Raw genomic sequence first — 72,089 nt, forward strand, 5'->3', positions numbered from 1 at the left:
ACCCAAAAAAGATTAATTTTTCCAATTATCCAAATTGAAAACACTTAATCCATTAACGAAAATAGCAGAGGAGAAAAAATACTCTTGTCCACATAATGCTTTTCAATTTCCTAGACGAGAGTAGCATAGAAAAAAATTAAAATTAAAATTGGTTAAATCGCATAGAAAAAGACCTAACAGATTTATTAGCACGAAAATTCTTTTAATTTTTCCATAAATCAACTTTAATTCATCCAAACTTTTGTGTAAAACGTTTCAGGAGTTTTTTTTTCATCGTGCAGATATTTTGAACGAAAGTGTATCTATACGAATATTACACAAAACACAGAAAACATAACGAAGTGGAAAACCCTTTTCCCATGCATCTTTCTCTGTGATGTATAATACAGCACAAAGTCTGTAATGCGAAAAGAGAACTCCACTGTTAGTTACATTTTGAAACACGGTGTAATTCCATCGCTTTTAAAAAAATTGCTAAAAGTTGCTTAATTTAACATTTTTAACCCCTTTATATTAAGCCGAAAGAGTATAGCAGCAACAGCAGCATAATATATATATCATACGATTGCGAGAGAAAAAAAAAATAGAGAAAAAAGAACGATAACCTGCAGTGTAAAACGCGCCCCAAGGGACGTATAATGGATAATCGAATCAACCATCACCATTGCGCCACCCTAACTGCTTAAAAATACTAACTCGTAATAATGTTAACTTTATCCGGGGGTAATTTCGGTGCAATTTGACGTGTACCTAGATGTACGGAATGAAATATTCTTCATCTCTATTAACCAATTTCACATATATATCTCTCTTCTTTAGAAAATATGAAAAGTAAAAAATTTATTTTCTCGTTTGTACTTCTATTTTTATGGCAAAAATTTTGAAACCAGACAGAAGTAGAGGAAGTGTGCACAGAATTTAAGTATATACATTTTAATACCCGCAGCTACAAACTGCTGTGTGCTGCTGCGGTGGAAGTTGTATTATGCTCTTCTGGTATTGTTCCTTTCATTCCTAAATATAGCAACCAGTATAACCAGTATATATAGAGAGTAATATCAAATTGTATATATATATGTACACTGTCTGTACGAGCAAATGAATTACTGATGATATGAAAGGATAATTTGTTCTACTTAATTTGCAATTTTTTTTCCCCAAGTATTTTTGTCAATGATGGAAGATTAAAGAATTGAATTTTCGCAAATAATTCATTTAGTTTGTAGTACTTCCTTAGCGCTTGTGGTCGTAGTTTCTAATTGGTTTCTAATTTCAAGATTCCTATTAAAATTTAAATTAATATCGAGAGTTGTGCAGTTATAGAGTTCACCAAATTAGTTATACAAAATAGGCCTTGCTATGTATCAAGCTACATATAAGTGCACTTAGTTCGATAATATCATTAGAAATTCTATTGACATCTATTAAATTTATGGGATGGCACAGGTAAGCCAACGTTCCCTCCTGTACCTTGTGCACGCGCAACAAAATGAAAGAGACATTCGTATTTTACGTTAAAGTCGTGGTAATTTAGACGTCGGACCACCTGTTACTAAAAGGTAGATTACGATTTTTACAAAGATGACGGAAAACTCGTAACTTATCAGGGTCATTATTACTTGACGGCCAATCGGGCAAACTCTGAAGCGACAGCGGATTTTTTTTCGCCGGCCCATGATACATTTACGGAAACTTATAAGTACGTTACTCTCCGTACAAAGTAGATAGAACGTCAACTAATACTAAGAGGGATGATTCTTCTGAAAAACAGAAGACCGAAATCGGACGCATTTTCTATTGGAATTTTTTATATGTGCCCAATAACCACCGAAGCCAAAACCACTTTCAAAAAAATTCTTCGAAGCTTGTGTGGCTGGTGTGAGGTGATCAAAAGCCGAAAACATGCACTTTTCTTTTGTCTCTACTTAGACGAGCCGTACTATGTTGTGTGGAGTGACATTAGAAAGGTAATTGCATGTACTTTCAGAAGAAGTAGAGCTGACGGAAGTTTAGCATTTACGATGAATTGTGAAGTTGAAATGTTTAAGTGCGTATATTGCATCTTAGATGCTACCAAAATTCCGTAAGCTCTACTTCTCCTGAAAGTACAGACAATTACCTTTCAAATGACACCCCACACGACCATGTACGTTTCGTGTTCCTCGAGAAATTTTTGTAAGAAAAGTGCATGTTTTCAGTCTTTTTTCTGTTGAAAACTTCAACTGCACATATCTCAGTTTGGATGAATTTTAAACCCAACAAGACCCTATTTGCCCCGAAAGTACATGCAATTACCTTTCTAATGACACCCCACACGACATAGTACGGCTCGTGTAACTGGAGAAATTTTTGTAAGAAAAGTGCATGTTTTCGGTTTTTGATCGACTCACACTAGCCACACAAGCTTCGAAGAATTTTTTTGAAAGTAGTTTTGGGTACTGGGGTCGAATACCGTACTGGGCACGTATAAAAAATTCCAATAGAAAATGCGTCCGATTTCGGTCTTACTGGCTCGAAAAAGCCGTTCGGGTGTTGTGTGAAGAAAGTCCTTAATTTTCTTTCAAAAAGGCTGTAGACCCAGTCCAGACCTCTTTGTATACCTAAATAAATTAACATCCTCGCTCTAATGTGAACATTTATCGTAACAAAGTTAGTTAGTCCAGCACTTCGTTCGAGCCTATAAACACAGTAGCAATTAGGTAGCAATTGTGGGTGTACACGTACAGTAACCAAGCATCGATTTACTTATTATATACAACAAGCTATACATTTTCGTTCGGGCAATATGTCACGGTCGTCTAAATTTGACAGCGATATATTCATAATGAGATGCTTCGCCCAAAGGAAGCTGCGGGAATTTGCTCATAGATAGGCCTCACAGATAAATGGAATTTTTGGCTAATACTTAAAACATATAATTCCAGTCATTGAAAGTGTATTTAAAATTCCACGAATCAATGCTAACTTTTTGCATTATTGTTCTTTGAAGAACGAATTAAGTACAATGACGCTCTTAACGATAACTCGAAAAATTGGAACGAAGTTCTGTGAGATATGAAATCTCAATATTCCCATCTGCGTAATAAGCGCCTTTTGCAATTAAACCAAAAAATCCATTTTATTATACGAGCCTATCACGCAATTTTTTTCGTTTTAATAATTTAAAATTAAACCTTTCCAGCTACCAGTCTAAATAAAAAAGACAAAATTTCGATTCTGTGAACAATAATCATTCAAAATCAAAATTATACACAAAAATGTGCGCCAACAATGCGAATTGAATGATTAAAGTGTGCGCACTCCAAACGTTTCAGATGTATGCATTGCACAGTGCTTTTTACGGCAATAAGATAGCCGTGCCTTTTTGCCCACAAATGTTCTGAGTGATATTTTGACCAAAATGTCCGATCAATCTTCACCAAACTTTAGAGAATGAAAGTTCCCCACGACTTTTAACGATATTCCCAAAAAACAAATCAAAAAGTTAATATTTACTATGAAAACGAACTCTCTCAAAAGGGCATTTGGGGTGCTATATAGCACCCCAAATGCCCTTTTGAGAGAGTCCGTACGGGAACAAAAACAAAACTTTTTGAACTTTTTTTGGGGAGCACCGCTAAAAGTCGTGTGGAACTTTCATTCTCTAAAGTTTGGTGAAGATTAATCGGATATTTTGGTCAAAATATCACTGAGAACATTTGTGGGCAAAAAGGCACGGCTATCTTATTGCCGTAGAAAGCACTGTGCAATGCGTACATCTGAAACGTTTGGAGTGCGCACACTTTAATCATTCAATTCGCATTGTTGGCGCACATTTTTGTGTATAATTTTGATTTTGAATGATTATTGTTCACAGAATCGAAATTTTGTCTTTTTTATTTAGACTGGTAGCTGGTAGGTTTAATTTTAAATTATTAAAACGAAAAAAATTGCGTGATAGGCTCGTATAATAAAATGAATTTTTTGGTTTAATTGCAAAAGGCGCTTGTTACGCAGATGAGAATATTGAGATTTCATATCTCACAGAACTTCGTTCTAATTTTTCGATTTATCGTTAAGAGCGTCATTGTACTTAATTCGTTCTTCAAAGAACAATAATGCAAAAAGTTAGCATTGATTCGTGGAATTTTAAATACACTTTCAATGACTGGAATTATATGTTTTAAGTATTAGCCAAAAATTCCATTTATCTGTGAGGCCTATCTATGAGCAAATTCCCGCAGCTTCAAGTGAAAGTTAAAAAAAAAAATTAAATGTCACTCCACATAATCTTAAAATTCCCATTAAATTTATCATCGATGCTAGGCAATACAATAACCGTATAACAATGCATAAATATATCAAACACAAACCCCAAAAACGGAGCAGCGATACGGAAATCCTTAATCTGCATATTCAAACAATAAATTTATTTTCTGTTATTTTTTGGGAAACAAGACAGTAAAATCATGTGCCTGGAATACGATGGCACAAAACTAAACAGGCAATGTTCACAATACCATAGTCGAGAAACATAAAAAAAATAGCAGCAAGATAGATATGGGCGAATATTGGACTGTAATATATGATGGTTGGGATTTTCCACACAGAGACGACTGGACTGGTTTGATAATGTTGGAACGTTTTTCTTTTCGTTTACATTACAGTTTTATGTGTGTGTGAACCGTCCACTCTGTGGTAAGATTCGAATAAATTGTTCTATAGAAAACTACAGCAATGTATGCCGAAATGCGCCAGAATGTAGACTAAAACAAACGAAGTAAAAGATTTTTTATCACACAGTTAGCGGTCCTCCACACAGAATCTGTTTAGCAAATGAAAATCTAGATTTTTTAATTTAGTATTTCATTCTTGTTGCAGGCGCTAGCTTAACCAAAATTTGGAAAATATAAATCTAGGTGTTTATTTGTTCAACGACATTCTTGTGTAATCAATTACAAACCATTACAAATCAGACAACAAGTCGAATTTCACTTTTCTATGATAAGTTTGCCATTTGTAAAAGTTTCGGTGGTTTGGATGTCGTCAATTCTCGAGAATTCCCTTCCAAGTTAAATTTTTTGTGACACATCGAATAAAATACTTTCCCAACTCACTTACCTCGGCCTGAAATTTTTCTGTTTACTGTTGCTTGTTTGGTATCAATATAATTTTCGTATATTTTCTCTCTATATGATGTTATTGTTTGACTTTACGCCTAAAAATAAAATAAAAAAAAAATTATAAAATTTACGAGTTTATGATGTTAAACAGTGTTCCAGATTATTTTTTTTCTGCAATTCACGTCAATCGAAAAAAAAAATGTTTTTCTGGTCACAAATCCGGAAACAAGATCCCGTTCACATTTTTTTTCATAATGTAACCCGGAAGAAAATCTTACTGGAATGAACTGATATAGATTCAGCATGTGTGCGATATTGTGGCGATTTCATTGCATCTCTTTCGGTTACTCACTTTTGTGAATAAAGTCTTCCCATACATGGATCCATAGACGAGCTTAGTTCAGTTTAAACTTACTTCTTAAAAATTTTAAAGCTAATCTTCTCAGAAAAAAGTTTACCTTCGCTTCATGCAATTCTATCCTTGTATACAAAATAACTTCTTCTTTTTTACTTTGGATAAATGCTTTATACAGATACTGATATACAATGGTTTGTCCGTTTCTATTGAGATTCTGACAGGTGGAAACGACAGGTTGTCTTACATACATAATTAATAGTTTTTCAGTTTTTCTTTCATTGGATTTAGGATTTTATTTTTAAGTTCTTCTTTTATGTGTGGGCCAACAATAATATGTAGGCTGCACGAGAAAAGGTTTTTTCTTTGTGTAATATTGTAACAACAACTGTACCCATCCAGGTAGTGGGCTTTAATAATATATTTGACTGCTTGAATATTTATTGATTCTGATGAAAGTTTTTAGAAACTTTTTGTTGTGAGTTTTAGATTTATCATTCAACTACGTTTGGTTTAACCTTTTAGAGACTGAAGGATCTATTACTTCGTTCGATCTAAATATTTTTATATTGATTTCAAATCTTTTATTTGAACATGTTGGTTGGTATTAGTCGTTGCTATTCCTGAAATGTGAACTTTATAGAAACGACTAGTCATTTGCTATCGACAACACGACAATAATAAGCTCTACTTATAGAAAAATGTACGATAAAAATATTGAAGTACAAGATTTTGAGTCAAACACAAAAGGAAATATTTTTCACAAATGAAGTAACAGATTTAATAAAAGATCTGAGATCTTGACAGACACATTAAACTTTTGAAAGGTATTGAAAATTAACGTCGATGAATTCGAAAAAATTGAAAACAATGAATAGATTTTTCAACCATCGAAATTGTCTGTGTCCATCTATTTCGACAGCAAGTGAATTTTACTAGACGGAAAGATGAATTAGTTACCTGATGAATTGATGAAACATAATTTTCAGATTACACAAACAGCTTTGAAATTTGTGAGAGGCGTACACGACAAATCAATGTAAGGTCAGACTCCTAATAAATAATTATGTTGGTCGTCAAAGAAAGAATTTTTATGCATGACAGTGCAAATAATCGTTAGTTTACTCGATTGACAACACCCAACACCACCCAAATCCACACAAATGAATATCAACCGGTTAACAATATCCCAATTCTGAACTAATTTACTTTGAATTCACCCATATGGAATGTGCAAATTCGCACGTGAAAGAAATGAACATTAAGTTTTATCCCTTTTGCTGCAAAATAAAAAGTTAAAATCAAAGCAAAACAACAACAACAAAACACAAACAATTAATTAAACCATTAAAATTCTATAATTTTTCCAGAAACTAAATTTAAAACCAAAACAAAAAAAACCTCTAATGCTCTTTTGACTGCAATAACCGCACATCGTTCGACCAAACTAAGGAGCATAAACTTTACGATAGCCGTGGAGAAAAACTCTGTGAAAAACGCACATAATGACAGAGAACAAACTACTTGTAACTTTATTAACCATAAAGTTTTAACAACAGTTTTAATGCATTTTATATAATGTTTTATACATATAATAACATAACAAAACAAAAAAAAAGAAACAGGGGAAAAACAACCCGAACATACAAAACAGAAACCAGCAAAATAAGGGAAAAAAATAATTTATAATGAAGGTGTGTACCGGAGCGATATGAAAAATGTAACAAACATCGTTTTGTAGATGTGGCAGAAAGTACAGTAATTCGTTGCTACTGCACTACACTCTTGCAAAAGTAATGTATATTCGGACTTTTTCCCCGAAAAAAAAAAAACAACAACAACATGGTGAAATATGAAAAGGTGAAAAGTTTAAACATTATGACTGAATTTTTGCTTTGTTTTCCTCTTTCTTTGGAGATGATGTTTTTTATTTATTTATTTATTTATTAGTATTATGATGCTCTTAGGATTCGTTAACCAAGACCACTTTCCTGGATTGAGCGCTAGAAAGTTTTTTTTGTTTTGTTAAGGTAATGAAGTTGTTGCGTGAAGGGTATGGATTAGATATGGACACCGAGCAGATTCAGGTTATATAGTCAGAAGCAGTGAAATTTCACCATGAATTTGGTTCAGCTGTTTTTCAGCTGATCTACTACACAAAAAATCAAAACTGTTTGTACGTGGTAGCAGCTTCAGTCGTATAAACAGTTTCGATTCTAATGTGTGGATCAGCTGATAAACAGCTGAAGCGAATTCATGCTTAAATTTCACTGCCTCTAACTGTAATGTTTTCTGTAAATTTCTGTAAAGTATAATCGTCTTTCTAGTCCTCCCATGCCGCTCAGTTTGACGCTTGTTTTATTGCTAAACATTCTGATTTTCATTAAATGAGACTTGTAAGAAAAATGAAGTTTAAGATATATATGTAGAATGAGATTATTTACGAAAAAAGTGATGTACTGCCGAAAGTAGTAATAATTCGCATTAACAATTAATGTGACATGTCCCCTTTCTGTATTTAACTTCCTGATTCATGAATCTTCGCAATGATGAGTATCTATAAACTGATATATGCATCAGTTCATTAACTACAAGTATACAAAGAGAGTCAGTATACTACAGAAATCCTTGCAAACACAAAATACGGCCAATTGTCTTTCGGATGTAAGACTGAAGCAATTAAATATAATCACCACGTTTCTGTTATCTTTTACGGTTTTCAACGAGCAAAAATGCAAAAATTTTGAATTGGAGACAACAAAGAATTTCGAATTACACTTGTAAAACGAAACACAATTTTCCAATTTCAGAAATACCCGAGATTATTCCCGGAATGCGCACTCCTTTTGTGTTAGTGCAGTAAAAGAGAATTTCAATTATCAGCTAAAGAACATAATTTTCTTAACAAACAAAACAACACAATTCAACCACGCAGAGTTGGAGTTTATAACTTCCTTTATCTGAAGCAAAGACAAAAACAACAACAAAAATAAGAAGAACAACTTCAACACAGAGAGAGGAGGATCATAAAATTTTCTGCATAAATTTTCTCAGCTACAATACAATTATTATATGTACGACGACAGAGCCTGCAAAAATATTTTCTTCATGATTTCCCATCACTCAGATCGTCTCGGCTCGCTCTGCTTTCAACAAAAATATGACAATTCTACTCGAATATTCAACATAGCGAAACAGTTATTTATGGCATCGAGTGCGAAGTACTTTATTAGGATCTAGATGTGTAATTATAACACGAGGCCGCAGGCCATGTGTCATAATGCACATCGTCAGTCTAATTAAGTACTTTGCACCGAGATTCATACAACGTTTTATGCAACAGAAGCATCTAAAGTTTGCAAATTTTGCATATTATGATGCTGAGTGGCACAAATCATATTACACACTAAATCCCTCTCTTCGCCAGCTAAACCTAATATATATAAAACCGAAATATGAAAATATTCCATCGTCTATGAAATGAGTCTATACGACGAATATTTATTCAGCATTGGATTTTGTGGAATGTTGATGGCGGGAACCTGTTGCAGAGCTTTTAGAATTCTTTTCTTTTTAATTTTATACTTTAATGGGTGTTTGGCTATGTCTGTATTCAATCGTTTGTAGATTATATTTACATCCGTTAGGTGGTATAGTTGCAGGTGATATATGTATGTGATATGAATTCTGTATTCAAAAAATTCGATATTCTTAGAATGGCAATTACATTGTTTCATAGTTTCATTTAGATAATTTTTGACGCTGATAATTTTGATAAATTGTATAACTCTACTTGTGTACTCGTGTAGCTCTACTCTGTATAGTTTACTGTCTACTTATAATTAATATCCGTTTGAGGTTTCAATTTAATGATGAAAATTGACTGCGAGTCTGACTTTACCGTGCAGGCTTAACCCTTTCTTTTTTGTACGTCGAAGCACTCTTTCTAATCACACGTAACATCAATTATATCAATTAAAATGTTTTAGGAAATGCTTACACTACAGACTGTCGTTAATAAGTGATAATCCAATATAAGTGTGGTAATTCAATCAATTATTCGCTGCTATTTAATTTATTAAAGAACCAGTTGTAGAACATAACAGATCGATGCGACGTTAGTACTAAAGTAGGTCCTTGTTGCATTATTGGTGTCGTCAAGACATTTGTTGATTTGAAAATCGGTTATCTTTTTGCCACGACAGAGTAAAATAAACATTAAATAAATACTTGACTCTGCCGTAGTTTTGCTCTACATGGACAGATCAAGCCCGCAATAAAAACCGATTTCTTCATGTTCTATCTTTTAATTGTAACTGATTTATAATCGATCCGACGCACTCTAATCAAATACGACAAAGTTGCAAACTTCCGAATGGGAATCAGTACTATATTCTGATACATTATCCCTAATATCTGGTTATGTGTTGCCTCAATAGTTTAGTGTTTTACGGGAGTCCCAAAACTTTGCAAGCGTATTATAAAAAATTCGATTTTCTCGCTGTCTTTCACTACTCTGCACAATGTCTGCTAATATTTTAATTGAAAACAACATGTTGAAGTTAGTGCTGGAACCGGTGTTAACTTACCGAAAGCATTATTGAGTCTGTTGCTTCGTTTGTTGTAAACTTTTCAACACACACACACGGAATTTTGAAAACCGACACATTTTCTGTTTCTGTTTTTTACTTGAGTTTCTCATTTCTCCATATAAAAATACATGCAAAATTCCCAAAAAACCCGTAAACCAAGCAACAGAAAATGTGTCCGTTTTCAAAATTCCGTATGTTGTATGTTGCAACTTAACTTAAAACTTACCCTTTAAAACTGATGTATTAATTTCAGTTTAAACAGTAAATCGTCATCAACAGATTTATGTCACATTATCACACTAACAATCTGTACAATCAACGCACTCAAACAGATAAATGATAAGTTGGTACGCCTGTGCAGGAACATGAATGATAGTTGGCTCCTATGGTAGAGAATGTGAGAGAATTTGTATGTGTGGTTCTTGAATCTGTAAGAGACAAAATCTTTAAAATTCACATTGCCTTGAAGCTCAATTGATAGAGCGTCAGACTCCCAATCTGATGTTTGCGGGTTCGATACCCGTCAGGGTCGATTTTTTAATGTGTTTTTTTATAATCGTGTTTGTCTATTAGAATAAACGACACCGGTTTTTACTGTCTACATGATGGGATAGTGGAATAATCGATTTAAAAAACCCAATTGTAATTCTATATTTTTGCTGTGTGCGCCTTACTCACACACAACTCATAAATAGACGAGTTAAAAAGTGTTAGGTTTGAGGAATTCGAATTTTTACGTAACAGTTCGACTGAGAATGATTTTACTGCCTGTCCCATGCGAAAATTGAAATTACACAGCAATATGCCCCCCGCGAAAATGATCTATTACGTGGTGGACTCTTTTCGGTTCATTTTTCATGACTTCTGCAGACTTTTCACGAATACGAAAAGAGTCTGGATTTTTTGGTACCGGCACAGCCCTCTAAAAACTTTACAGTTAGATTAGATCGGCGAAACTTTATCAAAGTCCAAAAAAGACGCTATATATGAACTCGCAACGAAACTTTATTTCGTCATTGCTATTATTTAATTTTATATATGAGAATAAATCGGATTAAAGTTATTTTGCGACGAAAAAAAAAGTTCATCTCTTTCTAAAAAGAAAATTATTTAAATCTCTGTAACATTTTAGCATAACAAAGCAGCGTAAAATGGTCGTGCACTTGGCTTATTTATTATACAAACTAAGAAACATGGAAATAAATCATTGAACAAAACGAAAAAAAGAACAAAAATGTTTATTTAATTTAAAATTCTGTGTTCTCTGGGATCTTGCCCCGACCATATTGTTGTTTTTATGCACTTTATGCAAGCGCATTCACTCAACCAACGAAAAAGAAAACTTCAACCACTTTTTACCATAGCTTATTCACAATACGTTCGTTCTATATGTACGTACGTATAACATAGAAATGTATATCATCAGAAAAGAAAATGCTTATGCGTTAGCGTTTCTGTTCTGTCTGTTTTGTTGAATTCATGTTACATTTAAAACTATAATACAACTTCCTAATATATTTTCGCGAGGGAGTTGTATTATTGTACGCTTAAACCAGTTGTTCCATATCCACCACCCATTTCAGCAAAGATATATCATCTGGAATTCTGTAGGATGCGTCATGTTGGTCTTGCTCGGTTAACAAACGTTGTTTTGCGCTACTGTATGGGTGAGAGCTGCTGTTACACTTTATCTATTTTTAAAAGAAATAAATTTTCCTGTTTCTGCACTTTGCACGAAAAATTATTGCTGTTGTTTACTTCTATAATTTTATTTGTCCGACTTAATTAGGAATTTACACAATCTTTGGAAAAGTTTTGTTTATATGGAATTGCATGCCGAAAATGGTGAAAATTATGAATCCTTTAAGTATATATATCCACGCTTTATTTGCACGGATGCAAGAAACTGCTTCGGTTGTACTTTTTCAGCTTTTCATTTGATGATGTGCGCTAAATGTTGTAATTTGTGAAGTGCAATGTTATCGAAGATGAACAGTTTTAGATTTTGTAACAATTTATAGGATTGGAGGAAATGTTGCGGTTCGAGATGCGAGCAGTGAAAATGACATTAATTCGATTCAATGGCGGCATACACTTTTTATAGAAAGAGTAGGAGAAGTCATTTGGTAAATTATAGATTTGAAATAATATATATAGCCAGCCTGCTTGCATACTGTAGCACTGTTAGGTTGATTTGAATTGGTCGTGGCAATTCTTGTAATGCTTAGTTTCCTCTTACCAAAAAAAGTACTCCGTGTGAGAGACAAAATTGAATTTTTTCAATTTTTCTTTGTTTATTTGACAGTTTGCTCTCTCACGGCGCTCTAACGGCTCTCTCACGGCGTACTTTTTTTAAGTGGAATGGGCACTTAAGTTAATTTTAATCGATGTAAAAAATCATGCTAAGCAAAAAATTGTCCTACAAAAAATTTCAAAATGGCCGACCCAATAAGTTTGAGTACATGTTGAAGTTAATTGCGGCTTGTCAACTTTCGGCACCCTGGACTTTATTTAATCGTCGAGGAATGCCTCCAAATAAATTTCTAAAAATCCAAAACGGAATTCTAGATTTTTAGAAATTTATTTGGAGGCATTCCTCGACGATTTAAGTAAAGTCCAGGGTGCCGAAAGTTGACAAGCCGCAATTAACTTCAACGTGTTCAGGTTAGGACAATCGATATTTTTAACGTTGCGAATTGGCAACGGACTATTAGAATATCTACGAGTAAGTGTTACATAGGAAGCGAATGAAATATAGCGAAACTGAAAAACAAATTCAGAGGGTTTTTTATCGTTATAATTTGGCAACGGGCTGAGGATACATACATAACGCTCGGGGACGAGGACAACTACGAATAAATCATCAAAAACTCCTTTTCAAACTTTAATTTTGGGCAACAGCTAAAATAATAAAACAAAATCCCGTGAAGATCAAACGTTGCGTCCTTAACCAGGACATTTGGGATAACTGAAAAATTAGCCCCACCTGAAATGCCTACAGATAAATTGCTAAATGAACACAAGAAAAATGATGAAAACAAACAGAGAAATCGATTCTCTTCCCTCCCACGGTTCACGTTAAGTGAATTTTGAGACAGAATTGCTGTTTCAACCTCAGGTACTGACGTCACTAGCCAGCGTGGTCTGACCATCTTCAGTTGCTATGTCAATATCCTTCACAAGACAGCATAAAATTGCAACGTTGAACAAGTTGTTGACGATTTTATTTTGAAAAAGTTGCCATTAAAAATGGAAATTCGGATTAAAGGGATGTCTGCTTTGAAAACTTCACCGCAGCAAAAAAAACATCGAGAATAATCACAAAATTCACAAAATTCAACAAATTCGAATCTTAAACGAAACAAAAAACAACAAAATTCAACATTGTAGTACTCACGATTGCAACTAAATTCTTCTCCAACGATCCAAGTTCTTTAATGAAATGCCAAATTCCATTCCTTATCAAACGAAAAACAATTGCAAAAACAGTCAATTCAAACACCAAAACATTTTTGGACACATTTGACTATTTGATTTCTACTTTCCAGAGGCAATTTTGATCACCATTGAACTGCAAATCTTGACGTATTTATCGAGTTAAAAGAATCGTGCTGGGCTTTCTCGAAACAGGGAAAGGTCACAAGTATTGTTTGGGTAACAGGATTTTTTACCTGTCGTCTTAAAAAAGACGCACAGTGGTTTAGGGGGTCTTAAAGGTCTATGAATCGTTCCATTGCCTTCCTGGGTACGAGCAGCTGGCTGCAGGCGGAGGCTGTTAATCCATTCATCCGCTCCCGGGAACACACTCTGATACATCTCGCAATGAGAATGGACTTTTTTACCTGTTAAACTTAAATTTGAGTTGTTATTGATAAATTACTTCATTTGAAGATTTTCAGAGATTGATTTCAAAAAACTTTTATTTCATTTGTTTTGAACATGCTTTTTGCTATAATACAAAACCTAATTAGTCAGAGCTTGTCGTTTGGTTTGGCTGTCGTCTGTAACAAGTTAAACTGTTTGAAGACATTATTCTGATTGAAGCGGTGAATTAGATGACAATTTGCTTAGAAATATGTTTTTACTACAAACTTGTCGATATTGCCTCGACTAAATTAGTCGAAAAATATCGCGCAAATAAAACTAAACTGTAGTCGGTAAATATGTCTATAAAACACATTTAAAGGGAAGTATTTAAACTGATAATTAAAAAAAGAGAATTAATAGCAAGAAAATTCAATCGCCTGAATAAACTTTACGTGTAAAACATGATTATTGAAAATTTCACCAGCAGCTTCTGCAATCCTGAGAACTATTTTCCTTTAACAAAATTATTAAGAAAGAAAGATTATTTTTAAACTCAATCAAGTTCCCTTTTCCTTTCGATCAATTTCTTTTTTTCTTACGATCAGTTCTTCTTTTTCTGCGATCAGTTCAAATACATGTTTTATTAAAATAGCCCGGGAGAAACACCTCCGATTTTGGAATGTTATCCTTTGAAAGTATTCTCCCAACAGTCCACTTAGTCTCATTAATCACGCCAATGCAGGTGACGACAGAAAAAAAAATATTTCCAAGATATCCAAAGTGTTAACCAACTTCGTGTAATTGTTGAACAAGTTGCGAAAACTGTTGATTCTACAATAAAATTTATCCATGTTCCTCGAACTCATATATTTCTCTGTTAGTTGATAAGCTGCGAAAACTTGCTACACCCGCTACAGATACATTCGAGTAAAGTGAATTTATATATATTTCACAGTCAGACGTAATCATATCGAACATTTTTCTATGTCATACCGAGCTTGTTACAGTTTGAAATATCTTTGTTTCATGCCTCAAACTCAAAATTAGTATCGTAGTTATTTATTAGTGTTCGGTTAGTTCTATGCTCCAGACGAGCTTTAACTGCTTGTAAAATGTAAAAATTGTTTAAACTTCTGACAGGTGTCAAAAATCTATGTATAACATTCTAACAGACACTACCATTATTTTGTGATCCCTTTTCCATTTTAGTTTTGTGTAATGCTGTGTTTTATGTATAAGCTGAAGTAAATGACTAGGTTTAGAGGTATAATAGACAATAAATAAAACGTACTTAACGTTACTCATATTACTATGAAAATATCCGTCCATGGAATAGACATATATATACATACTACCCAGCAACACAACAACCGTATAATTACTTTATCGTCTTCAAAACTGCTTTGTTTAATCAATATAAATACGAGGGGGTAATGCAACCCCAAAGTCCATTTCCTTGTTGGTATAACCATGTCAGACGTTACTTAACTTTGTATATATGTAGGAACAGACATGAATGAACTTGTTAGTATATGTTGCATATATGGGTGTGTGTATATGGTGAGAACGATAACACAGTGCACAGTGTATCATTCAACAGATATTTTACAACACGGACTGGGCAAACCATTCGTACAAAGAATAAATATTTTCAAGGAAAACCATTATAAAACGACTCAATTCTTATCTCTACGAGCTATATTTTGACAAGTCGAAAATCCACTGGTAAATCTCTATCCAATACGAAAATGGAATACCCATATACACCAGGTTAGACGTACAAAATGTTGAATGGTTGGATCGATGAATTTTTTGGTTTTTGCATGAATTCAATAACTGTTGGTGATGTCGACTTCGTTGCATATGAGCATTTGAAATTTTACTTTTGACGACTTTATTAAATAATCTATCGAATTTAGAAAACAAGAAGAGGATGGGATGGACACATGGCCATATGAAATTGAATTGTTTGTTTGATCTCGTAAAGGAGGGAAGCATCTATGGTTATGCATTTCACATTTGATTCGCCAATTAGCAAAATGTGTCTGATGGTAGGTAAAGAAATTCCTCAAGATAACATTTTTATCAAATTCTTTCAATGACAAGAACTATGATATTGGCAGCCATTTGTAATTAACTTGCTTTCATTTGAAACGTACCGAGTACATCGCGTATATTCTGAGTATATTACGTTTATATCGAGTAAACTCAACTCAATTTAAGTTTGCAATTGGTTAGCATTCTACAGTTTTAATTGTTCCACATCGTTCTGCAACTACAACGCACTTCAAGCATGAGTGGTACTCTAAATAGTATACTGAAACTTGACAACGCGTCACAAAACTGTAAAACGCTGTAAAAATATTTTCATGTAAAAAAGATTACTTTCTGCAGCTGACCACTATGATCATTGCTTGGAGTGCGTTGCGTGTTAGCATATTGCGATTCTCCTTTCATTCGATTCTTTGAACATGCATTCATGCTATACAAGACCACAGTCAGTACAGATATTGCCGTTTATTTCTGTCGTCTTTATCAATCATCGTAAGTTTTTATTGATCGAATTTGCCCAACTATCAAATCTATCAAATCTTCCCCATCCACACATTGAAACCAAAAAAAAATTGAGTTTTTAATTGGCAGTCGTTGTGCATTGAAACACAGACGGAACAAATAATTAAGGTATACGCAAATTGCACTTTATCAATGTAATGAACTTATTCGTTTATTATCAAAGCGAAAAAAGGACTGCTCGCATGCGGCTGCTCCGTAAAAAAACGAGCTTTTCAATCAACAAATATTACAATAAATAAAAATCATCTCCTCCATTCCTTCCTAAAGTTCCAAGAATGCTTGCCGCGTTGCCTCTTCGTATAGCAATAGAAATTTTCTGAAACAAGTAATTTTTGGAGCCACATTCCACCTGATACTCTCTTCACTAACGTTCCTAATGTAATATATTTCAGGTTTTCAAACTAAAAAGCAAAATTCAACAGGATGATGATCACAGATAAATTGAACGGAATATTATTCAGTAATACAGTCGGCGACTTTGAAATAAGTATCACATTTCGTTTCAACTGTTCCATTCATACAAATAAATGTTTTTTTACTTCTTTGAATGGTTTTACCACGCGCATGCGTGTGCATTGATCACCCGTATAGAATACTTGCTTATTAGTTTGTATGAGTGGATCAGCTGAAAAACAGTTGAAACAAAATGCGTTACTTATTTCAAAGTCGCAGACTGTAATTCAGAAGTTCGTTTAAATTAGCAGCCAATTGTCAACTACTTTATCGTCAGTGTGTGTATTTTATGTAATAATTGTAGCTAATAAGCTATTTACTCTAACAGCGAATCTCAGCGTGACTTTTTTGTTATGGAAACTGCAACAAACTCGTCTGTAGTGGTATGTGGTATACCAAGGTTATTGTTTTAATTTTTCGTTGGTGAAAATAGCCTTTCCATTTGGAGATTGAACAATCTTTTTTGTTGATTTTACAAAAACAAACAATTCCATTTGGACAAAATATCGAAAATTTCCGAACGACAATATAAAAATCAATCACTTATACCAAGTCCGATGAAAAAAAACAACTCACACACAGAGACAAAATATATATATACAATTTTATCCCACTAATAATCCCATATATTTTATTTTTCGGCTTACATCACTTAATCTGCAACCACCATATCTTTTAAAACCATGCCATAAAAACCGAAACGAAATTTATCTTTGAGAAATCCATATCAAAATCACTTTTCTCTCTGAAAAATAAAACTGAATATCCTCTGCACCCTAATGTATTTGGAGGGCTTGGAGTTATTTTCCAAAATACATTGTGAAGATTGAGCCATTTTTGTTATTTTGTTTATCTTGTTATATTGACACGGAGTAGAAGGTATTTATGTATATTGTTATTATCGTAGATAGTGCGTTTGCAGGATATTCATTCACCAACAAACATAACTTATAAAGTAGGTACTCAAATTATATAAACTCAAGAAGCCATTGAATCAGTGAACGATGTTAGGAATGTATATCCATCTATATCACTATGTATAGTAATACTATATATGTGTATACTATACTATAGTATACACATATATTGCTGTGACACAATTTCGTATATATGTTTGCGTTTCACACAGAAACCAATCTTGTCAAATCCGTCCCATTATTTTGGTCTTTTAATCCTTCATTTTCTTATTTAAGGGTATTTTACTGCGAAGCATTTAATCGCGAGATCATTGAGCTTTATTAGCTTTCCTCCATAGTAGTGTTGAAGAGTGAGTGGAACGATGAGCGATAAATTGTATATTGTTGGAGAGTATAAGGAAATCTTACTGTGCAACAAATCCCACAGGTTTTTATTGTTGGTTTTAGTTTACAGAATTTGTGTTGAACATTTTGATCAAAACATCTGCTCGGATAAAAAGCAAGAAGGTTACTGGAAAGATTTTCAAAAAATATAACAAAAATTTAATTCTATTACGACATGCTATGCTGAGCATATCCACAGCAGAGCCGTATCGACGCGTGTCAGAAAGCGTAATCTTTTAAAAGATTTGGTTTTCGGGTCCAAAATACCAACCCGAAACTATCGATTACAATAAATTATCATAATTTTGGTTTTCATGCAGATCCCAATTTATTATTGTGTCGATGAGTGCGGTGGTTATTTCCTAAGCCTAGAGAAAGATTGAATTCTTATCAACAAGTTATAAAAAAACACACCCATCTTGAGCACCACATAGGCGGTCCAAGGGATATGGTAGAAGGCGAGGTAGAGGGGTCAAGGTTGTGGAACTAATTTTTTCTTGAGTTTTATGAGCTTTTGTTGGTAAAAATACCGGTTTAGTGTAAAACTAAAAACCTGAACATCTTCGTTAGAACGTAACACTTAAAAACCCGCTGGAAACATCTGATTTGATAAAGATTTGCGAATGAGAGGTTCGCTAAAAACGTTTTCTTTAGCGAAAATGACGTCGGACATATGCGACAAAGTCGATATTTTTTGCACTAGTTAGCAAAAGTATCATTTTGAACCGTTTAACAGCATTAACCGATTATTTACTTGAAGCCCAGTTGATTGAAAGTTCCTTAATATAGCAAAAGTTTTATCACTCTCATATCAAGCCGGAAAACGTCTCCAAAAAATATTGAATTTGTTTTCCAAAAACCTAGAAATAGAAATCAATTGGAACAATGTTGAGCCTAATTCGATTCCACCAGTCCTGATAGAGTACAGAAATGAGTACAGCTAACCCAAGTCTGAAAATGTAACTTTTGATTTTCTTAATTTCAAGTCACATGAATATACAATATACAAACATCATTTCGCTTAACCCATTCAACTAACTCAAACGACATTCTTGTTCGTTTGGTTGGAAGTTATAAGTTTCATTAAAACATCAAAGAAATTGATTTTGGTAAAGCATAACGTACATAAGTCGGAAAAATCGAGATGTGTGGTGCGGTTGAATTTATATATATAACAAAAGAGACAATGACATTTTCAATTTTGATGCCAATTGTCTTATGTGGATGCCATTGTCTGCCACATTATGTGTGGTAATAATGTGTATAGACAAACTGAAATTGTTGGGGGGTTTTCGAACTCTGAAATGATTGCTTTAAGAAAGGGAATTGGCATTGGAAGTACATTACACGCGGTTTAAAACAATTGCAAACTGTTGGTATCACCGTTGAAAGGATTACATTTTATTAAGGTCAGTTGTCTTAGGATAAAGTCTAACTGATGGTACGGCAGGGATTTTATTTTCATTCAATTCATTCTACAAGAAAATGGTCGAATCTATCAGGTTTTCTCAACAGATTGATCAAAATATTTTAGTTCAAAGTCTCTTACTTCATTAGATTTATCTCACCATTCGCTATTTTATTTCAATAATTCACAGAAGGCTATAGCCTTAACACTACCTGTGATGTCGCACATAAATTACAATTTATAAGACAGCATTAGCCAGAGATCAGTTCTTACTTTTTGTCGTTGTAGTCCTATTTGATTTGTTTTGTTTTGAGACATCACTAACATCCTTTTACCATTTACGGCCAATAACAAGTGCAGTCTGGACCACTGGCTTAACGTGACTTCCGAAATGTAGGCTAGACATATCAACACAAATATTCATTGTATTTGGGTTACATCATACGAGTCATTCATGGCTTTGACCTTTTTTTTAAACATTTTATTTACTGATTTGGTTAACATACGGACTCCAATTTTGAAGAATTCAAGTTGGCGGTATATGTAGCAATTTACAAGGTATTTAGCCAAACTGATAAATGCTAAGCGAAAAACCTTGCATAAAATAACAAAATAAAAAAAATCCTCGAAAATATCTTTTAGTGATGGAAAGTAGTGAACCTGAAATTCACATCTTTTCATAAAAATACTGTTTGCATTACAAAACCATAAAGTAAAAAGTTTTCGTTGAAATCAAGCCAAATTAAATAAGTTATGACTAAAATAAACTTTTGACCATTTTCCCCCAGCTCAAACATCTCTACTGCAATAAAATATATAGAAAGTATTATGCGGAGTTATAAGTTATGTTCTGTCATGAAGTTAAAAAAAAATTACCACTGACGCAGCATTGGAATTGTAACTGAATGGATGGTAACTCCACATATATTATAAATTTCTGTCGTTACCGGAATGTATGTGTATGTAAAATGTGAACACACATATAGTCGTAGGGCATTTCTTTTAAATAGTTTACATTTGAGAGGAAAAATCATTCTTGGCAACGAAGACCTTGGTATTCACCATTTTTTTTTACATCAATCCTTTTCATAGCCAAACCACACATAACCACTAGCAATCGCAAACACCCCTATCTGAACTGAAATGATTTATTTGGATTTGATATGAACTGATTTTTTCTTCTTCTGCTTGTTGTTTTCTTGCAAAACATACATTGGACTGAAGAATGAGGTTTATATTTCTCGTACAAAAAAAAAACATAGAATTTATGGCTGTATACCGCCACTCACCCATTGCCATGTTCTTATCATTATTTTTGTATTTTTTGAAAGTTCGGTAAAATTTTCGGTTTTTTGATAATGGGTTATTGCTTTTACTGGGTGTTATACTTCAGTATGCCCCCTCTTCCAACACTTATTAAGTGAAATTTTTCTATGAACCTCACACATCTAAATAAATATACAAATGTGGAACGGTGCGTTCAAACGAATAAAAAATGGATAATTTATTTCCGAAATATATTTCATAAATGACAAATGAATCTACTACTGTGTTGTGCTTTTGCTTATAGAGTTGAGTGATAAATGGTTTTATTTAGCGTATGGTATTAGATTTTTTGAGCTTTTTGAAGAATATATTGTATGTCTAGAAAAAATGTGTGGTATAAATTGAGTTAATATTTTTCATATGATATGAAATATTTGAATTTTTTTTTTGTTGGTTGGGCATAGTTAGCAGAAGAGTGATATGGCGGTTTTCATCCTTATTTTTGGAATACAATATAATATTGTGGGGTTGTGTTATGTGGCTGTTATTTTTAATGGAAAAATTTATACGAATATGTTAATATTAATATAGAACGGTTCTTATGACACGCGATAACAAGAATGTTGGATGATGCTTCTTTGGATGATAATCAACAATCGCGAAAATTGTTCATGTTAATTTATGCGACATGACTGTATTGAACTATAATCGGAGTGGATTGAGACCATTGACAATACATTCAAATTCAACAATGTTGAATCAATATAGAGTCAAGTATACAACGAGTCGGAGAAATTAAATTTTGACAGAAAATGTATGGACCCACCTGTCAAAATTTTCAGCTCGTATGGAAAAATGTATCAAAATTTTACCGACTGGTTGTATACTTGGTTCAATTATCTTTCGTTTCGGCTTCAGTTAATCTGCTTTTTGTATGTCTCATACATAGAGATGTGTATGAAAAGAACGGAATGGCCAAGGTAGATATAGTTGTATAGGTAATCGATTTACTTGTTCTGAAAATAACCAAAGGCTTATGCAGAATCAGCAACAGCTGAACATCTCCAGTGGTCGACGAAGACTATACATTTGTATCGAAAAAAATTCAAAGGCAAGGTACATACGGTCGGTGCATACATATACGTTAAGGTCATCTATGTGCGCACGTAACACGTATGATTGTAATAAACTCGTTGTTTAGAATGTGCTTTGATTATATATTAAACAAGTAGAGTGTGTTTTTTGATCAGCTGGTGAAGTTCGTCTGTTGCTGATTCTGCATAAGCCTTTGGTTTACAAACTGTATCTCAAAACAGATGGCCTAAGAGATAACGTTTGTTTCGAACTTTCGCGTCACCGCACATCTGATTCGGTTATACATATAAGGCTGTTGAAGCAAAATCATAAAACTGCAAATTCTTTTGAATCTCACTGCATGTACGATGCAAGAACCCGTAAAGAAACTGGTTTAGTTTGATTGTTCTCGCATTGTTTACTATCAAACCGGCGCAGCCGGCAAAAAGTCGATCTATTCAAACGAGCCGTCAGAACAGTCGGAGCGTTTGCTGCGACTGAGCCCCGTATAAACCCGTACATCTATTGCGTCTATCGCCCTACTCTTACCGTAAGCCTACTGCGCCCGTAAACGTCGGTAAAGTAAAATTCTTATGAAATGTGTACGTCTTAAAAATTGCGCATAGCGCAATTACGAAGCCCCGTACGACGTTCCTTTCAAATGTAACACAAATTTCGAATTGACCTAAAATTAAGTAAGTATCATTTTCACCGATTTATATTGATTTTACAAAAATCCAAAATGGCGGCCGACGGCCATTTTGTTAGGAGGTGGAAAGTAGTACGGCTGCTTTACATTCTTTTTTACCTTTCAAACAAAAAAAAATTGAAATTCGGTCAAAGTTTACTCGAGATATTAACAAAAAACACCACCTTCACTGTACGGCCGAGTAGCCACATATAAGCTCACTCCAAGAGACCTAGCTCACGCTCCGGTGAATCGAATTTCATAAACTTTTTTTCCCTGATTGGTACGGTCAATACCTATCTAATAAAGCAAAATCCATCTAAATCCGTTCAAATTTGGTCAACCTACAAGCAAAAACGGCTTGCCGCCCTGTACCTAGTTCACACCAAGGGGTCTAACTCACGAGTCGGTCATCCAATTTTCATAAACTTTTTTTTTTGTCGATCGGTATTGTAAATACACCTTTTATTTGACGTATCACTTACAAGTGTAGTGCTTAAATGTCTGGAGATATCGTCGAAAAACAGTTAGGCACTTATTGGGCCCCAGCTCCGGAAGGGTCGACCCAAAATCACCCATCTTCGAACTTAGCCTCACTATTTTGACTATCTTTCAGGGAAATTTTTTTTTTTTTGAAATCGGATTTGATTTACTCAAGATATCGACGTGACAGACGGACGGACGGACGGACGGACAAAATTTTTATTGCGGATTCGTTATCTATGAACATAGGCAAACACTTTGCCCTTACCGTCTGCTTCGAATTCCATCAATTACACACGGCATCGTAATCCTATAAGCCCCTTCGTACTTCGTACGGGGCTAAAAATCAAAAACTGCAGTAAATAAACAGCATCAATCTTCTTCTTCCCTAATGTTCCCAAAATACAAGCAGCGTTACCACGTTGAATTGAGATCGAAATTCTTTGCAAAAGGTATCCTTTTGACTTTACCTCACCCGTTGTCTATTTCGTTAAAGATCCCAAATTATCAATAAATTTCTTTGTTTCCGGACCCATGCAACCTAAAGTCTCGAAAGCTACTGGGGCAAGCAAATAATTTTGTTTCAAAGAAATGTAATGGCTATGCTTATGTCTCTCTGCTTTTTGGGTGAACAATTTCCTAGTTTTTGATACGAAATCTATCACTTCGTCGTTGTCGACGATAGTAGATGACTAGCCGCTACGATAGACCATAATTTTTGGTAAATATGTACTCCAGTTGCAGCGAAAGCTTATGTCAAAGTATATTAAATTTCAAGACGTACAATCTGTTGAGCAGTAAAAAAGTACCTTATCCAAAGATACGCGATTGTTGCGGGGCCTATTTTCGATAATTTAAATTCTCGAAATTCTCAAATTTACGTTTGGAGAATTTTGATAATTTTTCGACAATTTCGATAATTTTTTGATAATTTCGACAATTTAAATTATCGAAAGTAGGCCCTGGATTATTGACTGAAACAACTGTTTTTTGTATGTTAATTTTATGTGTTAAATTCTTTTTTGTTTGATTTTCTAGTTCTCTTCTTCTGTTTTTGTCTTACTGTTGCCAACGAAATTATGCGCAAATTGTTGTCCCTTGCACAATGGGAAAATAAATGATGAATGAAAAACAACTATACATGCATTCGCTTGAAACTGGTCACCTTCATATGGACGAAATACTATTGCACAATGTGATCCACGGTAACCTAAGGATTACTCTTCATTCACTCATTGCTTTTCATCAGTCGATTCGATTTACAAAAAACACCAACCGAAGTTCTATTTACCTGCGCCAACAGCCAGGTTATATATGAGCTTATATAAGTATCGGAAGTTTCACAATAAAAAAAATCTCAATCAAATGATTACTTTGTCACCAAAAGAACTGACCCGCCTACCTACAAGGTAATAGCCTATTAAATGCGATCCACCAAATAACATCTCTCACACTATTCCAAGTTAGTCGTTAGTCGTGGGAAAAACTTCGAAACCGTCTAATTAATACTCATAATTAATTCATCGTTAAACCTTTTAATTTTATAATTTATCAAGTTTCATCTTTCAGAATCACTCAGCAAACACTCCACTTACTGCAATGCATTATAGCGCTGAAGTGTGCATCCAGTAATTTACGGTCATAATATGCTTTAATATAATTATTCGATCGTTCATCTCATCATTATTTAAGTGTCGTAACGTCAACACATATAAGGTCGAAGAAAATTATTTTTCCCGAAATTCGTCAGTATATAAATCATTCTTGAAGATTAGTTCTAATGAAATTATTGGATTAAGGATTTTTTTTGTCCTTCAAGGTGGTTGTGTACATAATCAACCATATACCGTGTATTATGTATTATACTATGTTGCAGGGAGCTCGGGTAAGGGTTGGTAGTTAGGGGTTGCAGAATGTTGCTATACATAAGAGATGTGTGTTTATGATATTTGTATCACATACATACATCCATACCATAGCAGAAAGAGTGAAAAGTTTTCTGGATATTACATAGATTCACAATGTGAATTTGAAAAAGAAAAGTTTCGTGACACTTTCATGGTTAACTCAGAAAGACAAATCGAACAAAGTTCTGAATAAGACAAGTAAAGTGGATCAGGGTGGCATGAACTAATACAATTTTATAAGTGTAAATGATGATGATATGGCTAAAACAATATAATAAGGGTATTGAGCTTAGATTTAAGGTTATACTTGCTTTAGTCATATATGATCAGCACAATATATTTTACTAGATTTATCGTGCTTTCAGCGAATTCTTTTGTTGTTCGAAAAGCATACAATGGAGAAAATAACAACAAATAAAACCCTGCACTTTAGCTTGAGTGATGGTCTCCAAAGCACATTTTTATGACGCCATGGACGCCATCATTGAAAATTCTTTGAAACATTGAACAGTTTCTAGGTTGTGTCAGTGTGTTCACAGTCTAAAGATTAGATTCTTCTTAATTTTTAGCCCCGTGTTCTTCTTTCAGAGCGTAAGATACATAATATTTTCTCCATCAAATCTATATTACTGCTCATTTGCAGATATTTAACAATAAATGAATTATTAACCCAGTCACATACGGCTGCTCATCTGTTATCGATAACGACAACAAAAATAATGACAAGCTCTGGGTAAAATAGGGTCCTTTATATAGTAAAACGCATGTTAAAAAATTGAAGTACAAGATTTGAAATTAATAGATTAAAAATACTTTGATCGATGAAAGTAATAGACCAGACGAAAATGCTGGCCATATATGCTTGCTGTCTGTACAGGTTAATAATGATTTTGATTAATCAAATATGGGTATTGTTTTTAGATTTAAGACTGTTAATCTCTTAATTCATTTGACCTAATGTTTTGCAAGAGACAGGTTAAATGCTATCGACTTCAGTACTATTGACAATATTCTGACAATATCACAAGTTCAATATATATGTAAAAAGGAATGACCAGCGGCCACATACATTTGTTTTGTTTTTTGATTGAAATAGAATATGCTCACTCTCGTTAACCAATTTTATCACCTACCCATCTTCGCTATATTGTGCATATTACGGGCGATTCACGTTATCACGTTATTTCTACTTTCATAATAGAGGTCACCAGCTTTTTAATTACATTTGGGAACGATACGATATCTATTTCCGATAAATGTTGTTTTTTAACTATTAAATTATTGATACGAGCCGCGCGACGTCGCTAGCTCATCAGGTGTGACCCTTCAATTAAAAAAAAAACTTTTCCGCGAAGAATAACATGCAGCAATGTAAGACAACCTAATGAAAATCTTCAAGGGCAATCACCCATTTGAAAAATGTAAATCATTTAAATTACAGATTCTATTTTCATAGTAGGAAGGAGCGTGTATAACATTAACTATGCCCAACATAAATGTATATGTAGAGGCACAGAAAAAAAAACTTTAACCGAAAAGAATAAAAAAAAAATCTGAAATTACTAGCGTTATCATCAATGAAATCAGAAGATAAAACACATTTTGCTTAGATTCTCATATAAATGGGGATTTTCTTGAAGATCAAATCAATTGCTCAATGTTAGTGTTATGGCTTTTGGTAAAATGTTAGGCAAGAGCAATTTATCTAAATAGGACTTAAGCAAAACAACAAAACTTGTTTGATAGCAACACTTCTGTATTTAGTTATATATCCATCCATACATACAATATATGTGTATATGCATGCGTGTGGTACCATTACAGAGTGATATCAAGGCGTTTTATTTTCATCTACTCATCTACTTATATGCGTATATACTCAGAACGCATATTTATATAAGATTTTTTTTTCTTTCTTTATGTTTCGAAAGTTGCGTTCGAAATGAGATTTATTAGAATTGATTGGTTTCGATACTTAGCCGGAGCGTTTGTGTGCATAAATATTTTGTGATTAAATCGAGAGAGAAAAAACCATTTGGAAAAAAATCGTTACATGTGAAATGAAAAATATAATCAAATCAAACAAATTGTTTCGCATTTATCATGGGGATTTAATATTTGTTTTTGCTCCGATATTTATTTGATTTCATTATACATATACTGTGGTCTTGTTAAGGTAGATTCCTAAAACCTATCTATTCTTGGTTGAATCTATATCACTTATGACTATGGTTTAATGGTCGTGTATGTTTCACGATTAAAAAGAAGGTAGAAAATATTAGAAGAAAATGTTTGGTCATGTCAGCTTTAAAAATGAGTAAAATGATTTTGGATTAAGTTCAATTTGCTGAGGAAAATATTTAGTGAACTAATTATCCATATACGATCTTGACGCAATAATGGTTTGCTACATTTGTCATTTGTGTACTTTATATGTTCTTGCAGCACTATAGTTTGTCGCTTCTTACAAACGAAATAATAGTATGAAGGTGCTGGAGCTAGGAACTCACCTTGGCCTTAAATTAAATTGAATTAAACGCTGACCCTGGAAGTTAAATGACTAAAAATCAGGAAAATCATACAAAAATCGTAAGCAAAAATAAAGCAAGGAAGAAGAAGAAGAAGGTGCTGCAGATTTGTTTGATCTTATCGTGTAATCGATGGGGCATTTTTTTAAACTTCGACTTTAACCTTTTAAACATGGAACAGGCAGATTCAACTGGTACCTTTTTGAATTGGTTTTTTTAAATGGATGGAACAGATAGCAAAATAGTAATTCCCGCTCATTTCTAATAGTACTAGCCGTATTTTCTTACATATTTCCGATATTTATGTACTATGCATTTTGTTGTATATCAGAAAGAGTAATTCGTTGCATTGACTAAAAAAAAACATTTTTCCCTTTTCCATATTTTCCCAAGAAAAATTTTGGGAAAATTTGTCAAAAAGAAGGAAAATTTGGGAAAATTTGAAAGTAAGGATGAAGCACACTGACAAAAAACAGTTGAAAATCTTACCTGGTTGCAGGTAACTTTGTCTCCAGGTAATCTATTTTACCTGCTACAGCTTTATTTTTCATATGGGGAGCTGCAGCTGTGGCAGGTAAGATTTTCAACTCTTTTTTGTCAGTGTATTAGATGCGGCGAAAGTACTTCATTACATGGAGGTAACGATTTTGTGATTAATGCAAATTTTCATGTGCGTTCTTGAGCGAAAAGCCCGGTAACTGTCTTTTCAACAAGTGTAGACACTTGTGAAAAAACAATTTCAGCAGTAAAATACTCAAAAATACACGATTATGCTTCCGAAGTAATGAAGTATGTACGTTGCAGGATCCAATTCCAAAATATTCTCGTCTACTACCTGACTCATACAAAAGTTGATTTCCACATAGAAAAATAAAAATGAATCGAAAATAGTTCACACACTGTTATGTAATGGTCAACATTGGCATGGGGCAAACTTTCCCAAAAATGGTTCCTGATTAAAATAGTGGATTGTGCTATTAATTGCATACAGTCACCCGTCGTAGACAGAGGTCCCAACGAGGCGGGCTCATCGTTGTAGTGAAATTACATAGAATGTGAAGAATTCGCTGTAAAGTCGGCCAAAGTACTTGCTTTCTTTCTACGTTTAAGCTTCACTAACATAATACCATTAATTTTCTAGCAACTATATAGACAGGCATACATTTTGCCTGCAAGCCGCGATATACGTTTTTTTCCCGACTATTGAAAACAAAATACGAGCCGAGTGTGAAAAAAGTTACAAAAAGAAAGAACTCGGATGAATATTAAAGACATTTGAATATATTTTTCAGATAATATACATCTCAAAAGGAAGTCTTTAAACACAAGACATACCTCATTTTCAATATAATAAAAACATTAAAAAATATATTCAGGATGGTATTGCTTACAAAGAGAACATTTTTCTTTACACATTTGCAGTGAAATATTTCCTTTTTATATAATTTCTATTATACACCTCCGTGTGTTACATATACATTTTCTATATAAGTTATGAACTGAATGTGTATGTACGTGTAATACCAGCCAAAACGAATATATGATTACTTTTCGCTTTACACGTATATGTTTTCTTCTTTTATCCCATGATAGTAGTAGATAAAGCTCATCCTGAATGCAAACAAAATATATTTTTTCTTATGAATATGTGGCGCACAAAGCACGCCTATAGCGATATTATCATTTTTATTTTCTTTGTACTTTCTCTGGAGTGCAAACTTTATTACTTAGCACCGTCTGTATCTCGGATTTGGTAAGCGTATCTCAGAATCGAGAGAGAGAGAAGAAGAAGAAAAAAAAACGTGAAGATCCCCTGTGTAACATGCTGCACATCTTCCAGTTTGTGAGCAGTTAAATCCATAATACTAAAATATAAATATTACTTCAGATGCCAGCAGAAATCAGGCTAGCGTTTTTATGCGAAATATGGACTGAGATTGAAAATATGAAAAACTTTCGAACATAAAGTGAGACGATAGATTCATAAATTTTCTAACTTCGAATTGCAATAAAATTTCAATTAAATCAGACATCATTACGATCGAACATGTTTCCTCAATAGTTTTTCCACAAATCAGTGACGCAAAGTAAAGGTTTCGTTGTTTTCATTGAAAAAAGCGATGCTTGATTCACAGAGTTCTTTAATGTAAGCTTTCTTCTCTACGCAGGAATCGTTTTTTTTTTGTAACGCTGAGATTTTTCGTATGAAGTTGATTCCTAGCAAAAGATGCTTTTCTCGGCTTTCCAAGAATTGAAACTCCTCACATAAAAATCACCTGTTTCATTGTCATTGAAAACAATAGCCACAATAAATGCCAATAAGAAACAGCACACTCATGATGATTTAGGGCGAGAGGCAGATATTTGTAGAAAATTCTCTGCCAATCGAAATCGAAAGAAAACTTTGAAAATCGGAAAATCTTCAAAACCAATAAATTCCTAAAAACAACTTCCCATAAAATAATCCTTGAAATTCCAAGTAAATCCTTAAGAATACAGCACAGCCCTCAAAATCATAGAAAATCTTCAGAAAATCATTGAAAATCCTCAGAGGATTGTCTTTGTGGAAATCCTTTGTCAACTAAATTCGCAAATATCCACCCCTCGAACTAGGGTCTAAGGTCAAAGAAGATGTTTAAGTAAAGGAGGATCCACCGGTTTAGCATTGTTTTCGTGTCAACCTCGGTGTCAGCACATCATTAAGAAATCATAAATGAAGTCAAGCAATTCCACAGACCCGTATACGTAATATATTCTGGACAAACGCACAAGCTTCTTCGTATTGTTCCAATTATGTGCAATCAATAATATCACAGTCTAAATATGTTGTTAGCTGTTACACACTAACTTAAGTATAACCGAATTTTCAAAGGACAATCATTGTTTACACATAGGATTTCTGACATGCTCAACCACTTGTTATAGTCTCCATTGGATGATTTATAGATATAAATTCTCAGGATGAAAGACATAAATGTTCATGCATATGAAAGCCCAGAGGCCAATTCAAATTACTATATGCTTTTGCCATCAAAGTAGCAGTGATGTATCTTCGACAAGTGGTAATTATTGTTATTGTTTCTACGCATAATGGAAATATGGGTTGCTTTGAATTGAATGGCTAGTGCAGCCACATCAACAATGATACACCACAACTTAGCTGATCAACCCCCTTTTACGAAAATGTCTTAGTTAAATTACTGTGGCATGTGTATGCAATTCTAATTATATTTGTATTTGTATCAAAGTATGGCTGTGTGGTATGGTGTCTTGGGATGTAATCCTTTGGAATGTTAGATAAATGCTTTGTGTCAACATTACATTGTGGTGAAGTTCGGTAAATATTATGTTTCCATGAACTTAGAACACCAGATTCGTAATATCCGAATTATTCGTAGTAATTGAAACGACAAGTACATGTACGTACAGGGTACGTTGTTTTAACGTTTAGTGAAAACTGATGCTTTTAAGTTTAACCGTTTGTCAATTTATAGTAATTTAGATGTCTAGAATTGTGAAGGTAACTCGGTTCGATGTGGCGTAAATGTTCACACTGAAAGATACCACTTCACAATTGTTCGTGAGCTTTCATGGAAAATGTCTAAGAAAAACGTGAGAAGATTAGAAATTGGAGAAAGTAATTGAAACAAAAAATAGTGGAAGCACCATGAGTTTATTAAAACCGAAATGGTGAACTTCGATACACCCTGTCAAAACGTGCTTCGAAATTGATTCATAAATGTTTGCATTTTATAGACGTTGACGTTGGCTCATGTAATAGTGATGATATTGCACTAATTTTCGGTTATATTATCTGACTTATGACTTGCTTATTAGTTATAATGAATAGTACACAATTTACTATTGTGAAATGTTTAATTACTTTTCTCTTTGACTGGCACTGTATCACAACAATCACAACCGATGCTACATTATTCCCTACAGCATATCAAAACAAAATTTTCTCACAAAAACTCCGCACACATTTTCATCTAATAATGAACCTCAGTCATTGTACGGGTTTTTTTTATGTGATATACGTACAATTTGTATGTAATGACATAGAAATTCTCTGCACAAAAACTCATTATGGCATGTTAAATTAAAATAAAACAAAAAAAAAATCTATTCCATCTCTCGTTAGGATGTTGTGTTATGCGGAAAAGCTTATCTAGAAATATATGTGGACAGACAATAGAACAATAGAAAATAAAATTCAATTGCGCTTTGGGTTGCGAAAACAATGAATGCGACTGGTAACTGGTAAACAGTGGAAGAGAACAACTCTTTTGCTTTTCATAGCGAGAAGCTCCGTCATTAATTTATTCGTGATGTCCCGTTCGTATATAAATACGTTTCTTTTTGTATTTCATTTTCCTAAAAATATTTTAGTCTTCTTTTGTGATTACTGTACGCTCCCATCGGAAGCCATGAAACTTATAATGGTCTTATGCCTTACGCGCAACTTAATTTGTATGTATTATGGTCGAAGGAAAATAAATTGACAAAACAAAAACAAGAATAATTTATATTATTTAACATTGCAGGCAGCATCATATATACTGTGTAACTGATAAGTAAACATTCTTTAAGAAAAACAATCAGATTTAATGGCATATTCGTCATCGGATGAAAATTACGTTATGGTCTATCGGTTATCTTATATATATCAACAATTCAAAAAAAATCCTGTTGATCAGAGAAAATATTTTCAGCTAAACTTTGTCATGACCATAATAATAAAAGCTTTATCTTATACATGGTGTATGTATCAAGTTTTTCAGTCTCTATTATACTATGCTACATGGTAGCGCATATACTCAGATACCCAGCGATATTATGTTCTTTGATATAGGCGAAAGCGTACGAAAAAAATGAAGAAAACTGGTTTAGCATGGAATAACTAGTATATTCGTGTATGGCCAGCCAAACCATTATTTATAATAAATAAACCGAGAGAAGCAGTTTTTTTTTATCTGTAATGATTTCTTATATTTTGAAGCATTTTAGTCTTTCTGTGCCGCCAAATTGGAGCCAACATTTCAGTATAGTTTTTGCAAGGCAAAACAGAAAAAAATAGACATTTGTTTAACAGGAAGCTTATGTTAGTGTTGTGTCCATTTTATCTTCTTCTTTCCTTCTAGGTCGTTTTTGTTTTTTGAATAAAAACTTGATAATTACGAAACAAACAAAGTTAAATGAAAAACTCTTGCTGCCCTTACACGTGTCACTTATACAGTAGGAAAAGTATAATAGGTTCAATCTAATCAGGACAGGATATGCCCGATAGAGCCTGGACTAGATCTTATTAGAGATTTAATCCGGAATACGTCTCATACTATGAGCTCTGCACAATGCGAATGGATTACATTAGATTACAAACCTTAGATGGAATCTCAAAATAATTAGCAGGAAATTCATGTCTTTCCTTACAGGGATCAATAAAGACACGAAACATCTAATCATAATATCTTTTTCGCAATTCCGGTCCATAATCATCACCTTTCCATGCATCCATTTAATGTCGTTTTGAAGGTATTTATTTCACTGTATTTCTGGACACAGTGCGATATTAACTTTTTTTCGCACGCTAAAGAACCTATTACCTTCAACGAAGGCTAAATTTTTATAAATAAAAATCTTGCATTGACCAGAAATCGAACCCCCGACACCAAAAGGTTTTTGAACACAAAGCAGCGACTATAGCCATTCGGCTATAGAGTCACACAATTATACCGAACGTATTGTTGAAGCGTATATACTAAGCATTGACTACTCGATTTCATTCAACGCGTCTCTTTACATCACATTGCAATGTGTATTATAATGCAGCCTTCTTGATCGTTCAAATGAATTTCTGTATACACAAGAATTTTGGAACAAAATGTAGGACATGTTTTGCATTGGAAAGGTGATTATGGCCCGAAATTGCGAAAAACGTTGTATCTACCACGGTAGGTATGCCGGTATTTTTTCGCACACGACGTCTTGTCGACCTCGGCTTCGCCTCGGCTTCATACCTACCTTGGTAGATAAATAACTATTATTTTTTATTCTTCGGATCGATAAATTTAGAAACATCATAACTCCAAGATTTTACAAGTCCGACCCATGATAAAGTGCGAAATTTGGATTTTCAGAGATTTCACTCTCCATTTTTCACATATTTCATTTATATCAAGTAGATTAGTGTTCAGCGTGGGGAGCCATGCTTTTCAACAACTTAATTTTGGACACCTCTAGGGTACATGCCCTCTTCTTCCCCTAGTTTTTTTAATGCTGATAAAATCGGATCAACAAATTACGTACATTTTATAGCGAAGATCTAGAGAAATTTTCGTTGCGCTGCATATGAACTTGAAGTGACTAAGAAAAACCGCTGGTCGCATGCATATTGCTAAGTAATTTAAAGTGAGTGTACTTATTTCAAAAGACCTTGACGTTTCTTTTAATAAAAAAAAAAATCTTTAAAATCTAGTTCTTCATCTGCTGACCAGTGAGTAACAATTAACCCGAATTTTCTGTGTTCATGTATATGTGGAAAGAACGTTTATACGTCCATGGTTTAGGGTTTGTTCGATATCTTCAGTAGTTTTGCTATATTAAATTGGGAATCATTCATAAAGTGTGTTACGCGTACGAAAAATGCAAAACATGGTTAAGAATGCGATAGAAGGAGATGCAAATAGTCGTCAAGTGTGACATACTTTATGAATGATCTCTAAATACTAGCCTCACTTTTGCTGTCGTTTAACGTCGTCGATAATATAGATGACATATTGTTCCTAATACTTAAAATTAAGTACACAATACTGTGCATATGCAGGGCAGGTACCTACATGTGTGGAAATTCCTGGTACAGTACATGTGTTGCATGATCAGACTTTTTAATAAGTTAGAATTCTATAAAGAATACTTACCCAATCCAACAGGTTGTATATTCTTTCCATCGTAACTGGAAAATATATTCTCCTTGAAGTAAGTGTGCAGCAATGCAGCAGACGAGTTACATTGAAATTGAAGTTAAAAATTTTCGCATAAAATTCTTTACAAAAATTTTCAAAATGAAAAAACACACTTTCAACTTGTGCATAGTCTCTGATACAAACAAATGAAAAACGAAGAATAATTTTTCTTATGAAATGAAAATTTTCCGGTTACCATACCTACTTGAAAACATTCAACTTTTTGTTTTTCGTTAAATTTATATACATTTTAAATAAAGTGAATAGTTCTCAAAATAATAATTGTGGGCTAAAGTCAAGCCTTTGATGCAGTTCTGCACTCAAGTGCATGTACTTAATGGTCCTTATGGTGCGGTTATAAAACAAAATTTCCGTGATGAGTTTGTTGATGTTTTACATTTTACCAAGTTGTAAACGTAAAGCCAAGGATTTCTAAACAAAAATTTTGAGTTTTGCTACAATTTTGTGGAACAAATAAAATCTTGTTGCTTGTTGGTTTAAATTATTGCTCGCCACTCTTATGAGTATTTATGCAAAAATGTCTGCCAGACGTACTAATTTTCAGCTAACGATATAATTTGTCTTGAATTTGTTTCACCGATTGCAGTTGTTCAAATAACAAGAAAGATTTCTTTGTTTGCAACTTTTGTTTAATATTATTTGAATTGCAAAACCTTTGCAATTAAATAATGAATTTGAAGCTATGGAACATGCTCTGATGTAAGTAATTTTAGCATGTTGCACTTCTCAAACATCGAACTAATTTTTTAAATTACCGAAAAGAGATTCTTAAGGGAATCTATCGAGAACACTGTAATACATTCTATGTCACTAGGACTTGAACGTAAAGTGGTGGGTACTTTCACCTGTTGTACGTTGTGCGGGTACATTGTAGACATAATAATACTTTGTGTTGAGATGACCTCAAACTTTTCCTCATGTAACAAAAAATTAATGTGTTGGGGAACAGTCAGAACTGTTTGCGACATATCAAAATTGACAAATTTCTCCATCTTCACATTTGCTAGAACTTGTCAATTGAAAAAATTATTTCACGACTCAATAGAATCAGAGGTAACAAAGTGGAATATAGAGATGGAAAACCACCGAATAATGTCATTTATTTAGTTCAGTTTTTCCAATTTTACTTTTTCATGTTCAACCCTCACGGCTACAATATTCTCCAATAATTTGTGCAGAGCTTTTGAGGCTCTTCCATATAGCATCATCCTACATATCGCAACCGTTCCATTGAATCGGCATCTATGTACACAAAATAAAAGGGACGATAATTTCTAATTTCGGTTGTTTATTGTAGTCGAGGCCGTTATGAATTGGATTCAATTTAGCACACGCATTGAAACAATTCGATAGATGGAATGGATTTTTGTTTTATCGTCTGAATGGAATGAGGACAATAATTATATTTGACCGGGTGGTTGTTGGAGATTCTTTTTTTTTCATTTTTTTTTGCCTAGCCCAAATAAATTTTCGAATAGAAAGAGGAGGCGAACAGGTTCCAGTCTTTTGTTCCAGTCTCTACCACTGTCTGTAAGTTTAGGTATCAGTTTGATTTATCTCGAAATTTTTGTCAGACCACAAAGTATTACACGTTTTACTACAACCACATCGTATGCAGGAGGAATCGTTTGGTACACATTCCACAGGCGCACATGTGATACTTACGCAGAAAATCCTTAATTTATCTCTAATGATGAAACCAAATTTATGTAATTTCGCTTTATGTTGTCAAGTGTGTTGGGTCTCTGAACATGATTCCTAACATTTCGAGGATGCGAAAGATGCAGAGATAGAGAATGAGTGAATGTCTGACTGACTGTGTTATACAAACAACAACAACAACGCTCACACACAAAGCCAAAGTAAAATCCAGAAAACCAATAATAAAAGCTTTTAAGTAAATTTATGCGATAATTTCTAATTCCTTAACATCTTCTGATATTCCATATCACACACACAAGAATGAATATGTACATATTTTCTGAGGATAACATAACAACTTAATGGTTTAGTTTATTTGCAATATCCTTATTAAGGATTAAGCTTCTTATTTATGTACAATTTCAAGCTACTGCCTGCTTATACTACAGTTTTTGTTATACACCAAAAATATACCATTATTAGAGATATTCTATCAGATAAAACGACATATAACATGGCACAGTCAATACCCAACTTGTTGTTAGAAATTTTCTCGTTTTTTTTCCCTTGTTTATTCTAGTAAATGTGTTTGATTAGAATAATAAACTAGGAAAATATAGCCTTGGTTCGGTATACATATATGTGTGTCACATTTTTATTAAAAAGGATAAATATGTTTGCATCGGAGTGTGTTCGATTTGTCAATTAGATAGAGGAAATATGTTTGAATTAAATGGAAATAAATATGTGAGAATAGTCCCAGAGGGAGATTGGATGGTGTTGAGTTGTGTGGTCACGCAAACAATATTATACGTTATGGTTAGCAATAAGGTTCAATTCAATTGTGATTGAATTTGGGGAAAATTGATTATAGCCGAATGGCAATGGGTAATCCAGTCTAAGTGGTGCCCCAAATGCCTGTACTTTGTTGAGGAACTTCTGGCTTAAAAATTGAGAGACAAAAGTTAATCGAAGACTGTGAAATGTTACCACTTGCTGTTGAAATTCAAATTGCTTTGCCATTTAACAAAGTCCACTTAACACCTTAAAATCAACAAAGTAATTAAGTTGAGAATTAACTTCTGTTAAGTGTCTCCAATAGACGTCATATCGATTCCTATACAGTACGGCGCTAATAATAAAATAAAACAAATCTGTTGCTCAGATTTTTTGCGGACAAATTGTTGTCTTATTTTCGTCAATTAGCACGATCAATGGATTTATTATCTGAGCGAAAACAAATTCTTGAAAGAAATTAAATACAATAATTACGGCTGTTTATTGTTAATCAATTATTTATTGTGTTACTTTCATTGCTGACCGGGTGTACCGATGACCTAAATAATGATCACATTCTCATTTGTCCGGAGTTATCTTTATCTAGAGCCCAGCCACCAACCTAGAACGACAATCTATACATCTAGTGCCTAAATGAGCAGTAATCACTCGGTAGCCTAACAGTTATTTATGCGACCGAGCAATAAAAGCTTCTTAGGCACTAGATCGCACTAGATGGTAGATTGCCATTCGAGGCCGTAGGCATACACATTGTGTGCCTAAAAACCATTTATCACTGAGTTGCATACAAGGTTTCTCTCAAAAAAGCCAACGATAGGTTCACTATTTCTCAACTCAGTGACGAAAAGTAAAACTTCTGTTGCTGTTTTGCAAAGTTTCAGTTTAATCCTTTTTCTTCATTACTTGTCTTGATAAAATACTGACTCAGGTGAAGCCGTTGTATTTTCCACATTTTCACAAAAAAATTCTGGAAAATTCTTTTGGGAAAACTTTTTCTCGTATTTTCCTAGATTGTGCCATATTTTCCCAAATTTTTCCTATTTTCGAGAAGTCTTTTTCCTAATTTTTTTCTTCCATTTTTACCAATTTTCCCGAAAAGAATTTTAAGGCAAGTTAAGAAAAATATAAAAAAATGATATAAAAATGGGGAATGACTTACTAAAAATAGGCCTTGGTTAAATCCTCCATAGAGGCCAACTTTTTCAAAACGGTCAAAATTTCTACTGAAAGTTTACGAATTATAAATCCAATTTACATTCTTCTAAACAGACTTATAAAAGCCTAACTTATAAAAATCGATAGCCAAACGTTGGTCACTGTATTTAGTAAAAATCCTTTAATACTTTTCGAATTTGAAAAATATTATCAAAAGAGATAAAATTGAAATTAAATTGTTTTTAACAAAACGTTCATCGAAAAGCTACCCGACTACACTGAATCCACGTATCGAAAAGATCAAAAAATATCAAATGGTTAGGGTGTTGTGCCGATCCATTCTATGCAATTGGGAAATCTATATTGGCGTGTTAAATTAACGGAAAAATTTATGGAAATTGAGTCAAGAGCGTGTTAATTGCGAGTGCGAAATATAAAAGCCAATTACAAACCCGTACAGAGTTGTATAAAATAAAGTGAAGTGTGTTCGGCTGCACCGTTTTGAAAAAAATTGACTTTTTCTCTTATTAAATCATCTATTCGTTGGTTAAATACACGAGCTCAATCGAATGGAAGTTAAAATCGGTTTGTATTTTTCAGCAGAAAAAAAAATGTAAATAAAAACAAATTACATCAAAACGGTTGTCAACCATCTTCTTCCCTTTATGAACGAACGAGCACTGAAAATCTTGCAAATATGTGACACCTTTAGTATCCCATGAATAATACATTTAGGAAAAATTTACCTGAGGCGAGAATTTCAAATTGGTGGCGACTGTGTAGAATATTTATTTTACTGTTGGATGACAAAAAAAAATACCGCAATGTCTGTGTCGGTCTCTACTTTTTCAGTTATAGGGTTCAAATATATAACACGCACAAATCACGTCTTTGACAAAATGTGGTTTTGGAATGCATCTTGAATATGAAATTTTTTCGTTTTTAAATTTGTTAGAATTTCCAAAGCGATAAATAATGAAAGTTTTTTTTTGTGTGGAAAATATTAGACAGTTTTCATAAGATTGTCAGGTCATATATAAATCGCGTGTATATATGTATCTGAAACAAATGATAAGAATGCGAATCACATTTGTCATCAATATCATCAAATGTCGATCCGTCAAAGTATTTATTACCGATTGATGATTTCAATATTACGATATGAAGACTGCAGAGCCTTAAATCGACGTAATTTCATAATATGGATTGCTCAAAATGTCTATCTATATTTTTTAAACCAAAACTTGCGGCTTGGTTTAAAATCTCGCAAGTATCTAAAAAATTTCAAAGTGCAAAGTTTAACGCAGCGTTATAGTTCAGTTGAATGTTATTAAATTTTGTTGAAATTTTGACTATACATTTTAAGTTCTAAATACAAAGAAAAGTTTGCACATAAGTTTGAACGTGAACAAATGAAAGTTTTTTCAAACCTTCACTAGCCACACACATGCGACTATGGTTGATTCTTCTATAGATACAAGGTGATGAGTTGAAACTTCATTTCAACTATGATTCACTAGACTTGTTCGTGTGCAAATCGGTATAGTGTTCTTAGAGCATTGTATCGAGTACCACTGTCGCCATGGCCTGATGAGAAATGGTATTTTTGAAACGTCGAAAGACGTATTTAAATTTTCTCTCAGATCGAAACAGTGGTCGAATGTCTTATGTTGTTCTAAATACACTTATAAATTTTTGGCAAAATTACCAGTTTCTAAATTGATTTCTTAGTTTCTTTATTCGCGGTCAAAACTGGTTCAACACAATTTGATAAATTATAGACAAACGTAGATTTAGCTTATTTCTGGGAAACTGCGGAAAAAGGACCGAAATCAATGTTTTCGAAGAATTGTTTCCATTTATTTATGTCTTCGTCTTCGATTATTTGTTACTAATGGAAACCTTTCAACTCAAACATGGCAACTAATCCATCGACAGCCTTCTCTCCGGATTTCTCATAACTGTGTGACTTTGAAATAAATAAATAATTTTTTCCAAACGCTTCTAATTTCAAAAATAATAGCGGCACGAATCCAAAAAATATTAATTTACATTTTCGTCTAATCAACGCATCAACATAACACATTCGAAATATGCCGCTCGCATAATATTATTACTCAATTTGTAATGTTATGACATTTTAGACACTGAAAGATCTGATATGAATTCATCATTCCATAGCACTGATCAAAGCACTAGAACAGAATTTTCAAGAGGGGCATTCTCGACGCAGTAGTCGAAGTATCTCATATAAAAATAAATAAATTTATTGGAACGCAGTAGTATTCTTCAAAAATCAAGGGCCAAATGACTTTAATCTCAACTTTAATATCAAAAAAATATTTCGTAATTAAAAAACGGCAACTCTGTAAAAATGGACAATGTCGTGGAAAATCGTGAGCTCATTTCCACAGTCTTCTCAATTTTTAAATTCAAACAGTGCTGCACTTAGTGGCTCATTCTCAACTAGCATGAATCGATATTACTTACTCCCATTGTTATTCTCTTTATATTATTATGTTCACCGTCGTTCGCATACGTATCACCAGCTTCTCCTACATTTTGGAATTCCTGTGTTGCCGCACCATCGTTTTCATTTGGAAGTTGGAAGTTGGTGTCTTATTTGTGAATGCCCTTTGGTTGTTCTTGTCCAGGGTACTGATCACGATCGTGTCGCTGTTAATGCCAAGATAACATCCACCAAAGAGAGCATCTCTCTCAAAAATTGCTTTGAATCCGTTGATGTTGGGGTAGATTTTCTGTGGTGGGTACCATGGTTCCCTCAAGTTTTTACTCCTCGTTTGTCAACATGAATTGTAGAACTTTTTTCGGACTCTGTAAGAAAAAAAAATGATGGGATTAAAGCTATATGATAAATCATCATGTATAACAAACTCAAAATCAGGTTACTTGATAATTATCTTTAAGGTTTCTATTGCAATTCAACGGAGAAACGCTAGCTGCATCTTGGGGACTTTGGGACGTAATAGGAGTTGATGATTTTTTTGATTGACAAAAAGTTATCTTTTAATTTGGTGGAGGAGGCACACTCCCTAGGCAGTGTCACACCCTTGAGGTGGCACTAGCTAATTTTAATGCACAGCCTTCCTTTCGTCAGAGGTGTGTTAACTTGTTCATTCAGGACCTTGACGAAAATGATTATCAAAAGCTGTTTAACAAAACAGCACGTAAGCGGATGGCATTTTCAACAACGTTTTGGTGAATGTCTGAATCGACGCGCATGTGGTTGTAGGATTCTATGAGTCAAACCACTAACATCTTTTGTTTCCGTTAGATCTGTTGAAGTTAAAGACACTCGTAGCGGATTCACGATGGAGATTTCGTAGCACGAAACTTTAAAATACTTTGAGATGAAAGCTCTCAGATACTTCTACACGACCGTTTATGAGAATTACCACGTTTTAACTGATAAGAATTTTTTTTTGACAAAAATGATGTTTGTCACGAGTGCCTTTTCACTCATTAGTATTTTAGTTCCCGTGATTTTGATGACACGAGCTAATCTACTATCATGTTTAAATAGCTCTACAATAAAACCCACTACCCTAATATGTTCAGCATGCTTGCTTATATGATTACTGGCTTATTTTCATGGTATTTCGTTTGGAGTTTAGTTCGGTTCAGAGAATACCAGGTTTATATCTGTGCAAAAGTAACAGCAAATGAAACTATAATATGGTTTTCAATATATATGTACGTACACACACCGATATATATAGACATTATTGCCAGCGCAAACAAAACGAAATTTTCCAGGTATGAAATTGTTTACGATTGTGGGTTTCTGTTGCGAGCTTGTTAGTTATATTTTAGTAAATACGAAAATTATCCAACCAAAATCCAACCTCTACTTCCATTACAATAGATTAATGTAATCATTTTATTGCTATTGCCTTTCATGTCAAACCCAAGACTGATTTAAAGTTGTGAAGTAGAAAAAAAGGAAGAAGTTCGTGGAATTCATAATTGTTTTGCCGGCAAATAACTATTATGTATGAGCGAACGGGTCAATATTAATTAAACGAAGACCAACAAAAAGATAAAGTTTTGTGGCATAACAAAACTATACGTTTCGCAGTTCAGTTCGGGCGGTATACAGTTGATCTTTCCGTTGGAATCATCGTCTAATTTCTATGGGATTTCTTTAACTTAATGAGGGTAAAGCTCAAATGAACCGTGAAAAGATTATTGTAAAGAACAAGAAAAACACAAATAAATCGCTAAATCACAAAGGTCAACAATAAAATAACGATTAGGTATGCCAAAAATTTGCTCATTAATTCTGGCAAAAATGTTCATTGATTGAATAAACAAAACAAAAACAAAAGCGTAGCATAAATGTGATTATGCTCCCGTAAAAGAAACACATTACAGAAAACTTATCTCATCTATTATTTATAATTAAAAGTTTGAAGGAGTAAATTTAACTGCACAATACCTCTATCGTTGAAGTTAATCTATGCAGTGTGTATAGATACATAATACTATACACCTCCTAACATAGTAGTACGAAATGTTGGAATTCGCGAAATTTGTATATATATCCATCGAGGTCTGTCTGTATAATATAGTAGCACTGTTAATTCCGAACATATAGTACCTGTATATAGCATCGTGTTTGTATCGTAGGTATAAAACAGTTTTCATCTCACACCATCGTCTTAGGTAAATTGCTAAGTCTAGCGAAACACTTTATTACAAATTAATGGTTAACATTTTAACCTCGATTTAAATCACGGATGAAAATGAGGAAGTAGCAAATCATCGTTTTAAGCAAAATTTTTTGGTTTTTAAATGGAAGAGAGATAAAACTTTTCACGCTAATATATTTTCCGAAGATTTTCATGAAATAATTACGCTGGGTGCGAATATAACGAGTGTTATGTTGTGTGTATATTTTTCGGTTGTACACAAACTTTTCACAAAAAATGTTCCGTGTTAAAATTGAACTTTTAATTGTCGAGAATTTTTGCGAATATTATTTTGGTGAAATATTTTACGCTCTCGTATTTATCACAGAGGAACTTTTCCCACATTTAATATCCGAGAAACATTTTGAATCGTCTACAAATCATGTTTTTGGTATCGATATATTATCGGATTTTCTGTTACTTGGGAGATTCGTTTGGGGATTTTTGGGGCTAATACACTGGTGCTTGTTCGTTGAATACATACATATGATATCCTGACATCCTTTTATATACGATATGTGTGCGCCCTTCACTTGTTACATGGCGAACAACCCATGTTATCGGACGAAAACTGTAACCTTTTCCACAGAAGAGAAATAAATTGCTCAGCCTGTTGCGACGGCATTGCTAAATCGACGGGCTAATGGACAAGCTTCCGGATAGGAGGCAAAATTATGTGTATTGTGGATTCGTTTATACATATAGAAATGGCAAACATATATGAACATTATATCGTTCGTGTTGCTCATATAGAGCGGTTGAGCGATGCACCATTGAAGAAATGCCATTTTGATAAATAGATCGTCATTAATTTTACGAATTGATGTTTCGTGTTGTCGCTTTTTTTCTGGTAATATTCTGTTCATGCCTATCCTGGCACACAATGGAAGAATAAACTTTCGCAGTACATTTGTATGATGCTATACAACTGTAAAAAATCCAAATCAATGGCAAACTACTGCGTATACACTTATTCAGTACTTTATACAACACATATCTCAAGCATCAAAATGTTTCTTTCAAACCTTCTACTTTACCATGTTGCTCCTAAATGTTGTCATATATTGATCGAGCCGAGACATACTGTAAAACGCTTGTTGACACACAAATTTAGTTTCGATTTCGAGCTAAGTCGTTGCATTATTGGATTCATTTCCTCATACCTACAACCTAAGCGACTGCAACTCTGTTGCACAGATCACAAAATTCAATTTGTAGAGCATTATAATCAAATGGATTATATGTGTGCATTACAAAAGTTGTTTACCCATTCACGTATGGAGAAACGACTCTGTGTCATTAGTTTTCTTTTTCAATGGATTGGATATGAATGTGTATGCGTTACTGAATCGGTTGAGAAACATCCTGACATAGAATTTCTTTTTCCCGGACATTGTTGTGCAGTTGTATGTTACATAGGAGATTCAGCACAATAAACGATTGCACTTGTAATAATTGTACAGTCAAATTCGTCAGTTTCTTACTTGCATTTAAACACACTCTTCTGCTATATAAATAGCACACTGTGTACTGTACAATGTACATTTACATGTAGCGAATCAATCAATTTTAAGTGCGAGAAAGTTAAATTAATAAAATTTCAGACAATTCAATAGGAACATCGTCAATACGACATTACCATTCGCTGTAAAATATTGTTACGCTAGCGAATGAGAGAAGCGAAAAAAACGCATCGCTTCTTATTCGTTTTAATTAATTTGTTTTAATCAGTGACAAGATTATGTCGAGCGCACAACCATTCATTCCTCAAGATAAATTTTCTTATAAATTTCATTTAATATATTTAGCATTATTATCAACGAAGAAAAAGGGAGCTTTTCGAAAACACCCTTGGAGCCGAGGATTAAATGACTTAAATGTGCTTGGTGTGTATATAGTCAGCTCTCGCTTTTCTCGTGTTGTCGACGAGGAGCTATTAAGCTAAGCTTCTCTAAAGTGTATGATATCTAACGGTTTTTTTCCTTTTCGGTTTTTTTTACAAGTCTTGTAATTTTGGGTTTTCCTAAAAAGGAGATTACGTTATTTGATAAAACACAGTTTTGTTGCTCTTTTTTTTCTTGCTACATAGTGAATGAATGGGTCGGGGCTTGTGATGTGTATCGTTTTTTTTTATGTTATACCGCACACATACTGCCAATTGTATATGTTTTATCAAAGTAGAACTGGAATATGTTGCGTTTGAACGGGTAGAGGACTTTATGCTCTTTTTTCGGAATTCTTTTTTTTTTATTTGACCAAAGCGGTTATCAAAAACATGCAGGCGGTTTTTTGTGGTTATTTAATGCAAGCTTATATGGGTTGATATGTACGAAACCGTAACGTTTTCACCGTTATTCAATATAAAAGATTTATTTTTATATTTCGGAATTTAAAGTATAAAATTTGCCAAAATAGGATTGAAATATAAAAATGTTATTTGAAATGCATAAATATGCAGTCATTCCATAGTCTGTGAAGATAAAATGCGAAATTTCAAATGAATAAGTGGCTCAAAAAGCAATTTAAAATGAAAAAGAGAAAAAAAGAATCGAAAGCAAAATTCGCTTCGAAAATAAGATTATTTGGTGGTATAATTTCGGATGGGTTTAATTTGAGAATTCTTCGAAATAGATTTGAAGATCGCAAAGTCGCACTCGCAAATATTTTATTTTCACGGACGGTGATGTTATCTGTTATCGTTAGTAAATAAGCGTTAAGCTCTGACTGTGACGGTCTTTAAAAGAAAATTACAATGTTAAATCCAATGAAGTAATAGATTTTGCTACAATCTATCTAATCTAATACTTCGATCAGAAGAAGTAGACTAGATTAGATTCTTTTTTGGTGTTCTAAGTAATATTACAATCAATACACATAAGTACAACCAAAGTACGACCAAAATATTTTAAAATAATAATCTTGACGTCACACCTTGCTTCATCTAATAAAGAACACTTCGACGAATCTTTAGGAAAATAAATGGACTCTGTCGTCACGTCATAGCAGGACAGTCCATCATGAGTCAGATGTTTCAGGTGCTTCTCCACATTCCATGCATACTGCTGTACCTCCTAGGCTCATGATGTGCATATATATGTGATAATATTACTGGTGATGTGATTGGCATTGGCATCAGTGAAAGTTTAACCAGTTACAAACGGCAAGCATATGACCAGCATTATTATCGGGTCAATTACTTCCACCGATCAAAGTATTTTTAATCAGTTGATTTCAAATCTTGTACTTCAATTTTTTTTAACATGCATTTTACTGTGTAAGGGACCGTATTAACCAGAGCTTGTCATTGTTGTCGTTATTGATAAAAGATGAATAGCCGTATGTGATTGATTAGGTTAATTTAGTAGAGTTATAAACTAACCGTCAAAAAAAAAAAACATTTCCCAAACGAAAAAATTTCGGTTCATGCACAATTATATTCAATTCACGCCGTAAATGCGCTTCAGAATTTTAGGTGAATCAGTGAATGAACAAATGAATTGAAAAATGAATTTCAATGCACTCTGATTTGAAAATACCGTGAATTACCTTGTGGAATCACTAATATTTGACGCTGCGTTGACACTTAAAATTTTGAATTTTCAGTATGTTGTTTTCTCACTCATAGTATGAGCCTTACGGATGAATAGCCAAATGTGATAGAACAATGGAACAATTTGAAGTGAATTTTTCAATTGTCTTTCCCTTTATTAGAAGCTTATCCCGAATATTCCAAGCATATAACAAGGAGCTACATAAAAATATTACAGTGAAGACGTTGAAGTAAACCATTAAATCTTCAGAAGTGTTTGGCTCGACACCTTATTTCATTATAAAACGTATAAAAAGATTAAAAATGAAAAATGTAATAATAAATGTTTTTTTTTTCTCTTCATGTTCTTGCTGGCAAAACTGTCTTAATATTAACAGAGTGTACGTACACACAGAGTGTGTACTATGCTACAGTATAAAGCCTGGGATCTTCCAAACAGATTTTCTTTCTTTATTAATAACAGAAAAGAAAATTAATTACCATAGAAGTCCAACCATAACGATGTTTTTAAGTCTTAAATTAAAAGCACTTTGTAAATGGTTTTGTTTTGCATATTGCATGCATAAAAAATAGTGCTGCGTATATCTGGAAGGGGCTCTAATGTTCGGTTCTTTAGATGTAATATTCCCGGTTATAATAGCGACAAGCATTAATATGAAGAAGATATTCTACGTGATGGCTACAAACCATAAGTCAGCGTGCTGATGTGGCCATAAAAGAATAATGTTTAATAGCGGCGTTAGGTGAATGTTGTGCCACTGTCACCGTACGAATTTATTGTTAAAATGTCTGCAAAAATATTCCCTTATTTTGCATACGAAAAACACTAAAATGCTATGATGCTGTAACAAAGGGGTCATTTGTAGGCATAAATTTCAATAATTTAAAATCCAAAAAGTGATAACGAAATTCATTTCAGCATACATATAACGTACATTGCACACACGCTTCCCTATATATATGATGCGTGCAGATATGGTGTACAGATATCTCTTTTACGCAATGCACATAAATATGAAAACACACGCATGATAACATTCAAAACGACATTAAACGAAAATTATTATTTTTGAGGGTTGTTTTTGGAAACGGTTTTCACATTTTTTGTTTTTTAATTGTCGTGTTTTTGATTAATATTTCAACTCAAATTGGTATATTAGCCAGCTCGAGAATATTAATTCAAAGTTTATGTTTTAATTCTCTTTTTTTGTAACCGTCTAGTTTGGCACCGCATTCAAATTACTGATGTTTTGTAAATGGTTGTGATATTGAACAATTTATTTACATAATGGTCGTCGAAAGGGAAAGCCAATTTTTCGTACGATTTTTTTTGCGGCTGGGTTCCAGCTATAATTGTGAAAAATTGACCTTTGCTCCAATAACATTTTGCAGGTACAGGAAGAAGCAGTAAGCTAATCATTGGTTTATTGTGATTCTGTTACTTCATTTGATCAACATATCTTTAACTAATTATCACGTTCACGAACTCTTTTACTTCATTAGTTATAACAATTTAAGACCATTTGCCAATGGTCATCATCTATTTTCAGATGAATAGCGGTTTGAATAGGGTTGATCTGTTCTGTGGAGATGGTCGTTAAGCTTGCAGTGGTTCGTGATTGCACTACTTATCGCCTTATTTAGCGTCACCTTGCGGTTGTTGAAATAATTGATCGTCAAAAGCATATTTACTGTCTTGCATTATCATTCGTAAAGACACGTTTCCGGATCGTCAACTGAAATGTTATACGATAAACCGTGATCAAACACAATATGACCAGTGATTTCCATGACACATGATTTGTCGTTATCCCATTTAAATTCAATTTGATTTTATCAAACGAAAAAAAATATTTTATCAACAAATGAATTTTAACAAATTATTCAAAAGGAAATTACCACCGTTGAACTCAAAAAATTACAACAAACAATCAAATTCAATCAAGCATTCCTCGACCTCCCCCACCACCGAAAATGCCGAAAAGAAAAAAAAGAAAAATAAATCTAAATTTTGAAAATAATAAATAACCAAAAAGAACCCAATTTCAACTTATCCTTGCTTAATATACACATAAATGTATATCTATACATCAAGAACGAAAAAGAAAGAAGAAAAAAAAACTTCAAAATCAATTAAAGAAATGGCCATACTTCCTCCGCCAATAAATTCATTAATTTTGTTGTGCAATACATCCATCTGTAGATCCCAACAACATATATACAGCAACAAATGTCCCTTCTGTAAGTATTTCACAAGCCGACTTTAATCTACCCACCCTCCAATAACCGTCATAACCCCCGTTCTTATTGCATTTCCTTTCTGGATTGGTTATATTGATGGTTATATTGGTATATAGCAACTATACTTCTCGATATACATAACTAAAGAAATAAAAGAAAAGAAATGAAAAAAAAAACATTCTTGAAGAAGTTTAAATAGACCATGAAGTAAGAATGTCCAAAAATATACTTTTTCAAATAAAAAAAGGAGAATTTTCTTCATGAATCTAACAATGCTGGGTATTGTAGATGATCCCTTTTATATTTTCGCCTATTATGCCTAGTACCTATAGCGGTATTTGGATTAACCGTCGACGTAGTCCATCTATGATAAAATGGTGAATTGCTCTTCGAATTTTGCGAATACAACCATTGAACCATTGTTGAATGAGAGTCCCTAACCTATTACTATCATTAATCATTTTAAATCTTATTTATTTCCGTTGTTGGCATACTCTGTGAGCTTCCATCGGTTGCCAGAGAAAATGGAAGCACTGGAACGCGTGTACATTTGCGTTAATAGCATTTCCGGCATTCACATTATGGTCATACTAATTTCTATCGGTTATACGACTGAACCGAGCTTAACGCTGTCTCGGATCATATTCTTATCGCATTTGATCAGTTCATTAATTTAAAGTGATAGGATTCTTCGTCCGGTTCGATTTTGTGCCGGGCGGTAATAAAATCAGAGATCTCTATTTGGTGTTAATAGCGCTGCCATTCTCAATGAGGGTCGAAGAGTTGTAACATCGAAAGCTATCACCCTTTAGATTAAAAATAGATTTGATGAACAGTGATTTGATTATTATGTTAGCTTGAGAACAGTTATATTAAAAATGATCGCAAATGCGGACAAAGAGTTCAAAAATTTTGAGTGTATATTTCAACGAACAACTATAATGAGCGACAATACCATTACTGTTTAACAATATAGTTTATGTTACAGCCCCGAACCACCTTTAAATATTCAAATTACGCTAAACAGCAACAAATCGAGGAAATATTATAAATGATTTTTCAACGAAAAACCCATTAAAATCCCACTAAAACAAAGTCGAGGATATTATTCGTCGTTTCCACATTTTCATGCATTTTCACGTATTTTTTTCATACTTATTTTCCACTTTTCTTCACAAAGGTGTGTGAAAATGTCTGTACGTTATGTACAATTCTGTGTATAGAAACTTCAATCTACAAAACGTCTATTTCTATCTCTGTATACACTTGCTACAACAAAATATATTCTTCTCATACCCTCAGCGAAAACCTATACCCACCAGTGTAACAACACATTTTCTAATAACATTTTTGTGGCACGTGAAGCTCAAATGTATTTTTAACAGTCGTTTATCAATGTTGTGCCGATTTCATATTGATAAATGATTCATTTATCATATATCCGAAGTGAAAGTATGAATATAATTTACGAAGGACGTGAATATTATGGAAAATAGGAGAGAGGATTTTCATAATTTTTCTTTAGTTATGTATTGAGGAATGTATTTTTTTCGCCTATATTTATGCACCGAAGTGGTACAGTTTTTAAGTAGTTTGGCGCGTTAATCACAATCTCGTAGAAAGTTGGACATTAGTTCGATAAAATGTTCTGTTATTCTGTCCTACTTTAAGATAACGATGAGAAATTGACTTTAACTTTGGAAATGATTTTTGTTAAGAATCGTAGTACGATAGAAATCGCAAATTTTTCGAACAATTTGTTATGAAGTAAAAAAAATGTCAGCAGGCAGTTCTACAAAAAAAGTAAGCTGGTGGTTCTGTGACACTTTTAAGAAAAACATCCCTCACTGATGGAGTTAAATAGTTAATTACATAACAAACGATAAAAAATTAAAAAGTCCAGTTTTAGTATGAAGTTTGTTGAAGTCGCAGTCAAAAGTCAAGCGAAAACGAGAATTGTCATTTTTATCCCGAATTGTGTACATAGGGTCTGCTGTAATCTGCTATTACTTTACGAGCGATATAAAGTGCTTTCACCTGTGCCTCATTATTCCACTAGTAAAGTAATTGTATTTTGCATGACTAGAGATAAAAAGATGAAAGGTAGAGTTTCGAGTGAATTTTGTTGATCCGAGGCGTAGCCGAGGTCAATAAACACACGAAAACTAGACTTTTCATCTTTTTATCTCGAGTTATGTAATGAATTTTGTGGATTTTACATGATGAAGGTGTTGAAAAGTAAGGCTTTAGGCGCACGTAAAATCGATTACATATTTAGTGAAAAATGAAAATTCGAGTTATCTTGTGTTAATTGACCCTCGCTGCGCCTCGGAACAAAAAAATTCACACGAAAACTGGATTTATTAACTTTTTATCACTTTAACTATTGAAAGCTGTGAGCTCCTAAGTCAATTCTCTTGATGTAATAAGCTACTTTCGACCCTAGGGAACTCAAACACATGTTAAAATATTTGTAGACGATCTGTTTCCGCTTTTAGTAACTAGAATGTGCAAGCAACACTTGATACGTCACACGGAAAAGTTCTTTTATACTTCAGTCCTTTTGACGTAAATGACTAATATGTTGCCAATAAAACAGCAACAATCACCTCACTAGTTTGACGTATTTCATGTCTTGTGTATTTGGTTAAGCCAAGCAATACAGTCCACTAATACTTGAAAGAAATCGATCACTTGTAATGTACAGCAAAAATTCGGAAAATGTTTTCACGCGACGCCCCAACATATTTTCCAATTATTCTACAACAGCAATGACCCCTTGGACAGTGGCACGCCTGGACAAAACTTGGTGACAAACAAGTAATCCATTGCGGTGCTGCTCTTCAAAATCAGATGTGAAGACGATAAAATCATGTAATGTCTTTCTAGCATGAGAGCGAATGATATAAAATCAAAAAGTCACTCGAAGTATACGTTTATGATCGCACGCATTAACAAAGTTTACATCTTCAAAGAGCGAAGAGGTGCTTATTGATTGGCCCCCATTTGGTATTATTTGTCTTTCGATTGTTTCTTGTTTATTCCAACCAGCTAAATAATTTAAAACAATATTATAAATGTGAGGACACATTTACCAGTCTAATTATAAACCATGGAACCAATGAAAGTTCATGCGTGCCAATGTGTAAAGGTTTGATAAACTCCTTAATGCACTAAACAAACGAAACTTCCGCGAATGCATTTTCAATGGAAACTTATGATCAGACATACCTTCAAGCATTCTTTTCACAATGAGAAATCATTTTTCGTTGAACCGTCTACGTCAATTAAAACTAAAAGAAAAATTCCACAAAATTAGACGCGAGTCAGAAACAGTAAAAAACATATTTGCTTTAGTGATTTGCTTGATTTTATTGTATTGAGCTGAGACACACGCCGAAACTTTACAAGTGGAAAAATCCATTTGAGGTCATAGATACAAAATGAACGATGAATAACACGGATCCGCAGCTCATCAACATTGTATCGCATTTAAAATTTATGATGTGATGGGTACGAATATTATTTGTGTGCAACGATGATACGAATGTGGATCTATTTATAGTTATACGGTTTCGGGATAATTTATCGAAATTGATTATCCTTGTTCAATTAAATATTATGATTAATATTGTGGATGCATCATACTGTTCCGCGTTCATCACAATTTTTAATTATTCGCTTCAATATCAATAGCATAAGTAATGAGATCTTTGCGAATGGTTTTTTTTTATATTTTATATATTCATGCGCGAAATCGCTACAAAATCCAATGTTATAAACGAAAAAAAAAAACTTTGTGAGTAATGACCATTTCCATTTAAAATATCATCATTAACATCTATATCACCCCTCATTTACAAATGAAAATCATTTCGCAGCACGATGCTCATCAATTTTCCGCTATCTCACTAAAAGCGAAAAATGTTATATAAAAAAAAGAAAAAGAAACTGTTGCATTACAGTGGGATTAGTCAACGTGAAGACATTTTAATTTAATCAAATGATAATATTACACTCATAAGGATACAGATCTCATGAAAACCAAAAATAAGCGATGAGAGGTACCATTTAAATGAAATTTTTTTGTGTGTCAGTGTTTGTGTTGAAATGAAAAAGTGTGACGCGTACATATCTATACATGTACATGTGTATGTATACACACAACAGAGGAATGATATAAAAAATAAAGAAATATATAGCCTCTAAATGAAAAACGCAGTTCTTATCCTTCTCCTTCATTTTAAGTTGATATAATCAATCAATGTCACAAACATACCCTTATATTTTAGTACATCAAGTTTAACTGAAGATGAAAATGTCTTCACATGAAAACCCCTTTCCATGAGGATTGCGGATTATCATAGCATACCTAACACTGGTGGAGCGCTAAGATCCGATATATAAAAAAAAGAAGAATCCATGATAGTAGTATAGCATAGTATTAGATGAATAGAAAGATGTATAATGAAACGTCGTTTTTTTTTGCAACCACTTGTACAATTTTTTCTCTTGCTTATTACATGGCATTGGCATGATACGAAATAAGTATTATAATAGTGGCGATGGTGCTAACCTAGATTTCTCGTTCGAAATATTACAACCGTTTCACATCTATGCTGTACACAACGATGTATGTTAAAAGTGTGGTACACGTTACACGCTATACTATGTGCTTCCTCATCTTAACTCACTCTAGAAGTGGTAACATACATACCATACAATGCCATGTAAGAAAAGGTTCATCATTGATATATTATCGAAAGGAGGAGAGAAGAAAAAAAATAATCTACCGGGCATCCTTTGAACGTTATTTCGTTATTAATGTGATGAAGCTGTTTCGAAAATATTTTAGTAAAATGTGCGCTTGATCTGAACTGGACATATTTGAACGATTAATCAAAATATTGGGTGTTTCTGCAGTATTTGTTAAATCAAAATGGTAGCTCACTAATAGTAGGACGAACGATTTTTTTTTTGTATCACCAGTGTGTATCACCAGTGTGTATCACCTTAAGTTAACGGAATAGCAATTTCTAAATACATTTTTAGGAATTTAATTTCAGAAATTTAAGAATTTATAGTAATTTTATGGATTTTTTAGGAATTGAATTCCTAAACATAGGCGCTGGAGTTAACATGACCTGACCAACAGTCATAGAACATTTGGTTCAGAAGCAACTGTACTAAATGTACTTCCTATGTCACAAAAGAAGAATAAAAAGTTTACCATTTGTGTAAACACTTTATTTACTTGGACATTTTATTCTTGTCCATCGGGAAGGACTCGGTGTGCGTGAACCTAGATCTTTCTATCTGTCCTGAGCTCAATGAAAGTGTAATGAATCATGTTGAACAACTGCTACAAGCAACATCTTTGTCTGAAGTTCTATAAATACACGTGACTGCGAAGTAAACTTGCTTATTCAGTAGACTTGTTAGCCTGTTACAGACGCCAAGCATATGATCAGTATTGGGGTCTATTACTTCCATCGATCAAAGTATTTTTAGTCGGTTGATTTCAAGTCTTGTACTTCAATTGTTTCAATTGTTTGACATACATTTTACTATATAAGGGACCCAGAGCTTGTCATAATTTTTGTCGTCGTTATCAATAACAGATGAATGTGACTAAATAGCCTCAATACAACGTACACACACACTCCTCGGGTTTAAATGTGGCAGGTTGAATATGTGTCATTATAGTTGTATGTTAGTCCGTATTGAGCTGTAAAAGTCAGGATGGTGCCACATGAAAAATGAGGACTAGAAACGCCATAAGAAAAGCTAAGAAAAATCGCCAGAGTATGGACGTGGATAAACGTCAAGAAAAATCGCCAAAATGAAAAAATGGAACGGGAATATTTTATTATTGGGCCTTTGGGCATGAACTCGGCGTTTTTCGAAATATATTGTGAATCGGGCGTAATGGGCAGCGAGCTAACTTTTAAAAAAAAAAAATATCAAAGCCTATTTCCAACAGCTATCCACAAATTTTAGGCCTACGAGTTGCTTCTAATTTGTAAGTCCTACACATAGCTTGTCTAAAATTGTTGTAACTGAAGAAATGTTTGACTTATAAAATCGCCATTCGACATACTTTTTCAATAGACTCGTGATGTGATTATGTATCATGCAGATTGCAGATCCAACTATATAATTGATATCATGTGCATTATTGAAATCGATTAAAAAAGACTCATGACTGATGTCGAAAAAGCCACACAATAATTCAATTAAAATGTATCTTTTATACCCAGACATCAATGGTTTCGCAAATTATAATATTATACAATTGCAACAAAAATGTTGTCGGATCCGACGTTTTTTTTCGATAATTAATTTTAATGACTCGGTCAAAATTATGCAGATTAATTACCGAAACAATAACGAGCCTGAAACTATCACAGACAGAATATCGGCTCAATTATATGAATGACGATCAATTCCGTTCTAAACCACTCGCAATTCAATTATCTAAAAAAAACAACAACAAATTTTTACGTTTCATCACAAATGCTGCTGAAGAGATCGACATAACCAAATTAGGTAATAAATAAGCGACCGTATGCTGCAGTGTTAGCCGCGTCGTAACCATCAATTAACAACTCACCGAACGTCAAGACGTCTGATAAATAAATAGAGAACTTGTGCAGACGACTCATAACGCGTAGGTTGACCTACGATCTTCATCTAGTAATGGGAAATCCATTTCAAATGGAATTTTCATGCAATTTTTAAGTTTTAAGGGGATGGGATGCGTTTAATCATTTGCAGGATCTCTCTAACATACAGATTTTCCAGGTAAATGGTCAATTTAAAACTGTGTTGGTATACGTATAACTGCGTGTGAATCATATCGCTGTAGATATGAATGTTTTGGCACAGTTTAAAACAAAGAACCAAAAATTTTGGTTAATTAACACAACACACGCGAATTATTGTCGAAAAAAAAAATTGTTCTGCGGGTATTATCGTCGATGATAAATGAGAAAAAAAATGATTCTTTCATTAAATCAATTATCACATTTTTTCATCTGTGACTAACCATCTGGATATTTTTCAACTATATAAAAGAGTCAAAATTTTAAATTTTACAATCAGTTCATCGCAAATACTTCGCTGAGAAAATACAAGTTATACGAACTTATACCGCAACAGGATGGCGCTTAAAATTTGCATTGTGTTTTTGTTATACCTGACAACCGTTGTAGTGGTTACATCGAAACCAAGTCTAAATATCGACACTAAAAATGAAAAAGTGAATGAGCTTACCGCTAAGGATGTGACAAATCGTGGAAAGAGGCAGAGCAATTATATCTATCGTCCGTCATTCGGATATCAATCATATTACGTAATCAATCGTCCAATACAACAACAACCAACCCGCAGACCGACAAAGCCCACCCGAAGGACCACAACCCAACGATACTCAATTTGGCAACTAAGTAGAAAACGACGAAATGCTGACTTCGAAAAGGACGAATCTGTGTCGGAACAAAAACACTCCACCGACGCGAGGAATAAAAGACAAATTGGCACATTCGACATCGATTATGACTATGTGCCGTATAGTCTCCCACTGCTATTCGGAAGAAGACGAAACTACGCCGATTCCGGAAGAGATCAACGTTACACAATGTGGGATCTCACACGTAAGTGAAATGGGTTCGACAAAATGGACTCACTAAACTGAAGTGCTACCGCCAGGAGCTACTGTGCTACCGTTGGGTACTGCGACTTCAAACGGATGATATTTTTTTTTTAAATTTACATCCAGGAGTAAAAGTGAAAATTGTTTATCAATGAGAATTTTACGCCAAATTCCCATATTAATATCCAAAATGTTTTACGTTGTGATAATTAATTGATCACTACAGTAAATTTAAGTTTTTATTTATTTCTTCAAATTGTCTTGTTTGTTGTACTATAGAATTTACGTTTCTTATAGTTATTGTGTCTTAAAATGTATCTATTTGCAACTTCCAGTTTAAGTTCAAGTTTATTTTATTATTTGATGATGAATTTAGCAGAAATGTATAACATGTCCGCAAATTAGAGTGATATTTTGCAAATAAAATATTTACGAACATAGTAACAATATTTGTCTTCATGCTATTTACGTTTGAAAATATTTATCTTAATCATTGAACATATTTACCGCATAAAGATATTTATTTATTGGAAGTAGTTACGGTCCATTTCGTAAGCTATTATTAGCTCTTCTTTTATTCTTACGATCACTAAAAAAGTTCCACGATATTTCATCACCCCGCCGAAAAATAGTAGCTCGTCATCTATTAGTAAGTATTGATTCGACCTCTGTGTATTCGATATTCGATAATTATTTCCGATCGGAGATTTATTTGATGTGAAACAGAGAACCGCATAACAAATTCGATTTCAAGTACATGAAGTGATTCATCTTATTTCTTATTATTTTCTTATTACTTCTGGGAAGTGCTTTAATTCTTGCGATTGACGCTGGCTTTTGTGATTATTTTTTCGGGTTAATTACAAATACTTCTGAGATTTATCTCGCTCATCAATTAAGTGATTCCAAAGAAATCTTTTGAGGGATTTTTTTATTTAACGTTGAGTGGTCTGGAATCTCGTTTATCGTAGACCTTAGTTCTAAGAACGTTTATTCTTTAAGGCGTATCATTGGCAACCGCTGACTATACTATAGATGAAAATACTTCGATGATCACAATAAAACAATATTTTGGGAAGAAAATGTCCATTCATACAGTAGAATTGAAAAACGAACATTATGAGGTATCACCACATGATCTGATTCGTACATTTTACTTATTTTGTATTTTTAAGCCTCTTTTCAAACCCTGAATTGACCAATTTAGGAACCGAACTTTTTCCTCAAGATAGTTTTATAAATGAAACATTTTACCTGTGGCACCCTGCGAAAATGAAAATTTTGCGAGGGACACTCCGTAATTGTTTGAAGATTGCTGTTTTGCCACGAGTGATTATAGCCATTGCCCTCGGCTCGGACTACAGACCTTCCTCTCGGCAAAATAAAAATCTCCTAACAAGGATGTAATATAAATACGACATGACAGTTACACAAATGTAGAGTTTCGATAGTCAACGTCAGTGAAATTTAGACATGAATTTGCTTCAGTTCGTCTATTCATACAAACAAAATTGTTTTACGTCTGGTAGTCTGGTAGTGGCAAAACCGTAGAAAGTCATATGAGCAGTTGTGCTTTTATGAATAGACCAGCTGAAGCAAATTCATTACTAAATTCCACTGATGTTTACTACAACATATAGTTTGCAAAATAATAATTTCAACGGGTGAAATTTATACTGCGTGAATCCATAATAACTGTTTCTTAAATCGCCGAATCAATGTGCATCTATGACTTCATTTTTTCAGAATTTAGGTCGATAATTGTCAGTCTCGTTGTCAGTAAATCTGTTACATTTCCCAAACTGTTCGTTATTTTTGTCGTTGTTCAGCCGAAGGTACTATTATATCTTCTACATCAAAATCAATAGTTACAGCGTCGTCTAGAACGGCTCCTATTAATTAATTGTCCTTCATCAATGTATTCAAATCCCACTGCAACAACTGAATCCCTTGCGCAAGATTTGATTTACCCACGACGACCATTCGCTAATGCAGTTTTTGGTAGTACAGGTTATACAGTAATACACAATCTTCTACTTTATTAGTTTTAACATAATGTGCGTTGTATAAAACTACATTAGCCGAGAGCCAATTTGGTCGTCGTTACCGAAAACAGTCGTCTGCGAAACATTAATACGGCGAGCCCCCTTTTACGTCTCCGAGATATCTTTTTTAATTTGTGTTTATTGGCGTTTGTCGTTGAAACAGGTTTATAAAAGCAAACATGAAATCAAAATATTTTTTACATGCAAGACTTCACGTTTTAAATTTTAGACTTAGTTTTTCACTTTTTAAACTTTATTTGAACAGAAATGTACAAGAATACATTTGGTAATTGGCACTTTATGAGTCTACCAATTTTGTTGATCGTGCGCCAAGATTCGACATAATACGTAATTTTGGTTACCGGTATCTAAGTTTCGTCTAATTACTTTGCAGAAATAAAAGAAAATGTTGATATCAATCGGTAAAATACTTTTTTATGTGTGCCACCAAAAGAAACTTTTAAAATATTCCATCGCATGCCAGCAAAAGAAACTCAAAATATTCCATCGCATATTGTTTAATTCACACATTTAAAAAAAATGCAACTTTTACAAATGAAAAAAGCACGCTCTCCGTTCAGATTCTAATTTGTTGGATAATCAATGTAATTATCATCATGTAATAAAATGGAGGATGAACAATTTATTTATAGAACTTTCAATTCAACATTTGTTTTAATTATAACCAAAAATAGAAATTGTTTTTTGTTTTCGAGAGAAAATATGTTTATTCGGTATTGTTAAATGGTTGCGGTGATGGTTTTTAGTAGCTTTACACAAGGTGTGAATACCTTGAAAGACACGCGTTGACAAAATTATGTAAAGTTTTCTCAAGGACATGGAAATGGTTTTTATACTTACAGGGCGAGAGCATGTGTGCAATGTGCATATCATCTCAGCCATCCTCACTAGACAAAGGTTTGAAACCCATGTCATATTTTATTAAACTAAACGACACACAATTGTATTGTCCTCTGAATTTTCTTTGCGAGCTTAGGAGTGGTCTAACGAGGGTATGCTTGTGTTTATTTTAGTCGACACACATTTTCGAAAATCCAATGTCTGTCGTTCCAGAGTAGAGTAATTTACATAAAAAAATTTATTTTTAAATTTCAGTTTTCGTTTGCCATGCTCAAAGCTATCTTTCAATTGCTCCTTTGTTGAACAAAATGTTTCAACCGAACAAAGAATCATACAACTTAGTGACATATTTCCGGTCAAGACATTCTTCAAACGAGTCTTCAAATCTATTTTTTACCATGAAGCCATGATGGCTCATTTTTGGTCAAATGAAGAAAAATGTAGAGCACATCCAGATCTACAATCTACTATCTTTGGCCAAAGATGAGCCATCATGGCTTCATAGTAAAAAATCGATTTGAATGTCACTAAGTCTCCAATTGAGATCTACAATTACTGCAACAACTGTTGCACCCATACAAAAAATACGGCAAAGTATACTGAATGCAAAGTTACCGGTGAGAGATTATTTGTTCAACTCTTTTTTGTCAGTGTATCGTACTCACGTTAAAAAATCTGTTTAAAACTTCCAGAGGAATGTCGATTTCGTTTCTTTATTTAATACTTAACGATATTCTGAAACATCATAATTAACAAAAAAATTGATTCTGAGTCATTATCAGGCGTTTACATATATGTTTCTGTACATTTTCACGTAAACTTCAAAAGTGAGGTCAAAATTATCGTAAAACTAATGGAGTGACAGAAGTTTCGCGACAAAATTGAGACAATAGTACATTACTATACCAGTGAAGTAATTTGATATCTCGTATTCAGATCCGAGGGCTTTAGCCCGAGGTACTTTTACTCATCGTGATACGAGATATCAAATTATTTCACGTGTAAAGTATGGCGTTTTACTTTACGAGCGAGTGAAAGTGTCTTCACTAGTGAGGGAATGGCCACATTACCTCACTAGTAAAGTAAAATATTTTACTTCATTAGTTTTAACATTGATTTTCCTATAAGAGCATATTGGTCGGAGTCGGAGCTAATCCCTTCATTCTGTCATCGGTGTCCTAGCTTATGCACTCTCTCATTTTCATTTAAATAAAAATTCATATTCTTCTATGAAATGGGCAATTCCTGGAAATTATTTGAACGTCGTTGTTCTATTAGAAGTTGTGAAAGCCATCCGTGTAGTAACAAAACTGTAACGATGTTCTACAATATGTGTAGTGTGAATGCTACATACACTCATCTGCACTCGTTTGAATCTTCCAAGCGTTAAAAGTAGACGTTATTAAATGGATTGTCCATGTAAGGAATCCAAATTAATTTGATTCAGTTTGTTGGTATGTCCGAATTTAAATGAATATTTCCATCGTACAGTGATCCTCACCTTAGACTCTTGTTTGACTCTAATAAATGAACATGATGCGCCTACCACGTACGGTACCGAAGGGAATTTATACAATTTTATACTTTCCATGTTAGAAACGAATATCACGAATAAAAAATAACACTTTCATTCCCAAACATATCTGTGAATAAATAGAACAAGAAAACGAATATCATTTATTTTTTCCTTTTCTTTCTTTCGTTTTTTTTAAATAAATCACATGCAAAATATAAAATATCTTTTACTTATATCCCATTTGAATATCCTCATTTTTCATCAAGTTTAGAAAACACTCGTTTTTCTTTTCACCAATTTCCATGGAAGCAAAGAAAGAACGAAAAAAAAAGAACGAAATCACTGCTGTTCTATTCCATTCATATTTAGAGTTTTGTGTGTTGTAATGTTAAGGATATGGATATTATGGAGATTTTTTTTTCTTCTTTCACATTACTAGTAGAGTGAACTTATCTTATTTAAACCTATATATGTTGATTTATATGAATAACTGAAAATGTATGTATATTAGCCTGTTGTACAGGCTTCTTCATTCGAAAAGAGTGTATTGAATGAACACACAACTCCATTTCATTCAAAGCCATTATGCAAAGACGTCAATATCTTTATCTCAATGCCAATGTACAAAAACATAACTTAAAATGGCTTACTTAAATTAACATTTCTATAAAATCCATCATGAGGCAGACATGTAACCTATCATTTTGATTCTTAGGGTGATGAATGTTGAAAATCGAAGCTTTTTGATATGCCATGCATTGATTTATTCGAGGATGAATGGTTGGCGAAAAAATATTTCTCTCACGTAGAATAAATTGACTTACTTATTACTGTGGAAGTTATATTATACACGATCGGAGGCTGTAATTGATGGACCCTTATTTCTAATGTGTCTCGACTTGAAAGTAACTCCAAGCAAAAATCACATGGTATGATGAAAGTTTTAAGACTTTTAGCAATTGGTTCTATGCTGTGTCGGTACAGTGTGTGAATTTCTTTAAACACAGGAAGGAAAACCTTTCTCAAATCAAAACTTATTTTAAATTTTCCAATTTTTTTTCCGGTTTGTACATCATTGGCATTAAATGATTGAGCATGACAGGAAATGGCGCGGCGGGAAAGTAATTTAAAAAGAAATGATTTTGGCAAAATAAACAACAGCTAAGTCCAGAAAATGAATCCAACAGTAAATAAGATTAATTAATATTCGTTGAATCGTTGAGACCTTCAATGCGTCTGCAATTTCAGTTGTCGTAATATATGGTTTTGCCGTCTTTCGTTCTCGAATAATAATGAAATTGTCACGAAAGCAACCGAATAATTGCAATGCAAAAATGATGAAATTATACATTCCAACCATAAATTTAACACATTTGATTATATGTGGTACATATACCCATACACATCTATAGGCATAAAGCGGAATTGTTAAATGACGATGCGTGGCATTGGCATTCATAATGAGTCAATTGATTGAGTAAATAATCAATATCGAATAGATTGGTTAATAGATGTGGTTTATGCAAATAATTTCTCTTGCGGTACACCCATCCTACATCCTAAAATACTAATACGTTTCCACGTATATAAATGTATATGTCTATATGTCTATGGGCCATGATACGATGAATGAGTCTGATTCATATATGAGGTGGTTGTACACAATAGGATGCATGCATTATTTGATTGAGAGGGTCGATTTTAATTTTGTATGGTTCATTATTTGAGAATGCGTATTACGGATGGATTAATTAGACCATAATTAACTAACGAGTACTTGTCGACGTATAATGCCGAGGCGGTAAACGTTGCAACAAAATTTCATCTTTTATTGTTTATGGTCGATGAATCAGAAGACATGGAACCGGATTTTATGGATGAATACTGTGGGCAGTCTTCATTGCTTTCTATTAGAACAATCAATGGTTTTTGTTCGAGAGACAATGGGGAACAACAACAAGGAATTGCTTCGCATAGCGAAAGTGCAATCATGTGCAATCACTACTTTGTATTTTAATTTTCCACAGATTTGTAGTAAGAAAAAAAAAACTTTTCTACTTTATAGAACTAGAAAATTTGATGCAGTTTCTTTCCGAATAACTTTTGCATAACTTTCGTTGGAAAAAGAAATCAAAATCGGATACAGAGTCCAGAGATAAACATATAAAAATCGATTGATCATATAAAGTTAGTTCAATTCAAGTTTTGTACATTAATTTTTTGTGTATACACTACACACAACACAACAAAAATGTTTGACTGATGGCAATATTTATTCAAATAAAATAAATCAGAATATAAAAGATGGAAAAACGAAGTCAATATAAAACTTGAAAAATTCTTCTTATATTCGTCGTCTTGTTCAGATAGAGTAATGCCAAATAAAAATGTGATGGAAGAGCCAAACGGGAACATTTTTTTTTTCGTTTTTTTTTGCTCCTTTATTTATTTAATAAACATAAAAAGGGAAATATTTTCATATATTTAAAGTTTTAAATGGTTTATTTGTATTGAAGGAGGCGGCATGTTTACGAAAAACATGAAAAAGGGATAAACAGCTTAATCCTATTGAGAGGACTTGTATTTACTTAATGTATGAAAAATTTTCGGAAAATTAGAGTTAGGCAAATATTTTACATGTGACGGATGAATTGTGTGAATACGATTTTTATGAAAATCAAATCGAGTAAACATTTGACACCATATATAGAGGTGCAATCATCAGAAATTTGACGTGGAAAATCACTGACACCAGAAATAATTTTACGATTAAATATTAACGGAACATGTCTATGTTCGACATCCTAGCAATATGCTAAACGAAAATGTAAACAAATATTTGAAAAAGTTGAAGATTTGACTACGACACGTTTCACAGATGAATTTATAACATGAACGAAAATATAGATTAAAAAAAACTTTAATTTTCCTTACCAAATTTCATTTTGATCATAATTTAATTTCCTTTGAAGTACTAGATTTGTAAATTGTTATTTCATAAAACTATTACTTCGGCTAAACACGACAAACACGGCGAAATTGAGGCTAAGTTTTAATAATTTATCTTAGAAGTACTAGATGTGTGAACAAACAAATGACAAATCTAGTATTTCGAAGATAAATTATTTAAACTTTGACTCGATTTCACTATATTCGCCTTCGGCTCATGCAATAACTCCCCAAGTGTCTAAATAAACATGTGGACAGAGGTGAATACGCTATTTTATCTACCGACAGCGAAATAATAGCACTTTTTCACTGCTATTATTTCACCTAGGTAGATAAAAAAAATTATGTGAAAAAATGTTGCACTATTTACGTTGAAACACGGTGAAATCGAGTCAAAGTTTAAATAATTTATCTTCGAAGTACTAGATTTGTCATTTGTTTGTTCACACATCTAGTACTTCTAAGATAAATTATTAAAACTTAGCCTCAATTTCGCTCATGCAATAACTCCCCAAGTGTCTAAATAAACATGTGGACAGAGGTGAATAATCTACTATTATCACATACGCGCGGTGTTTGGATGTCAAAAGTACTTAACTAGAAGTTTAATTCAAAAATTACACTTCAGGTCTATGTTGTTGTCTCGTTTTCGCTAATGTGATAAAATAGAGTACACACTTGTCACTCGGCAATCCTAGACTTCTTCGTGACAAGTGTGTAATATATATTACATTTTTCAAATTACTTCAATTATTCTGCATATGAACATAGGTTTTATAACATATTTCTATGTGACCATTTAATAATAAATGACTATGCCGAGAATTAGACAAAAGGACAGGTGCAAAAACAACTTTCCGTTCGATTTTATTTTAAAATTCATCAATACGATGAAAACGATTGACTAAATATCCTTGGTATTTATTTAGTGGATCGCAGTACGGCGTTCGCTTGTAATCATAATTTCGATTGTTATGCAAACGCTTCAACTAACAGGTGGAAAATTTTTCATGCTTGAATGTACTAAAAATATTGCTATATGTTTTGACTGAAAACAAAATACATTTATTTGCTTTCTATCTATGAGGCTAGAGTTTTCCTGTGCAGCACTTTCAACATAAATTGCGAGCGAGATTAGAATTGGATCAAACTGTGTAAAAATTCGATCTTTTTGAACGAAGGGAAATAAGTCAAAAACTTAACGATTTTTTAAGCTAGCAATGCAAATAAATTCCACTTTCAATATTAAATTGACCGATGTAAAATCTTCTACTACTTCTAAAAACATTTGAAGCCACTTTCACTAACAAATGCATAGCAAAACGGAATGTTTACATAAATCAGTACTTTTCAACTCAATTTAGTATAACCCGTTCCCCGGGTTTAATGACTGTGCACAGTTTTCAGAAAGCAGAATACACCAGTCAAGGTGTACAGTACACCGTGTACTAATTTGTATGGATGTATCGATAAATAAAGTTCACTCGATAAACATCTTTACTACTTCCAACCTTACTACGAAATAATTTTCTGCACACTTTAATCATTCCAAGATCGTATCAATTCACTGAAATGAAATATATTAAAACACTCCCCTTTGGCAATAAGGTGATGCGAACTTGTTGTTTAGTTCCAATATACGAGTATAACAAAACATTATTCGTTTGGCTAAAACCCAAAACATTTTTGGCGTTTGCCATAGTTTCTTTAACATAACAACAAAACCCTTCAGATCATACCCACCACCACGTATGGAACATACAATATATAATATGCATGTGCTATAAAAACTGTTTTTCAACATGGAGTCAAATAACTCAAAGAAGTAAGCATAGGTTTCTGTTAAATCGATAAAGAATTCACCGAAAACTCGGGGTAACTTATGTTTCAGAATCAAGGCTCCTATACCATTCCATAACATTAAAATGTATTCAGGATTTAAGTACAAAACTAGTTCCAAAAATGCATTGCGACATTGCAGCAACAAATTTTCAGTTCTTACACATTATGCAACTTGTTCATTTCATACATATACGTATAAACGTAGTACCCTCGGCCCATACAGGCCATAATTCAGCTTTATGCATATAATTGGTCAGCTGCCAACTTGTGTTTTTATTACTTGATGCTTATGCCTCATACCAACCTCAGATAAATGGAAAAAATTGTTTGTCGTTAGGGATGAGTGGGGTATAATGCCCATAACACATACACTATTCCTCCTTTTTTTAAAAAAACATTATATTGCCCTGCTGTTGCTGCTCTACTGACGTTTTCACATGGTTTCTGCATAGATATGTTGAGCATAATGTTTGCAAAACTTGTTTTTATGATGTTTTTCGACTTTATGAGCTGAAAATTTTCTACATTAAACGAGATTCTTTTTTTGTCTTTGATTCTTGTGTTTGGCCAACAAAATTTTGTTGTTCCGCGGGAGTAATTTTCATTTTATGTTGTGGTATGTTTTATTGCGGTAGTTTTCAATATTGCAGTTTTGTGCAACATCTTTATGGCGTTTTTGGTGGACTTTTTCATGCGAAATGCTCAAATAACAAGATTAACAGGTGATTAAAGCTTGGTTTTCTTTGTACGTAAATGTAGAAAAGTTGAAAACAATCGCAACGATATTTTGATTTTCTGCAACTGCGATGCGAAAAGTAAACTTTTTCTTGCATGATTTGTGTGACATTTTAGGGGAATTTTTTCACTGTTTCACTGGTTGTACGTTTGGCCACTAGTGGCAAAAGAAGTTACTTTTTGTCACTAATGACAAACAAAGTTACTTTTTGTCACTAGTGGCAAACGAAGTTACTTTTTACTCACTAGTGACAAAAAGTAACTGGTGCGTACATGCTATAAATTGATCGCCAAAATGAGGAAACGAATGCTTATCGCTTGTAAATGAATGCAAATTAGTGAAATGTCGAATAATCATGAAATCAATTCTTATTTGAAAAATCCACAACACGAAAATATGTAGCCATGGACCGTTTTGTGAATGTTCGATGCAGCCGAAAGTTTGAATTACACCCGTTTAACATCAAACAACAATTATTTAACTAAATATTTGAAGAAAAATGCAACTATCAACAAAACTGTATGAATTTTTGCAGATTTGCGGCTAAACTAAATTGTTCGATGTATAGACCATGGCAGTAGAATGTTTACTTAAAAAGAGTTTTTATGATTACAGTAAATTGAAAATCTACCAGTGGAAATTGATAGATTGATGCACGGTATTTGCATTTCAAAAGTTCATTTCGCTTCGCTCGTTTGATAACTTCACATCTAGTGACAAAAATGGGGTTTCGAAGCTTGTTGCATAAATAACTATTATTTGAACGAATTTCAATAAAATTTGTGACAATTATCAGATTTATCATGATGTACAGGTTAAAATGGAATCCTCACATTGCTAGAATGAGCAATGAGCACAAGAGCAAGTAAATCAAGTATATGATATGACTTTACAAGACTCAGTGGTTACCGTAGCAGATTCTGGATTTCTGGATTATCAGCAGAAGTTGCGTTTTCGAGGAGTTGTCAATACAGTAACATATCCAACAGATTCCAAAGAAATTATTTTTATAGTTATGCCATCACAGTGTTCCAAAACGTTACTGCCACATTCATAAATCTATTTTTGACATCAGTACGTCACTTTGCGACCCCTTTATGTCCGGAATTACCCTACAGTAACAGTAGACTTTCGAAAAACCAAGAAAAAATTTTGTTGGTTTTTTGGGTTTTGGAGCCCATTTTCCCCGTGAGGGGTTTGTAAATTTTCCATGTTAAACATAAAAATCCTAAGGACGTTGCAACTTGCATTGAGACACCTCAAGCATACTCCTTATGGTATTTTCTATGTTCCCCTGCCTCTCGCCTTCACTTACTACTGCAGAAATGTTAGAGACAACGATTTTATTTCATGAGGCTTTTTTTGAATTTTTTTGGTTATTGATGAAAATGTGGAATAAGAGATCTGTTTTACAGCGATTGGTGAGCAGGTAGGTTCGGGAACATAGAAAATACCATAAGGAGTATGCTTGAGGTGTCTCAATGCAAGTTGCAACGTCCTTAGGATTTTTATATTTAACATGGAAAATTTACAAACCCCTCACGGGGAAAATGGGCTCCAAAACCCAAAAAACCAACAAAATTTTTTCTTGGTTTTTCGAAAGTCTACTGTTACTGTAGGGTAATTCCGGACATAAAGGGGTCGCAAAGTGACGTATAGATGTAAAAAATAGATTTATGAATGTGGCAGTAACGTTTTGGAACACTGTGTGCCACCTACCTACCTAGTCGGGCACTGCAACATTTCACTGATGGTTTTCTCCAATCTGCCTTTTTCCGCGCCAACGTTTCTCACCCATTCGTTGAACATGATTGATTTTGATGAAGAAGGTTTGAATGAGAATGAAAGCTGTTAACGCTCACGGTTGAATCTTCTTCGCGAATCGTCTTCCACTTGAACTCCTCCAAAAAGTTAACCGAAGAATTCTTCTTTCAACCTCCAGATGTGTCTGTTCGTCGCGTTGCATGTATCAAGCTTCCCAAGTTTACAATTAGGGTTTCAATGTCGTCGGTTCAGATATTCAATTATTGTTGATTTTATTAAATATTTTTCAATTCTTCAAACGCAAAGTTCATATGGGACTACCGTGAATCGAACGTATAACTTCATGTTCATGAGTCGACACGTCCAAGGTCGCACCAACTTCTCTTCCCCTTAAAGGGCGATTTTTAAAATTTTCACAGAACTGAGTGAATTTGATTACGTTACTGACTTTTACAACAGGACTCTTTTATTGTTTCCACGAAATGTGGAGCTCCAATTTCCGCAGCACCCACTCAATGGTTTGGAAATAAACGTACGGATGGAAAGAAGGTTTTTCAACATACGACAGATTTATGAGAGACTGTGATCTATAAATGGTCATTTAAAAAAGATGTTTTCTGATTGTTTAAAGTATCTACCATCCACATCCACTCTCGATTAGATTCAGCAGGAAATGAAAAATTTTTTACGCAACATTACGTATCATTTTTCGCATTGATATTAATGTTACCCCTCGCTACCATAGTCTATACATAAATATAAACACAGCAGATACAGTAATGCTTCTTGTCAACTCAACAGGCAGCCTTAATGTTATAGGGGAAAATGAAAATCCATCTGAATAATCCAGACTTTATTCCAATTTCTGTAAATACTGGAAAAAAATATTCAAATGCAAAACCTTTTCTATTCAAAATACAGAAAATTTATCCAACAATTCTTTCATTTTTCTTCTTTTGAATTTTGTGATAAAGGTAATATAGGAGGAGGTGTTTCATAGAAACGCGATGTGACATCCCACAAGGAAGTGAAGGAACGTGGAAAATGCAAAAAAAAAAAAATTATGAAAAGTGTCTGGAATGCAATTTAGTGGGTTCGGTGAAGTGGAAACAAATTCTATATGCGGTCTCGAAAGGAATTGTTGCGCTTCCGTATAATGTGGTTATATATTCTATCCTATCATACACATATAGATGTGTGTATTGCATAAAAATACGATGTCTGGGGTGGATATGAGTCTCAGACATATAAACTATTTGCAATTCCAAATTAGAAAGGAATCGCGTTGCTCTCTGTAAAGGCAACAATTCTTCTTTATAATATGGTGATAAGTTTTATATAACACGAAAGGTTGTCACAGCCATACGGGATTATCTTGTCATTTCGGATTCGAAATTTTATTAATGCAAGCAGGAGATGCGACAATCTCTTTTTTCCCTTACTGCAAACTCACCCATAAAGCTAATCGAAATCGAAAATGTTTTTGGTAAATTCACTTCAACTCGCAATTCACAATTCATATTCAACAACGAATACAGTCAAATGCTGATCATAAGTTATCGCAATCATAACTGACAATTAAATAAAATAGAAGGAGGGACGAAAAAAAAAGATTCACAGACAATAGAATCGAAAATTCAATGAGATTGAATTCTCATCAATAAATGCCATTTGCATTGTACCATGTCAACAAGGAACCTGTTGACGTGACTCGATGGCCATTGCTTTACAAATACGAAACTGATGATATTGAGCGTTTTCCGATTTTATGATTTAAATATTGAATTTAACTGGATCAATGTACATACCATTATATGCTGCCTTGCCATATTTTGCTTATTAAATTAACCTTTTGATTGGCAGTTTATCAATTTGATTTGACGCTTTTGTACAAATCTATAGCACGGTAGGAGTTTCGAACAATTCAATCTTAACAAACGGTTTTTTGCGTGAAATATTATAATGGACTCGGTCATACCGTGAAGCCTTATTCCAGTCTCATTAATTTGTTGTTGTTCTTTTCTTTCTTTCTTTCTACTGTACTCCTTCGACTTTAGATTAATCAAATTAAAAACTAATTTCTTATGAAATAATAATGGAGTCACCATCAATTCACATAAGTGCAATTAACATGAAAAATATGCAATTAAAATCACGAAAAGAAAATTAGAAGTCCTTTCATTCCAACAGAAAAAGAAAAATTATTTTTTAAATTGAAATAAAAAGGAGAGAAAAATGAAGAAATTAAGACTTCAGCATATCAAATGTATTCACTGAGTTTTCCGAGTGCTTTTCTTTATTTCTTCAATTTTTTTTATTTTATTTTTAAGCTCTTATATTGAGATGTATCACTCGTATAACGATAAAGAAGTAAGAATCCTTTTGGTTGAGAGAATGCATTTATACATAAGATGTATCAGGTTCAACTGCTGTTTTATGTGTATATGGCAAGTGAAGTTTCAGTGATGTATCATGTACAAATTGATAGGATATACACACGCTAACGGTTATAGTGATTTTCTTTCTGAATGTGAAAATAGAAAGCAAAAATTGATGTTTGTATCAATATCAAATATGTAAAAGAAAAAAGGATATTAGCAACCATTTAGAAGCTGAAATTGTAAAAAGTTCGAAATGAGCTACATTCCTTGAATGGATGGATACATTATAATCAGATGGTTCGCTTGAAGAAATAATTTTCCCTTTACTTGAACGACTGAACAGAGCATTTTATTATTTCTGTTACTTTTTGTTATTTGAATTCATTTTTCTAAAACTACTGAAAATCTAATTTATTTAAATCGTTTCGAAGGCGACGTCGCGACTTTACTGAACGAAAATAATCTAACGAAAATATGTGTGTAAGACGAAAGTCGTTTGCTCCTCTCCACCAAACAACAGCTAATACAAAAGCTCAAAGTGTAATGTGTATCGTGATCCAACAAACGAAAAAATTATAACATTTTCTCCATTATTATTCCAGTTTCTGAATTATCCCATTGAAAAGGATCATAATAACACTAAAATATGCATTTTTTTGATTAAAATAATTCACAATGTTCGCACAAATTTGATAAAAGTGTTTCGATAGTACCTCAATTGTGCCATTTTGCTTTCTGGGTATGAGATTTTGATGTTCATCCTCTTTCTATAAAATAAATGTATTGTGTGTGTAGTGAATGTATACGTATATACCGATGATACATATCTAAAAACGTTCGTTTTCGGTGGATTTTTTTTTTATTTTTCCATTTTGTTACCCAGAAAAAAAAATCTGAACCGAATTTTCATTCGAAGTACACATTCATACGATGAATTTCATAGGGATGTTGAGTAAAAGAGTATCACTAAAACACATTCTGGCATTATCCTGAGATATTATATATGATGCGGATGGATATATATATATAGAAATGTAAGCAGAACTTTTTTTTAAGGATTTGAATATTTGCAAAATAATGCCTTTTATTTGGATAACTTTTAGGCATTTTTAGATATTTGTATGTTAATTTTAGAAAATTGTTTTCATGAAAGCTTTTCCAAGGTAATTTCGTTATGAAATATGGTTTTAGAAAATGCCGTTGCTTACAAAGCAACAATTCGAAAGTATAGATTTCCATAATTAATAGACTTATTGATGCTTAGCTTCTGAAGCAGTTATAGAAGTCATCACTCGATCTCAGCGATTCGATAGCAAAAAAGTCAATTTAATTTTCGTTACTGCATTGTTGCCTGCAATACGCCAATTTTAGCACCAAAAATCGGAAGATTTAAAATCATGATGGCTTCATTCAAACTCTTTCCAGCCTAGTTATGGGAGCCAATGCAATAAACTATCGTATGACGCAATGACTAACTATATCGCTATAAGTGAACGGATCTCGAGCTTAAATTCTCGACTTTCGGTACGTGAATGGCCTTGGGCTGAAGCCCTCGAATCATTCACTACACGTACACCTCGGTGAATAGACCTGAATAGAAGTCATCAGATCATTCACTACACCTCGACTATAATCACGCGATTATACTCCTTGTGTTATAATATACTACTAAGTCCCTGTGATTTTCGGGTAAAATACATTTTACTTTTTTATGACTTTC

The 72,089-nt window shown here is 33.4% G+C and overlaps 1 long non-coding RNA gene across 1 annotated transcript; it reads right to left on the minus strand.

The window, feature by feature from the left end:
* Nucleotides 1-21,994: 21,994 nt before the first annotated feature.
* Nucleotides 21,995-45,737, minus strand: LOC119073728. Its single transcript, XR_005087079.1, has 3 exons — nt 45,727-45,737; nt 35,505-35,510; nt 21,995-22,164 (listed from the first exon to the last, which is right to left on the minus strand). It is a non-coding gene; the product is annotated as an uncharacterized LOC119073728 (long non-coding RNA).
* Between the last annotated feature and the right edge of the window lie 26,352 nt (nt 45,738-72,089).

Source organism: Bradysia coprophila, unplaced genomic scaffold (assembly GCF_014529535.1).
Source record: "Bradysia coprophila strain Holo2 unplaced genomic scaffold, BU_Bcop_v1 contig_138, whole genome shotgun sequence".
Classification (NCBI taxonomy): domain Eukaryota; kingdom Metazoa; phylum Arthropoda; class Insecta; order Diptera; family Sciaridae; genus Bradysia; species Bradysia coprophila.